Here is a 70,767-nt window from a genome sequence, read left to right as displayed (position 1 = left end):
GGGGTTTCTGCCACAAAATAAACCGAGGGTAAGACACTTCTGTGGGAAGAGAGATGCGGAAAGCCTAAATTTGGATGGTTAGATGAACAGATCATTCTGTGATGTAAAAAGCTGAATGGCTCTAGGGAAAAATGTTACTTCTGGTCAAAGAGAAGTAGATGTAAATTAGGTATTAATCACACAAATTGAAGGAGACTATGCTGCTCAGATATAAGCAACACCAGAATTTGTGTGGAACTTAGAAATAAGCAGAGAGAAAATAAAAGCACAAACCATATTTCACTTTAATGAACACTCCTTCTGGCAAGCCAGAACAAGATTCAGACAGAAAGTATCAAGTTCAATGAGTTAAACAATCCCCTCACGTAACTTTCTTTCAGCCTACATGAAGAGGGAAATAATTAAAACAAAGCTACTGCAGATAGCTGGCAATGTTTCAGTTTATCATTTCTGTTTTAAACAGGGCAAGTTACTTGCTAGTTGCAAAAGAGAACTTTGTTCTGAGAGAAAGAAAATCAAATCAAGTCTAGACTTGAACCCAGTCTCTCCAATCAGTGGGAAGGAGAATTCCAGGAGACAGTTTCTGTCTTGCAGTCATAAGGTACTAACTTGTTTCTCAACTCATTTCAACTCCCCCTTTTATTCTTTTATTTTTTTAATGGGAAAAATTTCCAGGCTATCACTTTTCCTTTGATTGAGGAGGAAAACTTTTTTTAAGGTAGTGGCTTTTCAAATTTATGGACATAAGTTATAATGATGGGGGATGATTATAACTTTATAATGAAGATATCCACTTTTTGAATATTCCTATTCTTAGTCAGGTTTACTTAGTTGTTTACAAGACCAGAGGTATGATCACGATAATTTATTTTGATATGCTGAGTAAAAAAAAGGCTTGATATTGAATGGATTTAACAGTAAAGTATTGCTAAAATAGCACAGATCTTTTTGAAAGACACTTAACTAAAAATTTCCTTAAGAATTTTTCCTAGGGAAACACTTATTTCCTGCACAGATACAAAGAATGCATCACCTGGACGGAGAAAAGATGGCTGTCTGCTTCCTAAGCAGCCTTTTGTCAATGCATCTTCTCAGGCTTTGCTTAAGTTTCTGATTCCTCAAGCTGTAGATTATGGGGTTAAGCATGGGGGTGACAACTGTGTAAGAGAGGGCAACCATTTTCTTCATATTGGGTGAGAGGCTGGACTTAGGTCGCAGGTGAATGATGCCAGCTGTGCTGTAGAAAAGAGTTACTACCAATGGGTGAGCTGCATGGGTGGAAAAGACCCGCCTCTGGCCCAGAGCTGAGGTTATCTGTAGAACAGCATGGATAATGTGAAGGTAAGAAATAACTATCAGTGAAAAGGGAACCATCGCTACCATGACAGTAGCAGTAAAAATCAGTAGTTTAAACAAGGCTGTATCTGCTCACACCAGCTTCAACATAGGAGAAACATCACAAAAAAAATGATCAATGTTGTTTGTCCCATAGAAGGGTAAGGTAAACAACCATATGGTGAAGACCAGAGCAACAGGTACACCAGTAAGCCAAGACCCAACAGCCATCCTGAAGCAGAGATCCCTGTTCATCATGGTGAACTAATGCAGAGGGTGGCATATTGACACTTGCCGATCATAAGCCATTGCACCTGAGAGGAAACACAAGTGACAAAAAGTATAGCACAACCGAGTTGCAGGGCACAGGCTGTGAAGCAAGTAATTTTTCTCTCCATCAGCAGAATCAAGAGCATCTTGGGCACAGTGCTTAAGCTGTAGTAGGTTTCTGTCAAGGCAAGATTCATTGGGAAGTAGTACATGGAATTGTGTAGGACAGAGTCAATGGTTGTGATCTCTGCAATTAAGAGTTACCTATAACGATGCACAGGAACGTGATGGAAATCATTATGAAAAATAGGAGCTGCATCTTGCCATGTAGGGTAAACCCCAGAAGTAAGAAATGAGTGACAATGGTTTGGTTTCCTGGCTTCATTTCCTCAACAAGACCCATCCTAAAAGAAGACAGCAAAAACAAACAAACAAACAAACAACAAAAAAAACAACAACCAACCAAACAAAAACAACAAAAAAAAACACAAAACCAACCAACCAAACAGAAAAAAAACAACACCCCCCCCCACACACACACACACTACTAAAAGATTAGTAGCTTAGAACAGACTTATGGTCTTGGAAATAGCTACAGCTGCAAGTAAGATGAGGCTTAAAACATGAGATGAGGCTTAAAATTGGATATGACAGTGACCCCGGAGTAAAAGAGCTCGGTTGGGGAACCTGTACAAGCACATCTTCAACAGTCACAGGCTGAGAATCATCTCTAAATTAGGTGAAGAGAAAAGAGACATACACATTTCTAATAACCATTTGGAACTTATTTTATATAGAAAGAAGTAGATACCTCCAAAGTGCAGGTCATCTTATCATATGGGTGACATCTATGACGAGCCAGAATTTCACCTTTGGATGGGCTGGATGTCTCTCCGTTAACTTCAGTGTCTAAATGTCTAGAGTCACCTAAATGTGAATCAGTCAACTTAAAAACAATTTATATTTAATGAAGAGAAATATAGCATAATACAGAAACACAATTTATTTGTAAGATGAATACAGAATAGATCAAGTCAAGTTTAAATTTATAAAAATGTTCACAGAATCACAGAATCATCTAGGTTGGAAGAGACCTCCAAGATCATCTAGTCCAACCTCTGCCCTAACACTAACAAGTCCTCCACTAAACCACTTCACTAAGCTCTACATCTAAACGTCTTTTAAAGACCTCCAGGGATGGTGACTCAACCACTTCCCTGGGCAGCCCATTCCAATGCTTAACAACCCTTTCGGTAAAGAAGTTTTTCCTAATATCCAACCTAAACCTCCCCTGGTGCAACTTTAGCCCATTCCCCTTCATTCTATCACCAGGCACATGGGAGAATAGACCAACCCCCACCTCGCTACAGCCTCCTTTAAGGTACCTATAGAGAGTGATAAGGTCGCCCCTGAGCCTTCTCTTCTCCAGGCTAAACAACCCCAGCTCCCTCAGTGGCTCCTCGTAAGACTTGTTCTCCAGACCCTTCACCAGCTTCGTTGCCCATCTCTGGACACACTCGAGAACCTCGATGTCCTTCTTGTAGTGAGGGGCCCAAAACTGAACACAGTACTCGAGGTGCGGCCTCACCAGAGCCAGAGCCAAGTACAGGGGGACAATCACTTCCCTAGTCCTGCTGGCCACACTGTTTCTTATACAAGCCAGGATGCTGTTGGCCTTCTTGGCCACCTGAGCACACTGCTGGCTCATGTTCAGCAGACTATCAACCAACACTCCCAGGTCCTTCTCTGCCAGGCAGCTTTCTAACCACTCATCTTCCAGCCTGTAGCACTGCTTGGGGTTGTTGCAACCCACATGCAGGACCCGGCCCTTGGCCTTGTTGAACTTCATACAGTTGACCTCAGCCCATCGGTCCAGCCTATCCAGATCCTCCTGCAGAGCCTTACTACCCTTGAGCAGATTGACACACTGTTCCAGTGTGCGCCCACCCTCTTGGTGAAGAACCTCTTCCTGATGTCTAGCCTAAACCTCCCCTGCCTCAGCTTGACACCATTCCTGCAGGTCCTATCACTGGTGATTAAGGAGAATAGATTGGTACCTGCCCCTCTACTCCCCCTTGTGAGAAAGCTGTAGACCGCAATGAGGTCTCCCTTCAGCCTCCTCTTCTCCAGGCTGAACAGGCCAAGTGACCTCAGCCGCTCCTCATACATCTTCTCCTCTAGTCCCTTCACCATCTTCGTCGCCTTCCTCTGGACACTCTCCAACAGTTTTACATCCTTTTTGTACTGTGGTGCCCAGAACTGCACACAGTACTCGAGGTAAGGCCGCACCAGCACAGAGTAGAGCAGAAGAATCACTTCCCTCGACCGACTAGCGATGCCGTGCTTGATGCACCCCAGGATACAGTTGGCCCTAGACTGTCTCATTGGCCACAACCCTCTGGCTTCTTCCCTTCAGCCAGTTCACAGTACACCTCACTACCCGATTGTCCAGACCACAGTTGCTCAGTTTAGCTGTGAGGATGCTGTGGGAGATGGTGTCAAAGGCTTTATTGAAATCAAGATAGACCACGTCCACTACTTTTCCATCATCTGTCCACCTGGTTATGTCCTCATAAAAGGCTATCAGGTTGGTCAAGCAGGAATTCCCCTTGGTGAAACCATGTTGACTGCCCCTAATGACGCTTTTATCCTTGATAGGACTAGAGACAACACCAAGGATAAGTTGTTCCATCACCTTACCAAGGATGGAGGTGAGGCTGACTGGTCTACAGTTACTCGGGTCCTCCTTCTTGCCCTTTTTGAAGACTGGAGTGACATTTGCTTTCCTCCAGTCCTAAGGCACCTCTCTCGATGCCCACAGCTTACCAAAGATGATGGAGGGTGGCCTAGCAATGACTTCTTCCAGCTCCGTCAGCACTTGCAGGTGCATCCTATCAGGACCCATGGACTTATGGATGTCCAGCTTGCTTAATCAGTCCTTAACCCAGTCCTCATCAAACAAGGCAAACTCCTCATTTAATCCAACTTCCTCTGGGGCCTCAGGGGTAGGGGGATTCTCAAGACAGTGTGCGGCATTATAGACGGAGACAAAGAAGGCATTCAGTAACTCCGCCTTCTCTTTATCTTCTGTCACCAGGGCACCCACCTCATTCATTAGTGGGCCAACATTGCCTCTGGTGTTAGTTTTATCCGCAGTGTATTTGAAGAAGTCTTTTCTGTTGTCCTTGACCCCTCTTGCAAGGTTTAATTCTAAGGAGGCCTTAGCTTTCCCAGTTGCCTCCCTACATCCTCTGACAACAATATTATATTCCTCCCAAGTGGCCAGCCCTTTCTTCCATGATCTGTAGACTCTCCTCTTCCACTTGAGTTTGCCCAGCAGTTGCCTGTTTAACCATGCAGGTCTTGTGGCTCTCTTTCTTTCTTGACTTCCTACCTTTTGGGATGCCCTGATCTTGAGCTTGGAAGAAGCAGTCCTTGAATGCTAACCAACTAACCACAGAATCACAGAATCACAGAATCGTCTAGGTTGGAAGAGACCTCCAAGATCATCTAGTCCAACCTCTGCCCTAACACTAACAAGTCCTCCACTAAACCACTTCACTAAGGGCTACATCTAAACGTCTTTTAAAGACCTCCAGGGATGGCAACTCAACCACCTTCCTGGGCAGCCCATTCCAATGCCTAACAACCCTTTCGGTAAAGAAGTTCTTCCTAACATCCAACCTAAACCTCCCCTGGCGCAACTTTAGCCCATTCCCCCTCGTCCTGTCACCAGGCACGTGGGAGAATAGACCAACCCCCACCTCTCTACAGCCTCCTTTAAGGTACCTATAGAGAGCGATGAGGTCTCCCCTGAGCCTCCTCTTCTCCAGGCTGAACAAGCCCAGCTCCCTCAGTGGCTCCTCGTAAGACTTGTTCTCCAGACCCCTCACCAGCTTCGTTGCCCTTCTCTGGACTCTCTCGAGCACCTCCATGTCCTTCCTGTAGCGAGGGGCCCAAAACTGAACACAGTACTCGAGGTGCGGCCTCACCAGAGCCGAGTACAGGGGGACAATCACCTCCTTAGACCTGCTGGCCACACTGCTAAACCTTTTCCTTCAATTACCTTGTCCCATGGGATTTCCCCTAGCGATTGCTTGAAAAGGCCAAAGTCCTCCATACTGAAGTCCAGGGTTGCGATTCTGCTCAGTATTCTGTTCCTGCCACATGAGATCCTGTACTCCTCCATCTCATGGACACTGCAAGCAAGGCTGCCCTCAACTTTCATCACTTAAACCAGCTCCTCCTTGTTAGTGAGGACAAGATCCAGCAGCGCTCCTCTCCTAGTTGGCACATCCACCATTTGCACCAGGAAGTGATCATCAGTACACTGGAGGAACGAACCTCCTGGACTGTGGATGGCTGGCTGAGTAGGCCTTCCAGCAAATGTCAGGGTAGTTGAAATCCCCCACAATAATCAAGGCTTGTGATTGCGAGGCTGCTATCAGCTGCCTGTAGAAGGCCTCGTCAACTTCCTCATCCTGATCTGGTGGCTGGTAACAGACACCCACAACAGAATTCCCCATGCCAGACTGTCACTTAATTGTCACCCACAGACTCTCAACTCACTCCTCATCCACCCCTGGACAGTACTCGATACAATGTAGTTGTTCTCTCATGTAAAGAGCAACTCCACCACCTCACCTTGCTGGCCTGTCTTTCCTGAGCAGGGCATACCCATCCATGACCACATTCCAGTCATGTGAGCCGTCCCACCATGTCTCTGTAATTGCCACCAGATCATAATCTCCAGACCAAACATGGATTTCTAACTTCTCCTGCTTGTTCCCCGTCCACTGGTGTACAGGCACTTCAGAGAGCAAGCTGAGCATGCCGATTTCACCCTAGGGGGGTGGGAGGTCTCCCAGTCTTCATCACTGCTAGAGCACTGCCCCACTGGTGCAAGCCCAGCTACAACCCCATCCCCCTTTGAATCTAGTTTAAAGCTTTCCAAATGAATCCTGCTAATTGATTTCTCAGAACCCTTTTGCCCCTGTGAGATAAACCTTTCCTGCATATTACTGTCAGGCTTGGAGTCTTATAAAACCAGCCATTATCAAAGAACCCAAAGCCTTGCCTGTAGCACCAATCACATAGCCAAGCATTTAGACCGGATCCTTCTCGTCCATTCCATGTCATCATCCCAGAATGGAAGAAGGGAAGAGAAAATAACTTGTGTCCCAGACTCTTTCACCAACCGTCCCAAGGCCTTGAAGGCTTTCTTTATTCCCCTCAGACTATGGAATGCAGCTTCCTCCCCACCTGCCCAGAAGATCAGTAGTGGGTAGTAGTCTGTTGAGCACACCAGGCTGGGGAGTGTCCTGGTGATATCCCTAATCCGGGCTCCAGGTAGACTGCAGACTTCCCTATGATGAGGGTCGACTTTGCACATCTGGCCCTTTGTTCCTCTCAGAAGGGAATCTCCTACTACAATTACCTTCCTTCCTTCCTTCCTTCCTTCCTTCCTTCCTTCCTTCCTTCCTTCCTTCCTTCCTTCCTTCCTTCCTTCCTTCCTTCCTTCCGGAGGCAGTCTTGAGGCATGGTGTTGACTGCTTCTTCTGATGAGACCTCATAGGTTGGCCTTTGACCACAATCCTTGCCTACCTCTCCTTCAACATCCAGGACCTCAAACCCATTACAGAGGGGCACCTGGGGAAGCAGGGTAGGTAGGGAGGGGGGTTGCCTGCGACGCTGAACTGGGGCTCACTTCCAACCCGCCTCGTCTTTTTGGTCTCTTCCATCTGCCCAACAGTGCCAGGGCAAGGGCTCCATCACCCTCTAGGGGGCATCCCACCAGTGCTCTTCTCTCTGGCTCGCCAGGGAGTTACTCCACCAATCAATCTCCTGCTTACACACCCTGATGCTCCTTAGTCTTTCCACCTCCTCCTTGAGCTCAGCCACCACCGGTGAGCAGACCTTCCCCCTGAGAACAGGCGGTCTCCCCACTGCCTTCCCCTGGCAGTGGCAGGCTCGGGCACTCCCTACAGCCAGAGGCCTGAACAGCCATGTCTCTGGGCAGGCCTCTGTCTGGGTCGCCACAATCTTTTTGGAGTGAGCTCTCTGCCTAGTGGACACCATGGTAAGTGCGTGATCTTGCAAACTGACAATAGTTGGTGCAGAGGTCCCAGGCCCTGACACACCAGCTACACACCAGTGCGCATGTGCTGCTGGCTCCTCCCTGTTTGAGGTGTCCAGCTGCACTTCAAAGGCACCACCTGCACCCTTCAAAGAGGCCTCCGGTTCCCAAGCCAAGTTCCCAGGCAGCAAAGGCCAAATTTCCAGGCCTAGTTCCTAGACTAATTTCCCAGGCTGAAGGGCATTTTCACCTGACAGTTTTTAGCAGTCGTTTTATGTCTGTTTTCTCATGATGGTCAGGTTACATCCGTAACTGCTCCTATCAGGGGCTAGGTGGACAAAAAATTAGATGTGTGTCAGCAGTGTACCCTTGCTGCAAGGAAGGCCAAGTGCATCTTGGGCTACACCGGCACAAGCATGGACAACAGACAGATAAAGGGTGGGGATCATTCCCCTTCTGAGATCACACTTGGAACAGTGTGTCCAGTTTTTGGACTGCCCAGTACTGGAAAGACATGGCCTAGTGGAGTGAGTGCAGTGGAAGAACACAAGAACACCAGGGTGATTAGTGGTCTGACACACCTGGAGGACAAGGAGAGGCTGGGAGACTGTTTTTTTCATCCTTAGGAAGGGAAGTCTCACAGATCTTGTTGCTGTCTACTACTACATGGTATGGCATAGGTGTAGAGAAAATGGAGGCAAATACTTCTCAGAGGAGCACAGTGATAAGACGAGAGGTGATCTGTGCAAGTTGAAACATGGGAAATTTGAATTGGGTACTAGGGAATACTTCTTCACCCTTAGGGTATTTGGACAACTGAACTAGTTGCCCGGAGAGTTTGCTTAAATGTCCTTGAAATTGTTGAAAACTTTACTGGACAAGACACAGTGCATTTGGCTTGTTTTGATCAGGGGAAGGAGAGTAAGCCTGCCGAGGTTCTACGTGTCTACAAAACTACTTTGAACATACTGGGTTTTAAAACCCAAAACCAATCTGGAGCTGAGCTGCCAGGAGCTTTATAGAGGAAAAGTAAAAGCCAAATTCCTAGAAAGATGCATCTTTGTGATTTAAAAGTTTCTGTAGGATTTACACCCGCACATTTGAACTTCTTGAACTAAAATTGAACACATTATTTATGTAAGCAGCTGCAACTTTTCCATAAGATTGAAAATTAAGCTTAAGATGTGATTATTTTTTTTTTTGACTACGTGGCTAGAAATTCCTTCTTATCTGTAAAATAACAATAAAAATAAAACATCAAAAATCCTAACAGATCATAACAAAAATGGAACACATACTTGGTTTCACAAATTTGAATATTTGAAGGAGATTTAGGAAATGCAGTGGCCAAAACACTGCTCCAGTTCAGCTGAGGTTGTCATCTGCTTCCACTTTTTTTTCTTTAGTTTTGCAGGTGACTCATACATGCATTATGTTCAGGGAGTGCTTGGTTCTTTGTTTTGCAACTCTGCGCTGAGTCACAAAGCTAATCTCAAGAGACCGATGAAAGCAGTAGGAAAGTTATTTCCCCCATGATGGATATTTTGTACATTCTGAACATGATAAAAAAAAAAAACAAAAAAAAACAAAAAAACAAAACATTTTTTTTCCCCCATCAGAAATTTCTAGTAGAGTTTGCAAAGCTTCCTCCTTGTGTCTTACCTGAATATACATGGAAGTCTTTTTCATCATGGCCACAGTATTAATCTCTCATCTAAAAAAATAAGGTATGAAAGAAAATAGCAAGACAGAAATTCTTAATCTTTGAATTCAGAAATTCAGAATAGGTTGTTTTGTCCTCAGCTTTGTTTTCTGGCTTTCCCATTCCCTCATGGTCAGAGAGCTCTACTACAATCAGAAAAATACTGATTGGTGGTGATGTGAGGCTTGTGCAGAAAAAAAAATAATTTATACAGTTGGAAAAATGGGCAACCTTCAGCATGCAAAGACTTTTATTTGCATTTATATTTGAGCAAGTGTCTTCCCCACATGCCTGAAAAACAAAAATAAAAACCAACCAACCAAACAAAAAACTTTGGGACTTCCTCCACCCCTGGAAAAACAAACAAACAAACAAACAAAAAACTTTGGGACATCTGTTTTCCTTTGACTGGATGTGTTTCTCCATTCACTGGAGAAAAGATTAGTCAGCATCTGTGAAATAGAAGGGAAATGTTAGACATAGAAGAAAAAAATATCGTTAAAGGAGTAGAAGAAAGTGATTAGATCACCTGTAGTTAACTGAGAATAACAGGCAGAATCAGAGGGCATTTTGGGACACACCTTAATGGAGTGATGTTTTTCCCCAGATGGATTTCAGTGAGAAACACTTCTATGCTTAAAGGTGGCAAATAACATGTAAGAAACTGAAGCGTTTGTATTTCATAGAGAATAACATCTCTAACTCTTCAAATGCAGGTGACTAACATTTTGACAAATCTAGAACAATATTAAATCTAATGTTTCAAATATATATTATTCAAAAGATAATGCTAAAAGTATTTTTAGCCAAATATGATCAGTTTTTTAGAGTGGATGCATATATGCAGAAATTACCTTAGGCTACATGCTTGCATTCTTTTATTATGAAAACATTTTAAAAGTGTTTTGTTAGTTTATTGTTTTCATGCTAAAAGGGTAAGCTAAAGTAGCATGAGAAAGAGAGTGACTGGGTTGGAGATATATCATAATGACTTCTAGCAACTACTTATTTTCAATAAAAGTATGTAGTGGAATGACGAAGAAAGGCTATGAAATGTATCTATATGTGTTTTAACCTTTACAAGAAATATCTTGAAAGTAATATTTTTTCCATTGTTTATATTCGTCAGTATTAATCATTGCTATGTTCAATACACAAAGAAAAATTCTCAGTTTGCAGAATTTGCAGTCTGTACTTTAAGCTAGAAATACCTGTGCCTATCTGCCCTAGCAAAATAATTTCGGGACTTTGCTTTTTATTCTATATGTTCAGAAATTATACATAGTGCTAAGAAAACTTATTTGAAACAAAAAAAGTGAGAGCATGTGCTTGCTCACTTGCATTTTAAAAGACTAGAGATACTGACAGTACTGATCATTAATGTCACAGTGGGGACAGTATGATCAGCTTTCAGTGTGATGAGCAAATTTGGCTAAGAACTTGCGCTAGCTAATTTGGCTCCTACAAACTCACTGTTGCTCCATCACAGTATTGTAGGAGATCAGATGCTGGCTTTTGTTCCATTCATGTGCTGCTACTCAACGAAAAGATGTTGTTTAGGCAAAATATATAGTTCAATAACAGAAACAGCATGTGATCACATGCTAAGGCATCATCTTCTTTTATTGACAGCAATGTACAAAAGAAATGTTGCTTATTGTATGGAACCTTGGAGCACCTTCTGGTGTCTGTTTTTGATTTAAAAAAATGGAAATTGCACATTTTTAAAGATCAAAGAACGATCTGGAAGAAATAGTAACCATTAGAAATGGGAAAGTTGAAATTGGCTTAAAGAAATGTAGGCACAATAGTAAAAAGAAAACATCAAGAGTGATTCACATTGTGAATCTTTATGAATTATGAAGTTTTATTGGTGAGATTAAAGGTTATAGCAGGGAGTTACAGATGGGCAGAACTGAAATATGAATGTGGCTGAAGGTGAAGAAGCAGCAATGTTTCATATCTTACATATTGTCCTTACATATTCTTCTATATTATACACAGATGGAAGTTTTTATTTTAATATTTAATCTCTGTAATTTTTTCACTTTTTTCTTTGTTTTTGTTCTAGACAAATTAGAAGACTGTACTACACTTACTTTTGTTTGTGTTAAATTCTTGTGTTTGTATTCAGCTTTTATGTTTGGTTGCATATATAATGTTTTGCTCTTTCCTTCATTTGCTTGTATTAAAATAGCACAGAAAAAAATAAGTATTGTAATACAGCATTTCTCACACTGTGAAACCTTGACATTTTGCCTTTGCTTCCTATTTTTCTAGCAATGCTGAACCACTCAGAGGTCAGTGAGTTCATCCTTTTGGGCCTCACCGATATCCAAGGTCTACAATACTTTTTCTTCATCTCCTTCCTGTTGCTCTACCTAACTAGTCTTCTGGGAAATGGTGTCATTGTGACCATGGTGATATCTGAGCCGCAGCTCCACACACCGATGTACTTCTTCCTGGGGAACCTTTCCTGCCTGGACATTTTTTACTCTACAGTTACTGTTCCCAAGATGCTGACTGGTTTTCTCTTTGGGCATCAGCCTATTTCTCTTGCTGGGTGCTTGGCCCAGCTCTACTTCTTCCACTTTCTGGGCAGTACTGAGGCTGTGCTCCTGGCCACCATGGCTTATGACCGCTATGTGGCCATTTGCAACCCGCTGTGCTACACCCTTGTCATGAGCCCAAGGACTTGTCTGCTGCTGGCTGTGGCCAGCTGGTCCATTGGTTTTGTACATGCCATGATGCATTCAATTATGACCTCTCAACTGAGTTTCTGTGGGCATAACCAAATTCATCACTTTTTCTGTGATATCAAGCCACTGTTGAATTTGGCTTGTAGTAGTACCAGCCTCAACATGATCCTCCTTAATGTTGTCACCACATCTATTGCTCTAGGCCCATTCATTCTCATAGTCCTTTCCTATCTATACATCATCTCCTTCCTCTTCCAGAAAGTCCAGTCTCAGGAAGGAAGATGGAAGCCCTTCTCCACCTGTGCCTCTCACCTTACGGTTGTGGCACTAATGTACATACCACTGTTCTTCAATTATACACCTCCATCCTCAAGCAGCTCCTCTATAATGGACATGCAGGTGTCTGTCATGTACAGTGCCATCACCCCAGCTCTGAACCCCTTGATCTACACTCTTAGGAACCAGGAGGTGAGATCTGCCCTGAATAAAATATTAGGGAGAAAACTCTCCTGGTGGAAAGTGACCAGAACAGGAACAAGACTCAGAATGTGGTTACTCCACCATTCATATTTACAAGAGAAGAGATCAAAAGGATGCTGTATTACAAGAGACTAAAAAAATCACTCATTATCTCATGTAGTTCAGCACATTACAATTTAATTGCTTAGATGTAAATCAGGGGAGATATTTAAGGCCTTGATCTTTATTCTGTCAGTGTAGATGTCTTATTGTAGCCCATCTAGTCTCCAGCATCCGATACAGAAGCATGTTTGTCTCTTGCAGGATATGAGCCAAAGCTGACAGTCCCATTCAGTAGTCCTGGATAATACAAAGTATTACATTATTACTTGATGGCTATGTTTAGGAAGCTGAATGACTCTCCTCACATCCAGACAATCTGTATATCCCAAGAGAGCTACTATGTGTTACATTTTGAGTGTTGCATAGACTGAGAATTTTGCCAACATTTGACTCGAGTCATCTCTTTTTGGGGGATCCACATCTTTTCATGAAGTATAAGGGGAGCCTTACTAATGAACGTGTATTTAAATGTATGCTTAAAAATGGAGATGAGCATGAAGTGTACATTTTTAGACAACTACATCGAGACCTTTCACCTGAATTCCACTCTCCTGCCTATCTTCTACTCTTCTGCCCATCTTACTTACTCCTGACTGTACTAAATACTTTCCTCAAGATTTCGAAAAATGCTGACCCCCAACTTCTAAAAAAGGCATCATGAACAAGGCAGACATTCTTGCTGTCATCACACCAAACCCATCACACTGAACAGTCAGCTAGGAATTCCACACCCACTCTGAGAACTCAGATGCTCCTTCCAGCACTCTTGGACTTTAAGAACAACTGCACCTGAGGCAGACAGAAGACTTGACAAGCTTTTTTATATACACTCAGAAGAAACGGTATGTTGTGGCGTAATGTTTTGTGACAATGCTTGTAGGAAGATACAAGAGAAATTTCAACACCAGCTTTACTGCAATGCAGGGTGAATAGGAATGAGCAGGAATCAAGTATATAGCTAACATCAGCACTCGGACGTACAGTCCATGAGTCCGTGAAATTTTTTTTATTTTTATTTTTTTTTAGCTGGAAAGTTGTGAAGGAACTGTTTCCCTCCTTGCAAGACCTGTCTGGTGTTCAGTTCTGCACTGGTGCAGAAAGAAACTGTAACTCTACACCAAGCTTGCAAAGGCTATATGTGTGCTGTCTTTGAGAACAAACCAGAGAGAGATCTCAGCTACCAACTTGGTGTGCAAACTGGCATTTGCCCCAAAAATGATAGTTTGCACCTCATGGAATAAACTACCTGTAATCACATGGCATATGGTTAGATCTCTTTTGGGTCACATCTTGTAAGCAGCCATCTAGCACAACCCCAAAAATGTTGATGTTCTTATTTATAATTCTCAGTTCAAAAAAGGGAGTTTGTTTGTTTGTTTGTTTGTTTGTTTGTTTTTTTGTTTTGGCCACTATCTCTGCCCTGTGTCCCTGGAGGTAACATGAAGAAAGGGATAGGGTGTTTGAGAATGCCGTAGAAAAGAAATGTGGGAAATTCTTACTGGTTATGTAAGAACTCAGTGCCCTGTGATAGGAATGGAATTAAAGAGTGATACAGTGTAAGGTAGTCTATTCTTTTTGCAAAAGGGTAGAGGAACAAAAGGGAAGTTTGGAACCATGTATTTTTTTCATGGACTAGTTTCTACCTACTGGAACTTTCTATTTTGTTTTTGCTGATGGTATGTCATGAGTATATACTCATGCTAAAGCATTTGGAAAACTGAATTTCAACTGCATGTTACGAACGAACTATATGAATCTTCATCACCAAACTGAGCCTGTGATTATTGCTATTGTGTTGAGACTAGGAGACTATCCAAACCTCTACAAAAGTCCACACTGAACATCCATGGACTTACTTAGAATTGTATAATCATAGAATGGTACCCAAACATTGGTCAATGACAAGAACAAATGAGAACACTGTTGCATTATAATCGATGGATATTGATTTATTTGCTGTATCTCATATAGCCAACTTCAAATTTGATGAATTTAAAGAGATTCTTAGAGCTGTTCTCAAGTATGTATTAAGAGTAGCTGCATCCAGCGTATTCCTGCAGTCCTGGGCAGGTGAGTGGAATGATTGCTCTTTATCCTGTGGTGTTTTTACCCTGCTGGGCAGCTAAACTCCACCACAACCACTCTCTCACTCCTCCTCCTCGAAGGAAAAAAGGGGAGAAAATACAATGAAAAGAGCTCAAGGGTTGAGATAATTGGGAGACCACCCAGCAATTACCATCACAGACAAAACAGACTCAGCATAGGGATATTAATATAATTTATTGCCTATAACTAGCAGACTAGAACAGTGAATAAATCAAAGCAAACTAAAAAACTTTCCCCCCATCCACCGTCTCCTACGTCCTCCCCCCGAGTGGTGCAATGGAATGGGGGCTGCAGTCAGCCTGTAACACTTCATCTCTGCCGCTCCATTGTTGCTCTCTTCCTCTGCTCCAATGCAGGGTCCTTCCCGCAGGATGCCATCCTTCAAAAATTGATCCTGTGTGGGCTCCCCACAGACTGCATCTCTTCAAGAAATGCTCCAGTATGGGTCTGTACCACAGGGTCCATCCATCAGGAGCAAACTGCTCCAACATGGGTCTCCCATGGGTGGCAGCTCCTCTCCACAGCCTGCAACTCTGGCCTGGAGCCTGCTCCTGCGGGGGCTCTCCATGGGCTGCAGCCTAATTCAGGCCACATCCACCTGCTCCACCATGGGGTCCTCCACAGGCCACAGTGGAACTTCTGCTCTGTGCCTGGAGCACCTCCTGCCCTCCTTCTGCACTAACCTTGGTGTATGTAGTGCTGTTTCTCACTCCTCTCTCCCAGCTGCTGTTGCACAGCAGTTTTCTTTTTCCCTTTCTTAAATCTGCTCTCACAGAGGCGTAACCAACATTGCTTATTGGCTCGACTATGTCCAGCAACAGATCTCTTTTTGAGCTGCCTGGAACTGGTGTCTATCTAACACGGGGCAGCTTCTGTATTCTTCTCACAAAGGCCACTAGCCACCCCTCCAGCCCCCCTGTTACTAAGCCCTTGCCATATAAACCCAATACATATCCCTGTTTCCATGCCCTGCTAGTAGTGAGCCTGAGCACAAGTTCCCAATAGGTGCATGTAAACACACACGCAGAGCCACAAATGGATCAATATGGGTAGGACACTATATTTTACAAGTCTCCACATAACACAGACAGCATGAATGTGGATGTCTTATAGCAGAATATCCCCTTCATGAGTTTATCTGTCTACTAGACCTTTGGTCTCTCCAGTTTTGGTCTCTCAGGCCCTTGATATTTTCAATGTCTGGCATCCAGAGCCACGGTCCCTTTGGCAGCTGGATTTTGGACTAATGGGCTCTCCATGTCTTGCTTTCTGACCTTGGTCCCTCTAGTTTTAGACCCGTAATCTTCTGTCACTCCAGAATCTGTTTTTCAGGCCTCTTGTCCTGATCAATGTCTTTATGTTTACTACCAAATCACTCACACGTATGCATATGCACACATAAAAAGGGAAAACTTGAGGCAGGACATAGGCAATCTGTCTCAAGGCAGGACATCGTGCAAAGAGGTTGGAGCCAGGCTCTTTCTAGTGATGCCCAGTGACAGGACAATAGGCAATTGGCATAAACTGAAACACAGGAGGCTCTGTCTGAACATTAAGGAAATCTTCTTTACTGTGTGGGTGACTGAGCAATGGAACAAGTTGCCCAGAGAGGTTGTGGAGTCTCCCTCCTTGGAGACATTCAAAAGCCATCTGCCTATGGTCCTGGGCAACTGGCTCTAGTTGGTCCTTCTTGAGTAGGGAGGTTGGACCAGGTGACCTTCAGAGATCCCTTCTAAACTTGACAATTCTGTAATCCTGTGAAAGGAAAGCAGTTTAATAAAAAGGCAGGACAGATTGTGGTAACCGGGTACAGTGGTTGACCAGACCAGTGCACGTGATCTTTTATTTGCTCATTTTCCTGTGTTTATCTCCCTTTATCTTCCTTTGGCCATTTCCCTAAACAAACTGTAATAAATCCTGTAATATCCCCAATTCTTTTATTTCATTCCAGACTTTCCATCCATCCCCAGGCTTTCCACATTCTATACTCCCTTATGCAATAGTCCCCTTTATTTTGCATGGCACTTGGGGAAGTTCCTGGGACTATGGCTCATTCACCTTTGATGGTATTAGGGATGACTGATTCAGAAGGATCAGGTTGTCAGCATTCTCCACCCTGTCATTGTTCCTCTGATCACAGTCTGTCTGTTTTGAACAGACATTAGCCAGATATCCTTATAGTGTGCTTATCAGCTCCAGTTTATGCATAGCTTATCCTTGCATTTGGAGAGAAGTGATGGATCTGGAGACTTTATAGATACTGATTTTTTCAGAAAGAACTTTTTTTAATGCTCTCTTCAGTTCCTGATTCCTCAGACAGTAAATGAAGGGGTTTAAGATGGGAGTGACAATAGTATACACAGCTGACACAAGCTTATTCAAGTCATAAGGATCGATCTTCTTGGGCCGAGCATACATAAAGAGGGCAGCTGAGAAGAAAATGGTGACCACAGTTAGGTGGGAAGCACACGTGGAGAAAGCTTTCTTCTTACTTTGGGTGGTGGGGATATGCAGGATTGTCGTGATAATTAATAGGTAGGAGACAATAGTGATGGAGAGAGGAACAAGCAGGATGAATAAGGCCAACACAAAGTCTACCATCTCTGCCACTGACATATCAGTACAGGCGAGGTTTAGCACGGGGCTGATATCACAGAAAAAATGGTTAATTACCTGGGGACCACAAAACTCCAACTGAGAGATGAAGGAGATCTTGATCAAAGATACAGTGAACCCACTGAACCAGGAGAGAGCTATCAGGTATATACACATTTGGTATGTCATGATGACCAGATAGCGCAATGGTTGACAGATAGCCACATAACGATCATATGCCATGGCAGAGAGAAGGACACATTCAGTGCACATGAAGGAGCTGAAGAAAAATATTTGGGTCATGCATCCCACAAAGGAAATACTTCTGTCTTCAGCAATGAAATTTGCCAAGAGTTTGGGGATAGTAACTGAGATGTACCAGACCTCAATGAAGGAGAGATGACCAAGAAAAAAATACATGGGTTTGTAGAGCTCATGGTTTGTTTTGATTAGGGAAATGATGACCACATTCTCCATAACAGTTAAAATGTATGTCAGTAGTAGTACTATGAAGAACAATACCTTCAAGTCCATTAGGCCTGGGAATCCTAGCAAGAGGAACATGTTGATCTGGGTAGAATTCTCTTCCATAAAGAGAAGTGCAGAGCTGAGTCTTGGAGATCAAATACAGAACAGGAAAAAAAAAAAAAAAGAAAAAGGAAAAAGAGAGCAGAATATGGGAAAGAGGCTTGAAAATTAAATGCTTATTTCTGCAAAAATTAAACAAATTTTCTTATCCCTAGACAAGATTTGTGTGATTAAGCTTTAGATGACTACCATGTAGGTTTCTCTTTCAGTCAATGAAAAGAAACAGGCAGTTTATCTGACCTTAGGATAAGATAAACCTCATCAAAAGTGCAGGTTCGGTAATAACAAGGAAAATGTAGATGACTAGTCCAACTGTAAGCATCCCTGTAGAAACCATTTAAAGTACATTCTGATGAATCTTGCCCCTAATTCCTGAATTCATTTTAATTCTAGTTTACTAAAACTTTCGTCAAATTTTCAAAAGCATTAATGAGAGATAGATAAATTAATCATCTTGTCTATTGGATTCAGGCATCTCAGAATTGTGATCCTGAAGTTATTGGAACAAAAGAGCTGGTCATCCCATATCATTATTTTTTCTTGTTAAAACAGTTTGCATGTAGAATGCTTATTTTTTTTAAATATGAAAACAGAAGAATTGGCACATTGTTATAAGATAATGTTGAAAATACATTTATGGAACATTTCCTAGGAAAGTAAGAAATTCAAAAGAGTTTATTTCATCTCTAGAAGAAAAAAAAAAAAAGATACAGAAATTTCAGTTTGTGGATAGTGACCACTTTTTTTTAAAATATTCTTAATTTTTATTTTTATTTTTTTCATGATAACTTTTATGAGTCTGTGAGATCCTTGGGGAAAAATAATTTTGATGAAGGGCATGTTTTGCTAATTAAAAAGAAAAAAAAAGGCTGAAATAATTTGAATTAAAATCTCTTGCTAGTTTACAGGTCTGAATCACAAAACCCTATCAGACTTAATCCTGCAAACCCACTGTTGCAATCTATATACACCCACAGAATGTGTAACACTTTATGTTGTGACAGATGCATCTTTTATGTCTAATTTTGGATCCATTTAATTCATTTTAAAAGTTGTTTTTTCTCCCCATTAACTGAACTGTATGATTCCTCAATGATCAGCTAAAATTTAGGTAGTTACACTTTTCAGATCAAGCCAATTGCCTTTAAAAAGGACTCAAGAACAGTAATCTTATTAGCAGCTGTAGTCATTTTATTGTCATCAATTTATACACAGAAAGTTCAGAGCATCACCAGGACCCTGTTAAGTCCAAAACTGCTGGAAGAATGTATTTGGCACTGAAACCTGAATTGAAATAATTGCTATTGACTTTTAAATTAATGACTTATATAAGTAATCAATTTATAAAAATGACTTATAATTGTTTTAAAGCACTACCTCATTATTATTAACATTAAAACATTGATATTATTGCTCTTTTCAGTTCACAGTTTTGCTTGAATATAAATACAGTATAAATATATATCAAAACATAAATTGCATGTATAAAAATCACAAAACAGGATTTAGCATTTTTCTGTAAAGACGATCACCAATCCAACTTGTCTTATTTATGCCTGGTATGAATATATATAAACCACTTCTCCAAAATTAACTCATTGGGTGCAAGAACTTACAAGACTGAGACTTGAGGATGTTCACAAGTAAGACTGAAGAAGACCAAAATTTGAGGCTGAAAATCAGACAATCAACTGCAAAGTGGTCCCATCATTTGATGCATCTCCAGGTTTTGTGTTCCCTTTTAGTCCTTAAAGTCATGTATGGAGGAGAAATCAGAAGTGTCTTTAAGTAGCCATGGTTCTATAAATTTAAGTGAATTTCTGACAGTTTAGACTTGGCTGTGACTGCTTTTTGTATACAGGAGCATAATTCTACACAGTGGCCTTTGAGACCTTGTCAGAAAGTTTTCAGATTGTTCCCAAAAGATTCCGTCTCTGGATAGATGACTGTAGGTTGTTTTTGTTTTTTTTTTTTTTTCCTCCCCTGCCATGTTAAACACTTCTTTCATGTCTTTAAGTCATTTCAAGTGGCTGAGTAGTTGTTGCATGGGCTGGAAAAAAAAATCTTGGATCAGTGATGGGCCATGCATGTCAGATCCCTGTATTGCTTTACATTTCTTTCAAAATGTGATCACATTATCTGAGTTGCAGACAGATAACAAGGGCTTCGTATGTGCTTGAGGGAGGCAGTAAGGGCCAGAGAATGATGGTATCCAACCAACAAGAATAAACTCTCTCGCAAGGCCTGCACAGATTTCTTGTGCTGTGCAGAAGCAGGATGGGTGCTGTGGCTCAAAATCCAAACCCAGTGTAAACTCCAACAACTGTTATTGCTACTTTCTTCGCTTGTATCTAAGAAAGGAGAAAAGCATTGGGAACAAAGATGAGGGGAAACCAGATCCCACAGAACAAGACTTCAGTGCCTGAATTCACAGCATGTAGAATAAAGATTTTCTAATGTGGTGAATGCAGTTCTAGTTACAGTGTAGCTTACCAAAGCTGTAGTCATCATTGAGCTTTCCATTCACCTATGCCTAACACCTTGCCACAATGCACTTCTGGGACACCTGCATAGGGCTGACATATAATACAGGATATGTGAGAACATTTTGCCCTATTACGGAAACCTAGAGCATCTGAGTTTTACTAGATTTTTCTAGTATAAGGACCTCAACTAAGACCTCTGAAGTAAGTAAGCAAGCTCTGGTGTGGCCTGAATCATTCCCTAGGGCCCACTGACTGTTTTGTCTAGTTCTCATAGAATCATAGAATCACGGAATATCCTAAGTTGGAAGGCATCCACAAGGATCATTGAGTCCAGCTCCTGACTCCACACAGGACCACCCAAATATCAAACCGTATATCTGAGAGCCTTGTCCAAATGCTTCTTGAAGCAGGCTTGGTGTCACTTTTGTGGGGAGCCTGTTCCAGTGCTTGACCACCAGTGAAGAACATTTTCCTAATATCTAATCTGAATTTCCCCTGATGCAGCTTCATGCTTTTCCCTCAGATCTTGTCACTGGTCACCAGAGAGAAGAAATCAGTGCCTGCCCCTCCACTCTCTTCATGAGAAAGCTGTTGGATGTGATGAGGTCTCCCCTCAGTCTCTTCTCGAGGCTGAACAATCCAATTTACTTCAATCAGTCCTCATATGTCTTCCCCTCTAGACCTGTCATCATCCTTGTTGCCCTCCTTTGGATATTCTCTAATCGTTTTATGTGCTTCTTATATCATGGTGCTTAAAACTGCACGCAGTAGTCGAGGTGAGGTTGCACCAGTGTAGAGTAGGATGAGACAATCACTTCCTCAACTGGTTAGCAATGCTGTGCCTGATGCACCCCAGGATATGGTTGGCCCTTTTGGCTGCCAGGGCACATTCGTGATTCATATACAGCTTGCCACTGACCAGAACTCCCAATCTCTTTCTGTAAGGCTGCTTTCCAGCCTCTCGTCCATCAGTTTGTACGTATATCCAGGGTTGCCCTGTCCCAGGTGCAGAATCTGGCACTTCTCTTGTTAAACTTCATGAGGTTGGTGATTGCTCAGCCCTCTAATTTGTCAAGATCTCTCTGCAAGACCTCTCTACTCTCGATGGAGTCAACAGCTCCTTGTAATTTAATGTCTTCAATTTTACTTAGTATACATTCGAGTTTTGCATCCGGATCATTTATAAGAATAATGAAGAGAACTGGCCCCAAGATGGAGCCCTGAAGAACCCCACTATTGATTGGCCACCATTCTGATGCAACTCCATTTACTATAAACCTTTGAGCCTGACCTGTCAACCAACTGTGCACCCTTCATATTACGTATTTATCGAGCTGTATGATGGACAGAAGAATACTGTGAGAAACAGTATCAAAAGCTTTACTGAAAAAAAAAAAAAAGATTGTATCAAGTGGTTTCCCTTGGTTTCCCTTGGTCAACACTGTTACATAAAAGAAAAAATGAGTTAGCTAAACAGCACTTTCCCCTAGTGATCTTGAGTTGGCAATGACCAATGACTGTGTTGTCTTGTAAGTGTTTTTCAGTAACTCCCAGCATAATCTTCTCCATAATTTTACTAGGCACTGAAGTGAGACTGACAGGCCTGTAATTACCAGGGTCTTCTTTCTCGCCCTTCTTGAAAATTAGGGCAACATTTGCCAGCTTCCAGTCGACTAGGACCACTCTAGATTCCCAAGACTGTTGAAAAATAATTGATAGTAGTCTCATGATGACATCGATCAGCTCTTTGAGTACCCTGGGCTGAATTCCATCTGACCCTATAGACTTACATGCATCCAGCTGGAGCAGCAAATCCCACACAAGTCTGGAGTTGGCTGGGAGTTTATTGTTCCTGCAGTCACAGCCCGCCATATCAGGGCTGTCTGGGTCCCAGAGCTCATCATTGCTGTTGAAGAAACAGGTAAAGATGGCATTGAATGTCTGCTTTGTCTATATCCCCATCTGTGAGGTGAATACCCTCATCAAATAATGGACCAATGTTCCCTGTGGTCCTCCTTTTGCAGTTAACATACTTTAAAAAGTCCTTTTTGTTGGCCAGCTTCAACTCTAATTGAGCTTTGGCTGCACAAATTATTAACTTACAATGCTGAACAGCAATGTTGTAGTCCTCTCATGTCACCTGACCTCATCTGCAGTGGCCATATACTTTCTTTTCCCATCTAAGCTCTAGAAGAAGATCCCTGCCCAGCCAACCCGGCATTCTGTCCTGCCTGCTTGACTGCTGACATTTTTGAGTCCTCTGTTCCTGTACTCTTAAGAGGTAGTACTTTAAAAGTACCTGTGCTGATGTATCCCAGCACCTTCAAAAGCAAATTCCCAGGGGACCATACTAACTAGTTCCCTGAGCAACCCCAAGTCTGCTCCCCCTATACCCAGGGTTGAAGATTTAGTGGTAGTTTTCCTCCTATCACCTAATATTTTAAATCTGACTACTTCATGGTCACTATGGACAAGATGGTCACCAATCACCACTTAACCCACGAGACCCTTTCTGTTTACAATCTCAAAAAGGGACCCACCACTCTCCAAAGCTGAGCCAATGAGCGATGTTGGTTGTGCTTCTGTGATAGCATATTTAAGAAAGGGGAAAAAAAGAAAAATGCTGTGCAACAGCATTTGGGAGAGAGGAATGAGGAAAAGTAGAGAGAAGCAACCCTGCAGACACCAAGTACAATGAAGAAGGATGGGAAGGAGATGCTCCAGGTCTGGAGAAGAAGTTGTCCTGTGGCCTGCGTCGAGGACAGTGGAGGAGCAAGCTGTCCCCCTGCAGCCCATGTAAAAGACCATGGTGGAGCAGGTGGATATGGCCCGAAGGACATTACAGACCACTGTTAGCCATCAGAGGAGCAGACTCTGGGCCAGAACTGCAATCCAAGGAAAGGAGCTCATGGTGGAGCAGGGTGTCTGGTGGGAGCTGCAGCGTGTGGGGGACGCAGTCTGGAGGAGTCTGTTCCTGAAGGACTGCATCCTGTTGTAAGGACCATGTTGGAGTGGTTCTTGAAGAACCGCATTGTGTTGGAAGCCCACATTGGATCAGTTTGGGAAAGACTGCATCCCATGACTAATATCCCATCCCACAGCTACCAGCATCAGTGTCTGTCTCCACATAGGTTGTCTCCACGCTTTTTCCATGGAAGCAGCAAAGATGGCAGGTGAGCAGAAATGATTCAGTGTGTAGAAACGATTCCATATGCCGTACGGCAGTGTGAGGCCAAGGTGCTGGGAGGTGCATCGTTATCCGTGGGGTTCCACCAGTCAAGGGGCCAGGAAGCCTGTCAGCAGGTGCCATTTTGGGCTGATGTTGCAGGTCCTCTGTGCACCGTCTTTGGGTGCAGCCTGTCCTTGAGAGTGCCAGGGAGCTGGTCATCATTGCACAGGGCACTTGATGATCCCAGCAGAGCTGTCTGGAGCAGGTAGTTGTGGCCGAGTGGTGAAGGCGATGGACTAGAAATCCATTGGGGTTTCCCCGCGCAGGTTCGAATCCTGCCAACTATGGCATGAAGTCCCCTTTTGGTCTGCCTGCAGTGACCGTGCAGCTGCCATGGGATGCAGGCCCCCAGGCACAGTCGTGTTCCTCCAGCTGCACAGGGCCTTGCCAGAGAACACAGCAACTCCCCCTTGCTCACTGCGAGTCCTTGTCCTCGCCTCCACCCCAACACTGCCTGAATGGGCAAGTAATCCTGATCCCATTTACCAGTCAGGCAAGAAGTGGGCACAGAAAAGGCCACTGATGTCCAGGGGCTGTAGAAGTCCTTCTGTGAACAGTGGCGTCATCCTAAAGGGAAGACACTTCCTAGCTCTGAGAGCAGTGGATCCTCGTGGATCTTGCCTGAAGGCCACGGGGTTCTAACGGCTGACCCCTCTCCGTCCCCAGCCCTTGCACACATAGGGACAACCTTTCCCAGGGGTCTTTCCTAAATTTGGCATAAAGCTGAGATGCTGAGGGGTGCACCGGTCTATCCTGTCTGCTTCTCCTCTGAGGAAGAAGAGCAAGTGCAAAAGGACGTGTGGTGGGGACTGTGGCATCCATCAGACTACTCCCTGCTGTCTCAGGTGCTGACCCGTGTGCTAGAAAAGAGCAGGAGGCTTCAGAGAGGCCTTCTTTTGGTCCCATGGCCAGCTGCTCCAGCAGCAAAGGCCCTGGGAGGAAGAGGGGCTGATGCTGGTAGCCTGGCCTTGTTTGCTGAAGTGGGAAGGGATAGGACAAGGGCTAATACCCTGAGGTATTATGGCAAGGAGAGAGCCCCGAGAAGGAGAATGTGTGTAAGGCCCATACCGGTACCTGGCTTGTCCCCTGCAGTTGTCCCACTGACGGTCACAGAGCCGCAAAGGACTAAGGGGCAGCTCAAAGGCTCTGCCCTGAGCTATCCCCACTGCGGAAGGCAGGCAGTCTCCAGCAGCGCTCCTTCTATGCCCAGCCCTGTGTGTTGTGTTTGAGCTTTATCTCGTGTGTCTGGCTGCTGTGTGCCGGGGCGTGTAGACAGGCCAGGGAAGCAGCAGGCAGAGGCAGAAACATGCAGGCCTGAGCATGGCCACCTCGTCCCTCGTCCCCCATGGCAGGCTCTACCTACGCTTCAGGGCTGGGGCTGAGGGCTTTCCCTGTGTGCCTGGCAGGCCCCTGGCCGGTGGTGGGCACAGCCCTGTGTCTGTGAGGGAGCAGCGAGGGCTGGGCTGCGTCAGGCAGTCGGAGGAGCCATGCTCCGCAGGGGAGCGCAGCACAGGCAGGGGCAGGGCGCTGTGTGTCAGGGGGCGCAGTCCCCATCACGGGGCAGCGTGATTTGCGGGCATGGTGGCGGCCCTGGTGAGCTGTGTGGAGAGCAGGTTGTGGGCAGCCTACAAAGCAGGCAGGCAGGCGCCCCATTGCTGCGGGTTTGGCTCAGGGCGCACCACGCAGGGCTGGGTGAGGTGGGGGGAGAGGGGCTTGGGGGGGAGCAGAGTGGCGCAGCGGAAGCGTGCTGGGCCCATAACCCAGAGGTCGATGGATCGAAACCATCCTCTGCTACAGCCTTTAGTTGCAGGCTCCTGTCAAGCTTTTGTGCCACTGCGGCCCTTCCTCTCTCAGGACAGCCATGGCTTTGGCTGTTGCACTCCCTCTGCACTGTCTCTCTCGCTCTCCACCCTTCTCCTTTGCTTTCTTGCCAGTCAGCACTCCAAAAGGGCCCCTCAGCAGGGCAGGCTGCTGTGGAGCAGCAGACATACCTCAGCCCTCAACTCTGCCCAGGATACGCTGGCGGCTCTGCTAGCTATGCTGACACTGTCACGGTTGCACACCCCCACCTACACATGCAGAGCACGTGCACGGGCAGCCCGCGTCAGACCCGAAGGAGAGCAGCGCCAGCAGCAGCAGCCAGGGAGGCAGCAACGGGCGTTGCAGAAGACGGAGAAGACAGAGGTGTTTCTGGTAGCTGTGCCTCATCCCTGTCTTTGAGAATGAGACAGAATGGCAGGGGCCCCCCAGCAGGTTGAGGCAGGGTGTGGGCAGGTGGCTGGAAGGAGGAGCCCATTGAGTTGGTGAGCTGCCGGAGCCCCAGGGAGGCACGCAGACAGATGCGTTGGTGGTATAGTGGTGAGCATAGCTGCCTTCCAAGCAGTTGACCCGGGTTCGATTCCCGGCCAACGCACCCCAGCTTTTCTTCAGCCAGGCTGCAGAAGCAGTGTGTCGTGCTCCAAAACCACCCCGTTTCTGTCCTGACATTTGAATGCCATGTGCCCTGGGACATCGAGCCTTCCTTGCGTCCCCAGAGCATGGTGCTGCCTGCTTTCTCTCCCAGGGACGAGCACCCCCATGACGAGGGTGCTGCAGAGAAATGCTGAAGCAGTTTGGTGCTGCAGCAGGTGGATGGCTGTCCTTTATGGCTCAGAGGCCTGTCTGGGTGTTCTGAAATCACACCAACTTGACTGAATTTACTCTCTTCTTCATCCTCTGTATTTGGCATCTCTGTGGAGCTGGCTGGTCAAAGGTGGGGTTTCTTGACCTCCGCAGAGAATGCTGGTGTGTACAATGCCCATTGTCAGAGCAGGGTGATCTTTCCTGTCAGGTTGGGTTTGAAATACTCTTTTACACAATCGTAGCCAGGACTGCACATGTCGGCATCCCTGTGTCCCCAGGCTGCGTGCAGAGCCACTGCCATACTATACTGAGACTCCGGCATTTTTTAGACCTTCCGAATATAACCGGAAGTGGATGCAACAATGTTCCTGGGAAGAAGGAAGTGAGATACACACTCCGCACTCAGGAGATACCACTCTGCCACCTTTCCAGGCATGTTTCTTTGCACTCTGAGCCCCAGCCTATTCCCGTCGTTCCCCTTCCACAGAAGTACAGCAAACAGCAGAAGCCATTTGTGCCTGCCAGCGGTACGAGGGCTCCAAGCTCACGTCCATCCTGTGATCACCAGGATGGAGACTCATTTCTCGAAGGCTTCCTGTCTTTCTGTTGTGCACCTGTTTATGGTAGTTGCTGTGGACTGAGGTCAGGGACGTCCGTATAGCCGTGGAAGTGCACCAAGTGTGGGGATTGACTCGCAGACACGGGAGAGGGCAGGTTTTGCCTGCTGTGTTTCCAGTGGAAAGAGTTAGGATGTCAGGAGAGAGGGCGCCTGAGTGCCATCAGAGAAAGAAGGCATTCAGCGTTGTGCAATTCATAGGAAGGTGTGTTGTGTCATCCTGGCAGCTCTTCCTTTTGTTGAACCTCGTGCTATGCTCCATCACTTGCTCACAGCAGGGACACAGCAGGTGTCCAGAGGGTCCCATGGTGTAATGGTGAGCACTCTGGACTCTGAATCCAGCGATCTGAGTTCAAATCTCAGTGGGACCTCTGCAGCTTTTGGCTCCCAGACTCCTTTCCTCACTGTTTTTTCACCTTATCAGACCAATGTCTTCCTGTTGGAAGGAAGCTAATGGAGGGAGGAAGAGAACAGACCACCACGAGTCTCCAGCTATGCTGCACAAGGCCTTTAATGGGAAGGTAGAAAGGCAGTGGCACAGTACAGAGACCAAGAAGAACGTCTGCAGGGTTCAGGGAGGCAGAGAGAATGGCCCGTCCATCTCAGGGATGTCTGCCCCAAATGGGATGATCCACGCGCTTCAGCAGTTGAAGCGGCAGAGTGGGGAAGGCAGACACAGCCCTGACCCCCCCAGACCAAGGGAGCCCCCAGAAGAGATGGGAACCCCCCCAGTGCTGAGGGAGCTGCCAACAGCAGCTGACAGAGAGGATCCCACGGCGGTGTTCTGAGGGAAAGAGGTGAGGATGGGGCCCGGCAGGGTCACCACGACCGGGGAGGCCTGGATGGCAACCGTCGAGTCAGCGCACCGGGCGACACACGGCTCACTGCAGCTGCTTGCAAGTGGGGTTGGGCCAGAGGCACCGCAGGGGGATGGGACACAGGGTCTGAAGCAAGACATCTCTCGTCGAGGGAGGCAAAGCTGAAACACAGAGTAGCAGGGAGGGAACACAGACCCCAAGATCAGCCTTTGTCATCTCCACAGCAGAAATCGCCGCATTGAAGATTGGACAGGATGCACAGGGCTATTTGGTAAGAGTCCGTCTGTTTTCAGGTGCTAATTCTTGCAGAGAGACATCCCTGCAGCTGACCCCCATCAATCTCCCTCTGCTTGAGAGGTCCCCACAGTCCCCAGCTCTCCAAATCCACCCCTTCCAAAGGGAGAGAGGTCACAGGCCCGAAACATCTGTATTGCAGTGCCAATCTGAGGCAGCCCAAGTTCCAAACTGAGTCGCCAGCATGAAAGCAATGGGGCCCTCAGGGAGAGCTGGAGTGAACGCAGGCTTACCTCGTTCCTCAAGGAAAGGGAGAGAGAAGAGAAGTGGATGCAGAGCCTGCAGCAGCACGGTCTTTTATGCTGCATCCCAGAGCCCCATGGGAACAGAAACATTCCTTGCTCATGAAGCATCAGAACACCTCATAGTTGCTTCCTTCAGAGGCCTTGTTGGTGGTTAAGAGCTTGCTTCTTTCATCTGACAGCTTTTGTTCCTGCCTCATACCACCCGACATTGAACTGATGTATCTGTGTCCCAGGCTCCTAAGGCCAATTACGACAGAGGTCTTAGGCTCCCTGTGCGGGATTGTGTGATTCCATCATACAAACGTCCTCTGGAGTCTCATCCACTTTGTGGTGAGCATGGCCACCAGTCACGGTGACAGTCAGCCACAGAGGACTTGAGAGGTCACCGCACAAGGGCATTCAGTGCTGAGATTGGAGCTAATTCTGCGAGACGTTTCTCCCTGTGGTTCATCACAGACACGCAGGAGACTATGGAGTAAGGTCAGGAAGAAGATCAAGACAGGACACGTGGGGGAGACATGGCCCATGTTTCCAAGATGTTTCAGCAAGGATGGAGTGTTGTGAAGTAGAGGAAGTCTCCTGAAGGCAGAGGAGAGGACAACAAGGTCATTGCTGACACTCGTCATGCTCTGACAGAGCCCAAAGACAAAGTTCCGTGAAAGTTCTGAAGCAGTGCCTTTCCTCTGTGCCTTCACAGAAATGCAGCAGGGCAAGGCATAGGAACGTGATCCAAGAGATGCCCGCGTCCTTCCCTGAAGCTGAACCAATGTCCAATTGACCTGGTTTGCTCAACACATTTGTCCCACTGGCCAGAGGTCTGGCTGGCCTGCTTTTGAGGCGAGGCTTGCGGCACGGAGCCAAAACCTGATTTCTTTTTTTCCTGGAGCAGAGATGGAGCAGCCGCTTACATGAGTTCCAAGTACAAAGTGTCTTGGGATCTGCCTCCCAGCACACCTGACAGTCATCCTGATGTGGAAGAGCTGGGAAAATCCCTGAACTGCAGGCAAACATGAGTCACCCAGCTGCGGACTGCAGTGGACATGGTTTTTCGGCCTCAGGCATGGCAGGACTAGCAGAGCTCCTAGTCTCACTCCTCGCAACATGCTGCTTTCCTCACCAAGGGAGTTTCCAAGTGGCTTTGTACCCTTCCTGAAACACCAGGTGCTTTTACACATTCTCGTGCTGCTGCCTCCCAAGGCATTACCTTTGTGTGGCTGGTCCAGAGTCCACGTTACTCGTGTTGGACTGGAAAGGACCTTTGGAGGTGAGCCACTCCAACCTCCTGTGCACTGCAGGCTCACCTAGATGAGGTTTCTCAGGTGGGACTCCTCACCCTTCCTAGACCTTGCCCACCTCAAGGAGTTCTCAGGTGAGTCCTGGCCCTAGATGCACTTTATCAGTACTTTAGTTTCCCCTGCTGACTGGTTCAGCTGTTAGCTGCTTTTATAAGGTAAGAGTCACGAATCCACCAAAGAGGAACGCTTTCACCTGGGAAGGGGCTGGCATGCTGGACTTCACTGCCAGCCAGGGGCTCTCCCAGCTGACCTTCCCAGGCCCACAAGCAGGCCACCAGGAAGGAAGTGACAGAGAGGATGCCAGCAGTGTTGAGCAGATCTCAAGGCCTGGAGATGGAGGGGAAATAAATACCACAATTAAACATGAAGCCTCCCTCCAGGATTGGCAGGAAAGGGTGTGCTGGGACACACTTCCCCTTGTCCTTCCAGCACTTCTGCCCAGGAGAGCTTTCTGGTCTCTGGTACACAAGGATAACCAGGGCAGGTGGTGTTCAGTGCACGTACCCAGCCCTCATGTTCTCTGTGGTGCCAATTAGCACGCTCAGACCCCTTGGCTCATGGAGATCAAACGTAGAATTAGCTGTGGGCTTTCACACCCGGATGAAAGAACAGGGCTCAGAAAAGCTCTTCAAACAACAGCCCTGTCTCCTGTGAATAACCGTCACCACCCATAAAAAAAACAACAAACACAAGGACAATATTTGATCCATGGACCTAATTAGGAATTTTCACAGGCAATGAAAGGCGTGAGGGCATTTTCTGAGATGAGCTCCTACCCCAGGAGGTGGGACACCTCAGGTGCGGAAGCCCAAGAGCACAGCCCTCAGAGGAGCACGTACAGGAGGAAAGGCTTGACCTGAGCATACTCCCCTGGAGTTGGGCAAAAGGCAGGAGAAAGAAGCTGCTCAGGAGTCGGAATGGAACCCATGCCTCCCAGGGAGACTGCATCCTGAATGTTTGGCCCTGCTTCCTGTCCACAGCCCTGCTCCCGTCCCTGAACCTTCCCAGAGCCAGCCTGCCTCCTTCAGCCTCCACCAGGCAGGGTTGCAGGGTGCACACTTGCCCTCCGTGCAACATGGGCTGCTGCCAGGCCACTGCAGCACCTTTGTGTATGTGGGAGCATAGGGAGGAAGAGTCCCTGGCACAGGGGCAGCACACTGCTAACGCTTCTCCCTAAGGCCAAGGCAATCCTTCACGGCAGCAACCAAAGGAGGTGCCAGCAAGCGTTGGCTCTGCACATTCAACATCCTGCCAAGGGGCTCAAGGCACAAGCGTACTCTTCCCCTGACTCCCTCCTTCCCTCCAGAGCCTGTGGAAATGCAAAACCAACCACTTGGCTGACAGGGCTGTTTCATAGCCTATTTGTGGGGGAGCAAGGGTGCTTCCTTCTGCCCTATGTGGGCCCTAGCCGGCTGGCTACAGAGGGCTCTACGACATAGAGCCCTAGGGGGAAGCCTGAGACAGTCTCACGGTGTCAGTGCACAGGAAAACGCTTGGAGAGTCAACGAGAAATGACAGGATATGGGCCGAGTGCTGAGCAATGACTGAGATCCAGTGTCACAGGGATGAGGCTTATTTGCAGCCCTTGGAGCAGAAGAGGGGGAGCACAACTCTGTCTTAGACTTGCGACTTCAAAGCTTCTCTGGAATGTCGGGTTGACTCCCGATGCTGTGACGCTATGTTGGACCGACTCCTAAACTGTGTGACAGTTCATGGCAGAGAAACACCACCACCTCTACACTGACAATCCAACACCATCTTCCCACCATTGCTGCTGCATAGCCGGTTTTAGGCATCTCAGAAAGGGACCCACCACTCTCCAAAGCTGAGCCAATGAGCGATGTTGGTTGTGCTTCTGTGATAGCATACTTAAGAAAGGGGGAAAAAAAAAAACCCACGCTGTGCAACAGCATCTGGGAGAGAGGAATGAGGAAAAGTAGAGAGAAGCAACCCTGCAGACACCAAGTACAATGAAGAAGGATGGGAAGGAGATGCTCCAGGTCTGGAGAAGAAGTTGTCCTGTGGCCTGCGTCGAGGACAGTGGAGGAGCAAGCTTTCCCCCTGCAGCCCATGTAAAAGACCATGGTGGGGCAGGTGGATATGGCCCGAAGGACATTACAGACCACTGTTAGCCATCAGAGGAGCAGACTCTGGGCCAGAACTGCAATCCAAGGAGAGGAGCTCATGGTGGAGCAGGATGTCTGGTGGGAGCTGCAGCCTGTGGGGGACGCAGTCTGGAGGAGTCTGTTCCTGAAGGACTGCATCCTGTTGTAAGGACCATGTTGGAGTGGTTCTTGAAGAACCGCATTGTGTTGGAAGCCCACATTGGATCAGTTTGGGAGAGACTGCATCCCATGACTAATATCCCATCCCACAGCTTCCGCTGTCAGTGGTTGTCTCTACATAGGTTGTCTCCACACTTTTTCCATGGAAGCAGCAAAGATGGCAGGTGAGCAGAAATGATTCAGTGTGTAGATACGATTCCATATGCCGTACGGCAGTGTGAGGCCAAGGTGCTGGGAGGTGCATCGTTATCCCTGGGGTTCCACCAGTGAAGGGGCCAGGAAGCCTGTCAGCAGGTGCCATTTTGGGCTGATGTTGCAGGTCCTCTGTGCACCGTCTTTGGGTGCAGCCTGTCCTTGAGAGTGCCAGGGAGCTGGTCATCATTGCACAGGGCACTTGATGATCCCAGCAGAGCTGTCTGGAGCAGGTAGTTGTGGCCGAGTGGTGAAGGCGATGGACTAGAAATCCATTGGGGTTTCCCCGCGCAGGTTCGAATCCTGCCAACTACGGCATGCAGTCCCCTTTTGGTCTGCCTGCAGTGACCGTGCAGCTGCCATGGGATGCAGGCCCCCAGGCACAGTCGTGTTCCTCCAGCTGCACAGGGCCTTGCCAGAGAACACAGCAACTCCCCCTTGCTCACTGCGAGTCCTTGTCCTCGCCTCCACCCCAACACTGCCTGAATGGGCAAGTAATCCTGATCCCATTTACCAGTCAGGCAAGAAGTGGGCACAGAAAAGGCCACTGATGTCCAGGGGCTGTAGAAGTCCTTCTGTGAACAGTGGCGTCATCCTAAAGGGAAGACACTTCCTAGCTCTGAGAGCAGTGGATCCTCGTGGATCTTGCCTGAAGGCCACGGGGTTCTAACGGCTGACCCCTCTCCCTCCCCAGCCCTTGCACACATAGGGACAACCTTTCCCAGGGGTCTTTCCTAAATTTGGCATAAAGCTGAGATGCTGAGGGGTGCACCGGTCTATCCTGTCTGCTTCTCCTCTGAGGAAGAAGAGCAAGTGCAAAAGGACGTGTGGTGGGGACTGTGGCATCCATCAGACTACTCCCTGCTGTCTCAGGTGCTGACCCGTGTGCTAGAAAAGAGCAGGAGGCTTCAGAGAGGCCTTCTTTTGGTCCCATGGCCAGCTGCTCCGGCAGCAAAGGCCCTGGGAGGAAGAGGGGCTGATGCTGGTAGCCTGGCCTTGTTTGCTGAAGTGGGAAGGGATAGGACAAGGGCTAATACCCTGAGGTATTATGGCAAGGAGAGAGCCCCGAGAAGGAGAATGTGTGTAAGGCCCATACCGGTACCTGGCTTGTCCCCTGCAGTTGTCCCACTGACGGTCACAGAGCCGCAAAGGACTAAGGGGCAGCTCAAAGGCTCTGCCCTGAGCTATCCCCACTGCGGAAGGCAGGCAGTCTCCAGCAGCGCTCCTTCTATGCCCAGCCCTGTGTGTTGTGTTTGAGCTTTATCTCGTGTGTCTGGCTGCTGTGTGCCGGGGCGTGTAGACAGGCCAGGGAAGCAGCAGGCAGAGGCAGAAACATGCAGGCCTGAGCATGGCCACCTCGTCCCTCGTCCCCCATGGCAGGCTCTACCTACGCTTCAGGGCTGGGGCTGAGGGCTTTCCCTGTGTGCCTGGCAGGCCCCTGGCCGGTGGTGGGCACAGCCCTGTGTCTGTGAGGGAGCAGCGAGGGCTGGGCTGCGTCAGGCAGTCGGAGGAGCCATGCTCCGCAGGGGAGCGCAGCACAGGCAGGGGCAGGGCGCTGTGTGTCAGGGGGCGCAGTCCCCATCACGGGGCAGCGTGATTTGCGGGCATGGTGGCGGCCCTGGTGAGCTGTGTGGAGAGCAGGTTGTGGGCAGCCTACAAAGCAGGCAGGCAGGCGCCCCATTGCTGCGGGTTTGGCTCAGGGCGCACCACGCAGGGCTGGGTGAGGTGGGGGGAGAGGGGCTTGGGGGGGAGCAGAGTGGCGCAGCGGAAGCGTGCTGGGCCCATAACCCAGAGGTCGATGGATCGAAACCATCCTCTGCTACAGCCTTTAGTTGCAGGCTCCTGTCAAGCTTTTGTGCCACTGCGGCCCTTCCTCTCTCAGGACAGCCATGGCTTTGGCTGTTGCACTCCCTCTGCACTGTCTCTCTCGCTCTCCACCCTTCTCCTTTGCTTTCTTGCCAGTCAGCACTCCAAAAGGGCCCCTCAGCAGGGCAGGCTGCTGTGGAGCAGCAGACATGCCTCAGCCCTCAACTCTGCCCAGGATACGCTGGCGGCTCTGCTAGCTATGCTGACACTGTCACGGTTGCACACCCCCACCTACACATGCAGAGCACGTGCACGGGCAGCCCGCGTCAGACCCGAAGGAGAGCAGCGCCAGCAGCAGCAGCCAGGGAGGCAGCAACGGGCGTTGCAGAAGACGGAGAAGACAGAGGTGTTTCTGGTAGCTGTGCGTCATCCCTGTCTTCGAGAATGAGACAGAATGGCAGGGGCCCCCCAGCAGGTTGAGGCAGGGTGTGGGCAGGTGGCTGGAAGGAGGAGCCCATTGAGTTGGTGAGCTGCCGGAGCCCCAGGGAGGCACGCAGACAGATGCGTTGGTGGTATAGTGGTGAGCATAGCTGCCTTCCAAGCAGTTGACCCGGGTTCGATTCCCGGCCAACGCACCCCAGCTTTTCTTCAGCCAAGCTGCAGAAGCAGTGTGTCGTGCTCCAAAACCACCCCGTTTCTGTCCTGACGTTTGAGTGCCATGTGCCCTGGGGCATTCAGCCTTCCTTGCGTCCCCAGAGCATGGTGCTGCCTGCTTTCTCTCCCAGGGACGAGCACCCCCATGACGAGGGTGCTGCAGAGAAATGCTGAAGCAGTTTGGTGCTGCAGCAGGTGGATGGCTGTCCTTTATGGCTCAAAGGCCTGTCTGGCTGTCTGAAATCACACCAACTTGACAGAATTTACTCTCTTCTTCATCCTCTGTATTTGGCATCTCTGTGGAGCTGGCTGGTCAAAGGTGGGGTTGCTTCAAAGAGTATGCTGGTGTGTACAACACCAGTGTTCAGAGCACAGCGTTCTTTCCTCTGAGGTTGGGTTTGAAATACTCTTTTGCACAATCGTAGCCAGGACTGCACATGTCGGCATCCCTGTGTCCCCGGGCTGCGTGCAGAGCCACTGCCATACTATACTGAGACTCCGGCATTTTTTAGACCTTCCGAATATAACCGGAAGTGGATGCAACAATGTTCCTGGGAAGAAGGAAGTGAGATACACACTCCGCACTCAGGAGATACCACTCTGCCACCTTTCCAGGCATGTTTCTTTGCACTCTGAGCCCCAGCCTATTCCCGTCGTTCCCCTTCCACAGAAGTACAGCAAACAGCAGAAGCCATTTGTGCCTGCCAGCGGTACGAGGGCTCCAAGCTCACGTCCATCCTGTGATCACCAGGATGGAGACTCATTTCTCGAAGGCTTCCTGTCTTTCTGTTGTGCACCTGTTTATGGTAGTTGCTGTGGACTGAGGTCAGGGACGTCCGTATAGCCGTGGAAGTGCACCAAGCGTGGGGAATGAGTCGCAGGCATGGGAGAGGGCAGGTTTTGCCTGCTGTGTTTCCAGTGGAAAGAGTTAGGATGTCAGGAGAGAGGGCGCCTGAGTGCCATCAGAGAAAGAAGGCATTCAGCGTTGTGCAATTCATAGGAAGGTGTGTTGTGTCATCCTGGCAGCTCTTCCTTTTGTTGAACCTCGTGCTATGCTCCATCACTTGCTCACAGCAGGGACACAGCAGGTGTCCAGAGGGTCCCATGGTGTAATGGTGAGCACTCTGGACTCTGAATCCAGCGATCTGAGTTCAAATCTCAGTGGGACCTCTGCAGCTTTTGGCACCCAGACTCCTTTCCTCACCGTGCTTTCATCTCAGGAGAACAGTGCCTTCCTAGGAGCTCTGTTGCATTCTTTCGCTTCAGTCTTCCTGCTTGCCTCTCCTCCTCCTCTGTGTTACCCTCCTGCCCTGTGCTCCACGCTCCCCACACCGCCCCGCCCGTGCCTCTTGCTTACTGAGCCCTGGCACCCACTGGAGTAGAGGAGGCTTTGCAGATCCGTGGCCAGTGGCATGTTGGTTATCTCCAAAGACGGGCACTCCACAACACCCATGAGCACCTGATTACCATCTTTGACCACCCTCCCTGCAGCAGTAGAGAGTTACTGTGTGTGGCATTTAGTGGGTTTAATCAGGTGTGCGCTGCGTTTTGCCGCCACGAGGGGACACCACTGAGAAGAGGCTGCCTCTCTCTCCTTTATCCCGCCTGCCCAGCCTACCCTCCCCAGGTATTTAGACACATGGATAAGATGCCCGCTGAGCCTTCTCTTCTGCAGGCTAAGCAGTCCCTGCTCTCGCAGCCTCCTCTTTCATCATTCACGACAGAATCACAGAGCGGTTGAGCTTGGCGGGGTCTCTGCAGGACATCTTGTCCGTCTCTTGCCTGGGGACATACTCGCTGCCCTGAGGGAAGGCAGGTTCTCCCTCCTCTCTTTCCAGCAGAAACAGGTAAGCTTTCCTTGCAATGCTTTCCTTGAGGCGTGAGGAGCTAATGGAGGCAGGAAGAGAACAGACCACCACGAGTCTCCAGCTATGCTGCACAAGGCCTTTAATGGGAAGGTAGAAAGGCAGTGGCACAGTACAGAGACCAAGAAGAACGTTTGCAGGGTTCAGGGAGGCAGAGAGAATGGCCCGTCCATCTCAGGGATGTCTGCCCCAAATGGGATGATCCACGCGCTTCAGCAGTTGAAGCGGCAGAGTGGGGAAGGCAGACACAGCCCTGACCCCCCCAGACCAAGGGAGCCCCCAGAAGAGATGGGAACCCCCCCAGTGCTGAGGGAGCTGCCAACAGCAGCTGACAGAGAGGATCCCACGGCGGTGTTCTGAGGGAAAGAGGTGAGGATGGGGCCCGGCAGGGTCACCACGACCGGGGAGGCCTCAATGACAACCGTCGAGTCAGCGCACCGGGCGACACACGGCTCATTGCAGCTGCTTGCAAGTGGGGTTGGGCCAGAGGCACCGCAGGGGGATGGGACACAGGGTCTGAAGCAAGACATCTCTCGTCGAGGGAGGCAAAGCTGAAACACAGAGTAGCAGGGAGGGAACACAGACCCCAAGATCAGCCTTTGTCATCTCCACAGCAGAAATCGCCGCATTGAAGATTGGACAGGATGCACAGGGCTATTTGGTAAGAGTCCGTCTGTTTTCAGGTGCTAATTCTTGCAGAGAGACATCCCTGCAGCTGACCCCCATCAATCTCCCTCTGCTTGAGAGGTCCCCACAGTCCCCAGCTCTCCAAATCCACCCCTTCCAAAGGGAGAGAGGTCACAGGCCCGAAACATCTGTATTGCAGTGCCAATCTGAGGCAGCCCAAGTTCCAAACTGAGTCGCCAGCATGAAAGCAATGGGGCCCTCAGGGAGAGCTGGAGTGAACGCAGGCTTACCTCGTTCCTCAAGGAAAGGGAGAGAGAAGAGAAGTGGATGCAGAGCCTGCAGCATCACGGTCTTTTATGCTGCATCCCAGAGCCCCATGGGAACAGAAACATTCCTTGCTCATGAAGCATCAGAACACCTCATAGCTGCTTCCTTCAGAGGCCTTGTTGGTGGTTAAGAGCTTGCTTCTTTCATCTGACAGCTTTTGTTCCTGCCTCATACCACCCGACATTGAACTGATGTATCTGTGTCCCAGGCTCCTAAGGCCAATTACGACAGAGGTCTTAGGCTCCCTGTGCGGGATTGTGTGATTCCATCATACAAACGTCCTCTGGAGTCTCATCCACTTTGTGGTGAGCATGGCCACCAGTCACGGTGACAGTCAGCCACAGAGGACTTGAGAGGTCACCGCACAAGGGCATTCAGTGCTGAGATTGGAGCTAATTCTGCGAGACGTTTCTCCCTGTGGTTCATCACAGACACGCAGGAGGTTGTGGAGTAAGGTCAGGTAGAAGATCAAGACAGGACACGTGGAGGAGATATGGCCCATGTTTCCAAGATGTTTCAGCAAGGATGGAGTGTTGTGAAGTAGAGGAAGTCTCCTGAAGGCAGAGGAGAGGACAACAAGGTCATTGCTGACACTCGTCATGCTCTGACAGAGCCCAAAGACAAAGTTCCATGAAAGTTCTGAAGCAGTGAGACCTTCCTCTGTGCCTTCACAGAAATGCAGCAGGCCAAGGCATAGGAACGTGATCCAAGAGATGCCCGCGTCCTTCCCTGAAGCTGAACCAATGTCCAATTGACCTGGTTTGCTCAACACATTTGTCCCACTGGCCAGAGGTCTGGCTGGCCTGCTTTTGAGGCGAGGCTTGCGGCACGGAGCCAAAACCTGATTTCTTTTTTTCCTGGAGCAGAGATGCAGCAGCCGCTTACATGAGTTCCAAGTACAAAGTGTCTTGGGATCTGCCTCCCAGCACACCTGACAGTCATCCTGATGTGGAAGAGCTGGGAAAATCCCTGAACTGCAGGCAAACATGAGTCACCCAGCTGCGGACAGCAGCGGACATGGTTTTTCGGCCTCAGGCATGGCAGGACTAGCAGAGCTCCTAGTCTCACTCCTCGCAATGTGCTGCTTTCCTCACCAAGGGAGTTTCCAAGTGGCTTTGTACCCTTCCTGAAACACCAGGTGCTTTTACACATTCTCGTGCTGCTGCCTCCCAAGGCATTACCTTTGTGTGGCTGGTCCGGGGCCCGTGTGATGTAGCGCACCCCGGATTACTGGGGCTCTGAAGGACCCTCTGGAGATCCTTTGGGCTGAGGTTCTGTTCTGAGCTGGCCAAATATCCCATTTAACTCCAGGGGTTCTGGGCCTTGTCTTGTTGCCTTCTGAACACTGGAACCCTCTGAGGTCGCAGGCTCTTGGCAGCTCTTCCAGGGCTCCACCATGCCCAATGTGACTTGTTTTTTCCAAAGGACAGCTGGCGATTTCCTTGTGGCAGCTTGTGAGCGTTGCTTCTCTCTTTGCCCATGGTGATGTGACAGGGAGGGATCAGGATGTGAGAGGGAGGGATAGGAAAATCACCCAACTGGGGCTTAAGGCAGCTCACTTCAAGCACTTGCATATAGGCAAGGAAGTGCCTACAAGGCAGCATTACGAAGAAATCCCACATATCCTTTCCGGAAAGGATGGGGTGCTTCTTTTAAGGACCTGTATACTGATGCACGCAGGATGGGGAATAAGCAAGATGAGATAGAGATGTGTTTGTGTGTAAGGTGTCTGGCTGTGAAGGAGTTAACTTTCCCCACAGCAGCCCATATAGTGTTGCGCTCTGCACTTGTAGCTAGAACAGCACTGATATGGCACCAGTGTTTTGTCTATTGCTGAGCAGTGCTTACATGCCATCAGAACTCTCTCCAAGCCACCCTAAGGCCAGTAGGCAGGGGGTAGGCAAGAGCTGGGGATGCGACCTTGGCAGAGCAGCTGATCTGAAGCGACCAAAGGGATATTCCGTACCATATGATGTCACACTCAGCAAGAAAAGCTGGGCAAGAGGAAGGAGAAGGCGGTGCTCTCATTAGGAAAACATCTGTCCACCCGTGCGACCACTATGCATTTTGAGACCCCCACTTCCCAAGATGTGGCCGAACATAACTTCCCGATGGGAAGTAGTGTATAATTGGTTTCTCTCTCTTTGCTTCCGCACAGCATTTGCTTGTTTTGTCTTTCGGGGTATGTTCTTGGTTGTTGTTGTTGTGTTTTGTTTTGTTTTTTAAGCAGTGTGATCAAAGCGATGCCCACATTCTTCACTAAAGGTGACCCACAATCAAATTTACGTGTGTTGCTCAGCAACTTCATCCCATTGGCCAGAGGTCTGGCTGGCCTGCTTTTGAGGACAGGCTCATGGCATGAGGGCAAATCAGCGTCCCAGCGCACCTGGCGGTCATCCTGACGTGGAAGAGCTGGGAAAATCCCTGAACTGCAGGCAAACATGAGTAACCAAGCTGCAGACAGCAGTGGACTTGGTGTCCTGGCCTCAGTCACTCCAGGATGGGACAGCTCCTACCCCATTCTGCCCAAAGTGCTTCTTTCTTCACCAAAGGCATTTCCAAGGGTCTTTGTACCATTCCTGAAACAATGGGTGCTTTTGCACATTCCTGAGCTCCTGACTTCCAAGGTATGACCTTTGTGCGGCTGGTCCATGGCCCATATGACTTGTGAGACTTAGACTTGAAAGGACCTTTGGATGTGAGCCACTCCAATCCCTCCAACCGCCTCCCCAGAGCATGGTGCTGCCTGCTTTCTCTCCCAGGACACCCCCATGATGAGGGTGCTGCAGAGAAATGCTGAAGCAGTTTGGTGCTGCAGCAGGTGGATGGCTGTCCTTTATGGCTCAAAGGCCTGTCTGGGTGTTCTGAAGTCACACCAACTTGACTGAATTTGCTCTCTTCATCCTCCTCTGTATTTGGCATCTCTGTGGAGCTGGCTGGTCAAGGGTGGGGTTGCTTCAAAGAGTATGCTGGTGTGTACAACACCAGTGTTCAGAGCACAGCGTTCTTTCCTCTGAGGTTGGGTTTGAAATACTCTTTTGCACAATCGTAGCCAGGACTGCACATGTCGGCATCCCTGTGTCCCCAGGCTGCGTGCAGAGCCACTGCCATACTATACTGAGACTCCGGCATTTTTTAGACCTTCCGAATATAACCGGAAGTGGATGCAACAATGTTCCTGGGAAGAAGGAAGTGAGATACACACTCCGCACTCAGGAGATACCACTCTGCCACCTTTCCAGGCGTGTTTCTTTGCACTCTGAGCCCCAGCCTATTCCCGTCGTTCCCCTTCCACAGAAGTACAGCAAACAGCAGAAGCCATTTGTGCCTGCCAGCGGTACGAGGGCTCCAAGCTCACGTCCATCCTGTGATCACCAGGATGGAGACTCATTTCTCAAAGGCTTCCTGTCTTTCTGTTGTGCACCTGTTTATGGTAGTTGCTGTGGACTGAGGTCAGGGACGTCCGTATAGCCGTGGAAGTGCACCAAGCGTGGGGATTGACTCGCAGACACAGGAGACGGCAGGTTTTGCCTGCTGTGTTTCCAGTGGAAAGAGTTAGGATGTCAGGAGAGAGGGCGCCTGAGTGCCATCAGAGAAAGAAGGCATTCAGCGTTGTGCAATTCATAGGAAGGTGTGTTGTGTCATCCTGGCAGCTCTTCCTTTTGTTGAACCTCGTGCTATGCTCCATCACTTGCTCACAGCAGGGACACAGCAGGTGTCCAGAGGGTCCCATGGTGTAATGGTGAGCACTCTGGACTCTGAATCCAGCGATCTGAGTTCAAATCTCAGTGGGACCTCTGCAGCTTTTGGCACCCAGACTCCTTTCCTCACCGTGCTTTCATCTCAGGAGAACAGTGCCTTCCTAGGAGCTCTGTTGCATTCTTTCGCTTCAGTCTTCCTGCTTGCCTCTCCTCCTCCTCTGTGTTACCCTCCTGCCCTGTGCTCCACGCTCCCCACACCGCCCCGCCCGTGCCTCTTGCTTACTGAGCCCTGGCACCCGCTGGAGTAGAGGAGGCTTTGCAGATCCGTGGCATGTTGGTTATCTCCAAAGACGGGCACTCCACAACACCCATGAGCACCTGATTACCATCTTTGACCACCCTCCCTGCAGCAGTAGAGAGTTACTGTGTGTGGCATTTAGTGGGTTTAATCAGGTGTGCGCTGCGTTTTGCCGCCACGAGGGGACACCACTGAGAAGAGGCTGCCTCTCTCTCCTTTATCCCGCCTGCCCAGCCTACCCTCCCCAGGTATTTAGACACATGGATAAGATGCCCGCTGAGCCTTCTCTTCTACAGGCTAAGCAGTCCCTGCTCTCGCAGCCCCCCCTTTCATCATTCACGACAGAATCACAGAGCGGTTGAGCTTGGCGGGGTCTCTGCAGGACATCTTGTCCGTCTCTTGCCTGGGGACATACTCGCTGCCCTGAGGGAAGGCAGGTTCTCCCTCCTCTCTTTCCAGCAGAAACAGGTAAGCTTTCCTTGCAATGCTTTCCTTGAGGCGTGAGGAGCTAATGGAGGCAGGAAGAGAACAGACCACCACGAGTCTCCAGCTATGCTGCACAAGGCCTTTAATGGGAAGGTAGAAAGGCAGTGGCACAGTACAGAGAGCAAGAAGAACGTCTGCAGGGTTCAGGGAGGCAGAGAGAATGGTCCGTCCATCTCAGGGATGTCTGCCCCAAATGGGATGATCCACGCGCTTCAGCAGTTGAAGCGGCAGAGTGGGGAAGGCAGACACAGCCCTGACCCCCCCAGACCAAGGGAGCCCCCAGAAGAGATGGGAACCCCCCCAGTGCTGAGGGAGCTGCCAACAGCAGCTGACAGAGAGGATCCCACGGCGGTGTTCTGAGGGAAAGAGGTGAGGATGGGGCCCGGCAGGGTCACCACGACCGGGGAGGCCTCAATGACAACCGTCGAGTCAGCGCACCGGGCGACACACGGCTCATTGCAGCTGCTTGCAAGTGGGGTTGGGCCAGAGGCACCGCAGGGGGATGGGACACAGGGTCTGAAGCAAGACATCTCTCGTCGAGGGAGGCAAAGCTGAAACACAGAGTAGCAGGGAGGGAACACAGACCCCAAGATCAGCCTTTGTCATCTCCACAGCAGAAATCGCCGCATTGAAGATTGGACAGGATGCACAGGGCTATTTGGTAAGAGTCCGTCTGTTTTCAGGTGCTAATTCTTGCAGAGAGACATCCCTGCAGCTGACCCCCATCAATCTCCCTCTGCTTGAGAGGTCCCCACAGTCCCCAGCTCTCCAAATCCACCCCTTCCAAAGGGAGAGAGGTCACAGGCCCGAAACATCTGTATTGCAGTGCCAATCTGAGGCAGCCCAAGTTCCAAACTGAGTCGCCAGCATGAAAGCAATGGGGCCCTCAGGGAGAGCTGGAGTGAACGCAGGCTTACCTCGTTCCTCAAGGAAAGGGAGAGAGAAGAGAAGTGGATGCAGAGCCTGCAGCAGCACGGTCTTTTATGCTGCATCCCAGAGCCCCATGGGAACAGAAACATTCCTTGCTCATGAAGCATCAGAACACCTCATAGCTGCTTCCTTCAGAGGCCTTGTTGGTGGTTAAGAGCTTGCTTCTTTCATCTGACAGCTTTTGTTCCTGCCTCATACCACCCGACATTGAACTGATGTATCTGTGTCCCAGGCTCCTAAGGCCAATTACGACAGAGGTCTTAGGCTCCCTGTGCGGGATTGTGTGATTCCATCATACAAACGTCCTTTGGAGTCTCATCCACTTTGTGGTGAGCATGGCCACCAGTCACGGTGACAGTCAGCCACAGAGGACTTGAGAGGTCACCGCACAAGGGCATTCAGTGCTGAGATTGGAGCTAATTCTGCGAGACGTTTCTCCCTGTGGTTCATCACAGACACGCAGGAGACTATGGAGTAAGGTCAGGTAGAAGATCAAGACAGGACACGTGGGGGAGACATGGCCCATGTTTCCAAGATGTTTCAGCAAGGATGGAGTGTTGTGAAGTAGAGGAAGTCTCCTGAAGGCAGAGGAGAGGACAACAAGGTCATTGCTGACACTCGTCATGCTCTGACAGAGCCCAAAGACAAAGTTCCGTGAAAGTTCTGAAGCAGTGAGACCTTCCTCTGTGCCTTCACAGAAATGCAGCAGGGCAAGGCATAGGAACGTGATCCAAGAGATGCCCGCGTCCTTCCCTGAAGCTGAACCAATGTCCAATTGACCTGGTTTGCTCAACACATTTGTCCCACTGGCCAGAGGTCTGGATGGCCTGCTTTTGAGGCGAGGCTTGCGGCACGGAGCCAAAACCTGATTTCTTTTTTTCCTGGAGCAGAGATGCAGCAGCCGCTTACATGAGTTCCAAGTACAAAGTGTCTTGGGATCTGCCTCCCAGCACACCTGACAGTCATCCTGATGTGGAAGAGCTGGGAAAATCCCTGAACTGCAGGCAAACATGAGTCACCCAGCTGCGGACTGCAGTGGACATGGTTTTTCGGCCTCAGGCATGGCAGGACTAGCAGAGCTCCTAGTCTCACTCCTCGCAACGTGCTGCTTTCCTCACCAAGGGAGTTTCCAAGTGGCTTTGTACCCTTCCTGAAACACCAGGTGCTTTTACACATTCTCGTGCTGCTGCCTCCCAAGGCATTACCTTTGTGTGGCTGGTCCGGGGCCCGTGTGATGTAGCGCACCCCGGATTACTGGGGCTCTGAAGGACCCTCTGGAGATCCTTTGGGCTGAGGTTCTGTTCTGAGCTGGCCAAATATCCCATTTAACTCCAGGGGTTCTGGGCCTTGTCTTGTTGCCTTCTGAACACTGGAACCCTCTGAGGTCGCAGGCTCTTGGCAGCTCTTCCAGGGCTCCACCATGCCCAATGTGACTTGTTTTTTCCAAAGGACAGCTGGCGATTTCCTTGTGGCAGCTTGTGAGCGTTGCTTCTCTCTTTGCCCATGGTGATGTGACAGGGAGGGATCAGGATGTGAGAGGGAGGGATAGGAAAATCACCCAACTGGGGCTTAAGGCAGCTCACTTCAAGCACTTGCATATAGGCAAGGAAGTGCCTACAAGGCAGCATTACGAAGAAATCCCACATATCCTTTCCGGAAAGGATGGGGTGCTTCTTTTAAGGACCTGTATACTGATGCACGCAGGATGGGGAATAAGCAAGATGAGATAGAGATGTGTTTGTGTGTAAGGTGTCTGGCTGTGAAGGAGTTAACTTTCCCCACAGCAGCCCATATAGTGTTGCGCTCTGCACTTGTAGCTAGAACAGCACTGATATGGCACCAGTGTTTTGTCTATTGCTGAGCAGTGCTTACATGCCATCAGAACTCTCTCCAAGCCACCCTAAGGCCAGTAGGCAGGGGGTAGGCAAGAGCTGGGGATGCGACCTTGGCAGAGCAGCTGATCTGAAGCGACCAAAGGGATATTCCGTACCATATGATGTCACACTCAGCAAGAAAAGCTGGGCAAGAGGAAGGAGAAGGCGGTGCTCTCATTAGGAAAACATCTGTCCACCCGTGCGACCACTATGCATTTTGAGACCCCCACTTCCCAAGATGTGGCCGAACATAACTTCCCGATGGGAAGTAGTGTATAATTGGTTTCTCTCTCTTTGCTTCCGCACAGCATTTGCTTGTTTTGTCTTTCGGGGTATGTTCTTGGTTGTTGTTGTTGTGTTTTGTTTTGTTTTTTAAGCAGTGTGATCAAAGCGATGCCCACATTCTTCACTAAAGGTGACCCACAATCAAATTTACGTGTGTTGCTCAGCAACTTCATCCCATTGGCCAGAGGTCTGGCTGGCCTGCTTTTGAGGACAGGCTCATGGCATGAGGGCAAATCAGCGTCCCAGCGCACCTGGCGGTCATCCTGACATGGAAGAGCTGGGAAAATCCCTGAACTGCAGGCAAACATGAGTAACCAAGCTGCAGACAGCAGTGGACTTGGTGTCCTGGCCTCAGTCACTCCAGGATGGCACAGCTCCTACCCCATTCTGCCCAAAGTGCTTCTTTCTTCACCAAAGGCATTTCCAAGGGTCTTTGTACCATTCCTGAAACAATGGGTGCTTTTGCACATTCCTGAGCTCCTGACTTCCAAGGTATGACCTTTGTGCGGCTGGTCCATGGCCCATATGACTTGTGAGACTTAGACTTGAAAGGACCTTTGGATGTGAGCCACTCCAATCCCTCCAACCGCCTCCCCAGAGCATGGTGCTGCCTGCTTTCTCTCCCAGGACACCCCCATGACGAGGGTGCTGCAGAGAAATGCTGAAGCAGTTTGGTGCTGCAGCAGGTGGATGGCTGTCCTTTATGGCTCAAAGGCCTGTCTGGGTGTTCTGAAGTCACACCAACTTGACTGAATTTGCTCTCTTCATCCTCCTCTGTATTTGGCATCTCTGTGGAGCTGGCTGGTCAAAGGTGGGGTTGCTTCAAAGAGTATGCTGGTGTGTACAACACCAGTGTTCAGAGCACAGCGTTCTTTCCTCTGAGGTTGGGTTTGAAATACTCTTTTGCACAATCGTAGCCAGGACTGCACATGTCGGCATCCCTGTGTCCCCGGGCTGCGTGCAGAGCCACTGCCATACTATACTGAGACTCCGGCATTTTTTAGACCTTCCGAATATAACCGGAAGTGGATGCAACAATGTTCCTGGGAAGAAGGAAGTGAGATACACACTCCGCACTCAGGAGATACCACTCTGCCACCTTTCCAGGCATGTTTCTTTGCACTCTGAGCCCCAGCCTATTCCCGTCGTTCCCCTTCCACAGAAGTACAGCAAACAGCAGAAGCCATTTGTGCCTGCCAGCGGTACGAGGGCTCCAAGCTCACGTCCATCCTGTGATCACCAGGATGGAGACTCATTTCTCGAAGGCTTCCTGTCTTTCTGTTGTGCACCTGTTTATGGTAGTTGCTGTGGACTGAGGTCAGGGACGTCCGTATAGCCGTGGAAGTGCACCAAGCGTGGGGATTGACTCGCAGACACAGGAGACGGCAGGTTTTGCCTGCTGTGTTTCCAGTGGAAAGAGTTAGGATGTCAGGAGAGAGGGCGCCTGAGTGCCATCAGAGAAAGAAGGCATTCAGCGTTGTGCAATTCATAGGAAGGTGTGTTGTGTCATCCTGGCAGCTCTTCCTTTTGTTGAACCTCGTGCTATGCTCCATCACTTGCTCACAGCAGGGACACAGCAGGTGTCCAGAGGGTCCCATGGTGTAATGGTGAGCACTCTGGACTCTGAATCCAGCGATCTGAGTTCAAATCTCAGTGGGACCTCTGCAGCTTTTGGCACCCAGACTCCTTTCCTCACCGTGCTTTCATCTCAGGAGAACAGTGCCTTCCTAGGAGCTCTGTTGCATTCTTTCGCTTCAGTCTTCCTGCTTGCCTCTCCTCCTCCTCTGTGTTACCCTCCTGCCCTGTGCTCCACGCTCCCCACACCGCCCCGCCCGTGCCTCTTGCTTACTGAGCCCTGGCACCCGCTGGAGTAGAGGAGGCTTTGCAGATCCGTGGCATGTTGGTTATCTCCAAAGACGGGCACTCCACAACACCCATGAGCACCTGATTACCATCTTTGACCACCCTCCCTGCAGCAGTAGAGAGTTACTGTGTGTGGCATTTAGTGGGTTTAATCAGGTGTGCGCTGCGTTTTGCCGCCACGAGGGGACACCACTGAGAAGAGGCTGCCTCTCTCTCCTTTATCCCGCCTGCCCAGCCTACCCTCCCCAGGTATTTAGACACATGGATAAGATGCCCGCTGAGCCTTCTCTTCTACAGGCTAAGCAGTCCCTGCTCTCGCAGCCCCCCCTTTCATCATTCACGACAGAATCACAGAGCGGTTGAGCTTGGCGGGGTCTCTGCAGGACATCTTGTCCGTCTCTTGCCTGGGGACATACTCGCTGCCCTGAGGGAAGGCAGGTTCTCCCTCCTCTCTTTCCAGCAGAAACAGGTAAGCTTTCCTTGCAATGCTTTCCTTGAGGCGTGAGGAGCTAATGGAGGCAGGAAGAGAACAGACCACCACGAGTCTCCAGCTATGCTGCACAAGGCCTTTAATGGGAAGGTAGAAAGGCAGTGGCACAGTACAGAGACCAAGAAGAACGTTTGCAGGGTTCAGGGAGGCAGAGAGAATGGTCCGTCCATCTCAGGGATGTCTGCCCCAAATGGGATGATCCACGCGCTTCAGCAGTTGAAGCGGCAGAGTGGGGAAGGCAGACACAGCCCTGACCCCCCCAGACCAAGGGAGCCCCCAGAAGAGATGGGAACCCCCCCAGTGCTGAGGGAGCTGCCAACAGCAGCTGACAGAGAGGATCCCACGGCGGTGTTCTGAGGGAAAGAGGTGAGGATGGGGCCCGGCAGGGTCACCACGACCGGGGAGGCCTCAATGACAACCGTCGAGTCAGCGCACCGGGCGACACACGGCTCATTGCAGCTGCTTGCAAGTGGGGTTGGGCCAGAGGCACCGCAGGGGGATGGGACACAGGGTCTGAAGCAAGACATCTCTCGTCGAGGGAGGCAAAGCTGAAACACAGAGTAGCAGGGAGGGAACACAGACCCCAAGATCAGCCTTTGTCATCTCCACAGCAGAAATCGCCGCATTGAAGATTGGACAGGATGCACAGGGCTATTTGGTAAGAGTCCGTCTGTTTTCAGGTGCTAATTCTTGCAGAGAGACATCCCTGCAGCTGACCCCCATCAATCTCCCTCTGCTTGAGAGGTCCCCACAGTCCCCAGCTCTCCAAATCCACCCCTTCCAAAGGGAGAGAGGTCACAGGCCCGAAACATCTGTATTGCAGTGCCAATCTGAGGCAGCCCAAGTTCCAAACTGAGTCGCCAGCATGAAAGCAATGGGGCCCTCAGGGAGAGCTGGAGTGAACGCAGGCTTACCTCGTTCCTCAAGGAAAGGGAGAGAGAAGAGAAGTGGATGCAGAGCCTGCAGCAGCACGGTCTTTTATGCTGCATCCCAGAGCCCCATGGGAACAGAAACATTCCTTGCTCATGAAGCATCAGAACACCTCATAGCTGCTTCCTTCAGAGGCCTTGTTGGTGGTTAAGAGCTTGCTTCTTTCATCTGACAGCTTTTGTTCCTGCCTCATACCACCCGACATTGAACTGATGTATCTGTGTCCCAGGCTCCTAAGGCCAATTACGACAGAGGTCTTAGGCTCCCTGTGCGGGATTGTGTGATTCCATCATACAAACGTCCTTTGGAGTCTCATCCACTTTGTGGTGAGCATGGCCACCAGTCACGGTGACAGTCAGCCACAGAGGACTTGAGAGGTCACCGCACAAGGGCATTCAGTGCTGAGATTGGAGCTAATTCTGCGAGACGTTTCTCCCTGTGGTTCATCACAGACACGCAGGAGACTATGGAGTAAGGTCAGGTAGAAGATCAAGACAGGACACGTGGGGGAGACATGGCCCATGTTTCCAAGATGTTTCAGCAAGGATGGAGTGTTGTGAAGTAGAGGAAGTCTCCTGAAGGCAGAGGAGAGGACAACAAGGTCATTGCTGACACTCGTCATGCTCTGACAGAGCCCAAAGACAAAGTTCCGTGAAAGTTCTGAAGCAGTGAGACCTTCCTCTGTGCCTTCACAGAAATGCAGCAGGGCAAGGCATAGGAACGTGATCCAAGAGATGCCCGCGTCCTTCCCTGAAGCTGAACCAATGTCCAATTGACCTGGTTTGCTCAACACATTTGTCCCACTGGCCAGAGGTCTGGCTGGCCTGCTTTTGAGGTGAGGCTTGCGGCACGGAGCCAAAACCTGATTTCTTTTTTTCCTGGAGCAGAGATGGAGCAGCCGCTTACATGAGTTCCAAGTACAAAGTGTCTTGGGATCTGCCTCCCAGCACACCTGACAGTCATCCTGATGTGGAAGAGCTGGGAAAATCCCTGAACTGCAGGCAAACATGAGTCACCCAGCTGCGGACTGCAGTGGACATGGTTTTTCGGCCTCAGGCATGGCAGGACTAGCAGAGCTCCTAGTCTCACTCCTCGCAACGTGCTGCTTTCCTCACCAAGGGAGTTTCCAAGTGGCTTTGTACCCTTCCTGAAACACCAGGTGCTTTTACACATTCTCGTGCTGCTGCCTCCCAAGGCATTACCTTTGTGTGGCTGGTCCAGAGTCCACATTACTCGTGTTGGACTGGAAAGGACCTTTGGAGGTGAGCCACTCCAACCTCCTGTGCACTGCAGGCTCACCTAGATGAGGTTTCTCAGGTGGGACTCCTCACCCTTCCTAGACCTTGCCCACCTCAAGGAGTTCTCAGGTGAGTCCTGGCCCTAGATGCACTTTATCAGTACTTTAGTTTCCCCTGCTGACTGGTTCAGCTGTTAGCTGCTTTTATAAGGTAAGAGTCACGAATCCACCAAAGAGGAACGCTTTCACCTGGGAAGGGGCTGGCATGCTGGACTTCACTGCCAGCCAGGGGCTCTCCCAGCTGACCTTCCCAGGCCCACAAGCAGGCCACCAGGAAGGAAGTGACAGAGAGGATGCCAGCAGTGTTGAGCAGATCTCAAGGCCTGGAGATGGAGGGGAAATAAATACCACAATTAAACATGAAGCCTCCCTCCAGGATTGGCAGGAAAGGGTGTGCTGGGACACACTTCCCCTTGTCCTTCCAGCACTTCTGCCCAGGAGAGCTTTCTGGTCTCTGGTACACAAGGATAACCAGGGCAGGTGGTGTTCAGTGCACGTACCCAGCCCTCATGTTCTCTGTGGTGCCAATTAGCACGCTCAGACCCCTTGGCTCATGGAGATCAAACGTAGAATTAGCTGTGGGCTTTCACACCCGGATGAAAGAACAGGGCTCAGAAAAGCTCTTCAAACAACAGCCCTGTCTCCTGTGAATAACCGTCACCACCCATAAAAAAAACAACAAACACAAGGACAATATTTGATCCATGGACCTAATTAGGAATTTTCACAGGCAATGAAAGGCGTGAGGGCATTTTCTGAGATGAGCTCCTACCCCAGGAGGTGGGACACCTCAGGTGCGGAAGCCCAAGAGCACAGCCCTCAGAGGAGCACGTACAGGAGGAAAGGCTTGACCTGAGCATACTCCCCTGGAGTTGGGCAAAAGGCAGGAGAAAGAAGCTGCTCAGGAGTCGGAATGGAACCCATGCCTCCCAGGGAGACTGCATCCTGAATGTTTGGCCCTGCTTCCTGTCCACAGCCCTGCTCCCGTCCCTGAACCTTCCCAGAGCCAGCCTGCCTCCTTCAGCCTCCACCAGGCAGGGTTGTAGGGTGCACACTTGCCCTCCGTGCAACATGGGCTGCTGCCAGGCCACTGCAGCACCTTTGTGTATGTGGGAGCATAGGGAGGAAGAGTCCCTGGCACAGGGGCAGCACACTGCTAACGCTTCTCCCTAAGGCCAAGGCAATCCTTCACGGCAGCAACCAAAGGAGGTGCCAGCAAGCGTTGGCTCTGCACATTCAACGTCCTGCCAAGGGGCTCAAGGCACAAGCGTACTCTTCCCCTGACTCCCTCCTTCCCTCCAGAGCCTGTGGAAATGCAAAACCAACCACTTGGCTGACAGGGCTGTTTCATAGCCTATTTGTGGGGGAGCAAGGGTGCTTCCTTCTGCCCTATGTGGGCCCTAGCCGGCTGGCTACAGAGGGCTCTACGACATAGAGCCCTAGGGGGAAGCCTGAGACAGTCTCACGGTGTCAGTGCACAGGAAAACGCTTGGAGAGTCAACGAGAAATGACAGGATATGGGCCGAGTGCTGAGCAATGACTGAGATCCAGTGTCACAGGGATGAGGCTTATTTGCAGCCCTTGGAGCAGAAGAGGGGGAGCACAACTCTGTCTTAGACTTGCGACTTCAAAGCTTCTCTGGAATGTCGGGTTGACTCCGGATGCTGTGACGCTATGTTGGACCGACTCCTAAACTGTGTGACAGTTCATGGCAGAGAAACACCACCACCTCTACACTGACAATCCAACACCATCTTCCCACCATTGCTGCTGCATAGCCGGTTTTAGGCATCTCAGAAAGGGACCCACCACTCTCCAAAGCTGAGCCAATGAGCGATGTTGGTTGTGCTTCTGTGATAGCATACTTAAGAAAGGGGGAAAAAAAAAAACCCACGCTGTGCAACAGCATCTGGGAGAGAGGAATGAGGAAAAGTAGAGAGAAGCAACCCTGCAGACACCAAGTACAATGAAGAAGGATGGGAAGGAGATGCTCCAGGTCTGGAGAAGAAGTTGTCCTGTGGCCTGCGTCGAGGACAGTGGAGGAGCAAGCTGTCCCCCTGCAGCCCATGTAAAAGACCATGGTGGAACAGGTGGATATGGCCCGAAGGACATTACAGACCACTGTTAGCCATCAGAGGAGCAGACTCTGGGCCAGAACTGCAATCCAAGGAAAGGAGCTCATGGTGGAGCAGGGTGTCTGGTGGGAGCTGCAGCGTGTGGGGGACGCAGTCTGGAGGAGTCTGTTCCTGAAGGACTGCATCCTGTTGTAAGGACCATGTTGGAGTGGTTCTTGAAGAACCGCATTGTGTTGGAAGCCCACATTGGATCAGTTTGGGAAAGACTGCATCCCATGACTAATATCCCATCCCACAGCTACCAGCATCAGTGTCTGTCTCCACATAGGTTGTCTCCACACTTTTTCCATGGAAGCAGCAAAGATGGCAGGTGAGCAGAAATGATTCAGTGTGTAGATACGATTCCATATGCCGTACGGCAGTGTGAGGCCAAGGTGCTGGGAGGTGCATCGTTATCCCTGGGGTTCCACCAGTCAAGGGGCCAGGAAGCCTGTCAGCAGGTGCCATTTTGGGCTGATGTTGCAGGTCCTCTGTGCACCGTCTTTGGGTGCAGCCTGTCCTTGAGAGTGCCAGGGAGCTGGTCATCATTGCACAGGGCACTTGATGATCCCAGCAGAGCTGTCTGGAGCAGGTAGTTGTGGCCGAGTGGTGAAGGCGATGGACTAGAAATCCATTGGGGTTTCCCCGCGCAGGTTCGAATCCTGCCAACTACGGCATGCAGTCCCCTTTTGGTCTGCCTGCAGTGACCATGCAGCTGCCATGGGATGCAGGCCCCCAGGCACAGTTGTGTTCCTCCAGCTGCACAGGGCCTTGCCAGAGAACACAGCAACTCCCCCTTGCTCACTGCGAGTCCTTGTCCTCGCCTCCACCCCAACACTGCCTGAATGGGCAAGTAATCCTGATCCCATTTACCAGTCAGGCAAGAAGTGGGCACAGAAAAGGCCACTTATGTCCAGGGGCTGTAGAAGTCCTTCTGTGAACAGTGGCGTCATCCTAAAGGGAAGACACTTCCTAGCTCTGAGAGCAGTGGATCCTCGTGGATCTTGCCTGAAGGCCACGGGGTTCTAACGGCTGACCCCTCTCCCTCCCCAGCCCTTGCACACATAGGGACAACCTTTCCCAGGGGTCTTTCCTAAATTTGGCGTAAAGCTGAGATGCTGAGGGGTGCACCGGTCTATCCTGTCTGCTTCTCCTCTGAGGAAGAAGAGCAAGTGCAAAAGGACGTGTGGTGGGGACTGTGGCATCCATCAGACTACTCCCTGCTGTCTCAGGTGCTGACCCGTGTGCTAGAAAAGAGCAGGAGGCTTCAGAGAGGCCTTCTTTTGGTCCCATGGCCAGCTGCTCCGGCAGCAAAGGCCCTGGGAGGAAGAGGGGCTGATGCTGGTAGCCTGGCCTTGTTTGCTGAAGTGGGAAGGGATAGGACAAGGGCTAATACCCTGAGGTATTATGGCAAGGAGAGAGCCCCGAGAAGGAGAATGTGTGTAAGGCCCATACCGGTACCTGGCTTGTCCCCTGCAGTTGTCCCACTGACGGTCACAGAGCCGCAAAGGACTAAGGGGCAGCTCAAAGGCTCTGCCCTGAGCTATCCCCACTGCGGAAGGCAGGCAGTCTCCAGCAGCGCTCCTTCTATGCCCAGCCCTGTGTGTTGTGTTTGAGCTTTATCTCGTGTGTCTGGCTGCTGTGTGCCGGGGCGTGTAGACAGGCCAGGGAAGCAGCAGGCAGAGGCAGAAACATGCAGGCCTGAGCATGGCCACCTCGTCCCTCGTCCCCCATGGCAGGCTCTACTTGCGCTTCAGGGCTGGGGCTGAGGGCTTTCCCTGTGTGCCTGGCAGGCCCCTGGCCGGTGGTGGGCACAGCCCTGTGTCTGTGAGGGAGCAGCGAGGGCTGGGCTGCGTCAGGCAGTCGGAGGAGCCATGCTCCGCAGGGGAGCGCAGCACAGGCAGGGGCAGGGCGCTGTGTGTCAGGGGGCGCAGTCCCCATCACGGGGCAGCGTGATTTGCGGGCATGGTGGCGGCCCTGGTGAGCTGTGTGGAGAGCAGGTTGTGGGCAGCCTACAAAGCAGGCAGGCAGGCGCCCCATTGCTGCGGGTTTGGCTCAGGGCGCACCACGCAGGGCTGGGTGAGGTGGGGGGAGAGGGGCTTGGGGGGGAGCAGAGTGGCGCAGCGGAAGCGTGCTGGGCCCATAACCCAGAGGTCGATGGATCGAAACCATCCTCTGCTACAGCCTTTAGTTGCAGGCTCCTGTCAAGCTTTTGTGCCACTGCGGCCCTTCCTCTCTCAGGACAGCCATGGCTTTGGCTGTTGCACTCCCTCTGCACTGTCTCTCTCGCTCTCCACCCTTCTCCTTTGCTTTCTTGCCAGTCAGCACTCCAAAAGGGCCCCTCAGCAGGGCAGGCTGCTGTGGAGCAGCAGACATGCCTCAGCCCTCAACTCTGCCCAGGATACGCTGGCGGCTCTGCTAGCTATGCTGACACTGTCACGGTTGCACACCCCCACCTACACATGCAGAGCACGTGCACGGGCAGCCCGCGTCAGACCCGAAGGAGAGCAGCGCCAGCAGCAGCAGCCAGGGAGGCAGCAACGGGCGTTGCAGAAGACGGAGAAGACAGAGGTGTTTCTGGTAGCTGTGCGTCATCCCTGTCTTCGAGAATGAGACAGAATGGCAGGGGCCCCCCAGCAGGTTGAGGCAGGGTGTGGGCAGGTGGCTGGAAGGAGGAGCCCATTGAGTTGGTGAGCTGCAGGAGCCCCAGGGAGGCACGCAGACAGATGCGTTGGTGGTATAGTGGTGAGCATAGCTGCCTTCCAAGCAGTTGACCCGGGTTCGATTCCCGGCCAACGCACCCCAGCTTTTCTTCAGCCAAGCTGCAGAAGCAGTGTGTCGTGCTCCAAAACCACCCCGTTTCTGTCCTGACGTTTGAGTGCCATGTGCCCTGGGGCATTCAGCCTTCCTTGCGTCCCCAGAGCATGGTGCTGCCTGCTTTCTCTCCCAGGGACGAGCACCCCCATGACGAGGGTGCTGCAGAGAAATGCTGAAGCAGTTTGGTGCTGCAGCAGGTGGATGGCTGTCCTTTATGGCTCAAAGGCCTGTCTGGCTGTCTGAAATCACACCAACTTGACAGAATTTACTCTCTTCTTCATCCTCTGTATTTGGCATCTCTGTGGAGCTGGCTGGTCAAAGGTGGGGTTGCTTCAAAGAGTATGCTGGTGTGTACAACACCAGTGTTCAGAGCACAGCGTTCTTTCCTCTGAGGTTGGGTTTGAAATACTCTTTTGCACAATCGTAGCCAGGACTGCACATGTCGGCATCCCTGTGTCCCCGGGCTGCGTGCAGAGCCACTGCCATACTATACTGAGACTCCGGCATTTTTTAGACCTTCCGAATATAACCGGAAGTGGATGCAACAATGTTCCTGGGAAGAAGGAAGTGAGATACACACTCCGCACTCAGGAGATACCACTCTGCCACCTTTCCAGGCATGTTTCTTTGCACTCTGAGCCCCAGCCTATTCCCGTCGTTCCCCTTCCACAGAAGTACAGCAAACAGCAGAAGCCATTTGTGCCTGCCAGCGGTACGAGGGCTCCAAGCTCACGTCCATCCTGTGATCACCAGGATGGAGACTCATTTCTCGAAGGCTTCCTGTCTTTCTGTTGTGCACCTGTTTATGGTAGTTGCTGTGGACTGAGGTCAGGGACGTCCGTATAGCCGTGGAAGTGCACCAAGCGTGGGGAATGAGTCGCAGGCATGGGAGAGGGCAGGTTTTGCCTGCTGTGTTTCCAGTGGAAAGAGTTAGGATGTCAGGAGAGAGGGCGCCTGAGTGCCATCAGAGAAAGAAGGCATTCAGCGTTGTGCAATTCATAGGAAGGTGTGTTGTGTCATCCTGGCAGCTCTTCCTTTTGTTGAACCTCGTGCTATGCTCCATCACTTGCTCACAGCAGGGACACAGCAGGTGTCCAGAGGGTCCCATGGTGTAATGGTGAGCACTCTGGACTCTGAATCCAGCGATCTGAGTTCAAATCTCAGTGGGACCTCTGCAGCTTTTGGCACCCAGACTCCTTTCCTCACCGTGCTTTCATCTCAGGAGAACAGTGCCTTCCTAGGAGCTCTGTTGCATTCTTTCGCTTCAGTCTTCCTGCTTGCCTCTCCTCCTCCTCTGTGTTACCCTCCTGCCCTGTGCTCCACGCTCCCCACACCGCCCCGCCCGTGCCTCTTGCTTACTGAGCCCTGGCACCCGCTGGAGTAGAGGAGGCTTTGCAGATCCGTGGCCAGTGGCATGTTGGTTATCTCCAAAGACGGGCACTCCACAACACCCATGAGCACCTGATTACCATCTTTGACCACCCTCCCTGCAGCAGTAGAGAGTTACTGTGTGTGGCATTTAGTGGGTTTAATCAGGTGTGCGCTGCGTTTTGCCGCCACGAGGGGACACCACTGAGAAGAGGCTGCCTCTCTCTCCTTTATCCCGCCTGCCCAGCCTACCCTCCCCAGGTATTTAGACACATGGATAAGATGCCCGCTGAGCCTTCTCTTCTGCAGGCTAAGCAGTCCCTGCTCTCGCAGCCTCCTCTTTCATCATTCACGACAGAATCACAGAGCGGTTGAGCTTGGCGGGGTCTCTGCAGGACATCTTGTCCGTCTCTTGCCTGGGGACATACTCGCTGCCTTGAGGGAAGGCAGGTTCTCCCTCCTCTCTTTCCAGCAGAAACAGGTAAGCTTTCCTTGCAATGCTTTCCTTGAGGCGTGAGGAGCTAACGGAGGCAGGAAGAGAACAGACCACCACGAGTCTCCAGCTATGCTGCACAAGGCCTTTAATGGGAAGGTAGAAAGGCAGTGGCACAGTACAGAGACCAAGAAGAACGTCTGCAGGGTTCAGGGGGGCAGAGAGAATGGCTCGTCCATCTCATGGATGTCTGCCCCAAATGGGATGATCCACGCGCTTCAGCAGTTGAAGCGGCAGAGTGGGGAAGGCAGACACAGCCCTGACCCCCCCAGACCAAGGGAGCCCCCAGAAGAGATGGGAACCCCCCCAGTGCTGAGGGAGCTGCCAACAGCAGCTGACAGAGAGGATCCCACGGCGGTGTTCTGAGGGAAAGAGGTGAGGATGGGGCCCGGCAGGGTCACCACGACCGGGGAGGCCTCAATGACAACCGTCGAGTCAGCGCACCGGGCGACACACGGCTCATTGCAGCTGCTTGCAAGTGGGGTTGGGCCAGAGGCACCGCAGGGGGATGGGACACAGGGTCTGAAGCAAGACATCTCTCGTCGAGGGAGGCAAAGCTGAAACACAGAGTAGCAGGGAGGGAACACAGACCCCAAGATCAGCCTTTGTCATCTCCACAGCAGAAATCGCCGCATTGAAGATTGGACAGGATGCACAGGGCTATTTGGTAAGAGTCCGTCTGTTTTCAGGTGCTAATTCTTGCAGAGAGACATCCCTGCAGCTGACCCCCATCAATCTCCCTCTGCTTGAGAGGTCCCCACAGTCCCCAGCTCTCCAAATCCACCCCTTCCAAAGGGAGAGAGGTCACAGGCCCGAAACATCTGTATTGCAGTGCCAATCTGAGGCAGCCCAAGTTCCAAACTGAGTCGCCAGCATGAAAGCAATGGGGCCCTCAGGGAGAGCTGGAGTGAACGCAGGCTTACCTCGTTCCTCAAGGAAAGGGAGAGAGAAGAGAAGTGGATGCAGAGCCTGCAGCAGCACGGTCTTTTATGCTGCATCCCAGAGCCCCATGGGAACAGAAACATTCCTTGCTCATGAAGCATCAGAACACCTCATAGCTGCTTCCTTCAGAGGCCTTGTTGGTGGTTAAGAGCTTGCTTCTTTCATCTGACAGCTTTTGTTCCTGCCTCATACCACCCGACATTGAACTGATGTATCTGTGTCCCAGGCTCCTAAGGCCAATTACGACAGAGGTCTTAGGCTCCCTGTGCGGGATTGTGTGATTCCATCATACAAACGTCCTTTGGAGTCTCATCCACTTTGTGGTGAGCATGGCCACCAGTCACGGTGACAGTCAGCCACAGAGGACTTGAGAGGTCACCGCACAAGGGCATTCAGTGCTGAGATTGGAGCTAATTCTGCGAGACGTTTCTCCCTGTGGTTCATCACAGACACGCAGGAGACTATGGAGTAAGGTCAGGTAGAAGATCAAGACAGGACACGTGGGGGAGACATGGCCCATGTTTCCAAGATGTTTCAGCAAGGATGGAGTGTTGTGAAGTAGAGGAAGTCTCCTGAAGGCAGAGGAGAGGACAACAAGGTCATTGCTGACACTCGTCATGCTCTGACAGAGCCCAAAGACAAAGTTCCGTGAAAGTTCTGAAGCAGTGAGACCTTCCTCTGTGCCTTCACAGAAATGCAGCAGGGCAAGGCATAGGAACGTGATCCAAGAGATGCCCGCGTCCTTCCCTGAAGCTGAACCAATGTCCAATTGACCTGGTTTGCTCAACACATTTGTCCCACTGGCCAGAGGTCTGGCTGGCCTGCTTTTGAGGTGAGGCTTGCGGCACGGAGCCAAAACCTGATTTCTTTTTTTCCTGGAGCAGAGATGGAGCAGCCGCTTACATGAGTTCCAAGTACAAAGTGTCTTGGGATCTGCCTCCCAGCACACCTGACAGTCATCCTGATGTGGAAGAGCTGGGAAAATCCCTGAACTGCAGGCAAACATGAGTCACCCAGCTGCGGACTGCAGTGGACATGGTTTTTCGGCCTCAGGCATGGCAGGACTAGCAGAGCTCCTAGTCTCACTCCTCGCAACGTGCTGCTTTCCTCACCAAGGGAGTTTCCAAGTGGCTTTGTACCCTTCCTGAAACACCAGGTGCTTTTACACATTCTCGTGCTGCTGCCTCCCAAGGCATTACCTTTGTGTGGCTGGTCCAGAGTCCACGTTACTCGTGTTGGACTGGAAAGGACCTTTGGAGGTGAGCCACTCCAACCTCCTGTGCACTGCAGGCTCACCTAGATGAGGTTTCTCAGGTGGGACTCCTCACCCTTCCTAGACCTTGCCCACCTCAAGGAGTTCTCAGGTGAGTCCTGGCCCTAGATGCACTTTATCAGTACTTTAGTTTCCCCTGCTGACTGGTTCAGCTGTTAGCTGCTTTTATAAGGTAAGAGTCACGAATCCACCAAAGAGGAACGCTTTCACCTGGGAAGGGGCTGGCATGCTGGACTTCACTGCCAGCCAGGGGCTCTCCCAGCTGACCTTCCCAGGCCCACAAGCAGGCCACCAGGAAGGAAGTGACAGAGAGGATGCCAGCAGTGTTGAGCAGATCTCAAGGCCTGGAGATGGAGGGGAAATAAATACCACAATTAAACATGAAGCCTCCCTCCAGGATTGGCAGGAAAGGGTGTGCTGGGACACACTTCCCCTTGTCCTTCCAGCACTTCTGCCCAGGAGAGCTTTCTGGTCTCTGGTACACAAGGATAACCAGGGCAGGTGGTGTTCAGTGCACGTACCCAGCCCTCATGTTCTCTGTGGTGCCAATTAGCACGCTCAGACCCCTTGGCTCATGGAGATCAAACGTAGAATTAGCTGTGGGCTTTCACACCCGGATGAAAGAACAGGGCTCAGAAAAGCTCTTCAAACAACAGCCCTGTCTCCTGTGAATAACCGTCACCACCCATAAAAAAAACAACAAACACAATGACAATATTTGATCCATGGACCTAATTAGGAATTTTCACAGGCAATGAAAGGCGTGAGGGCATTTTCTGAGATGAGCTCCTACCCCAGGAGGTGGGACACCTCAGGTGCGGAAGCCCAAGAGCACAGCCCTCAGAGGAGCACGTACAGGAGGAAAGGCTTGACCTGAGCATACTCCCCTGGAGTTGGGCAAAAGGCAGGAGAAAGAAGCTGCTCAGGAGTCGGAATGGAACCCATGCCTCCCAGGGAGACTGCATCCTGAATGTTTGGCCCTGCTTCCTGTCCACAGCCCTGCTCCCGTTCCTGAACCTTCCCAGAGCCAGCCTGCCTCCTTCAGCCTCCACCAGGCAGGGCTGCAGGGTGCACACTTGCCCTCCGTGCAACATGGGCTGCTGCCAGGCCACTGCAGCACCTTTGTGTATGTGGGAGCATAGGGAGGAAGAGTCCCTGGCACAGGGGCAGCACACTGCTAACGCTTCTCCCTAAGGCCAAGGCAATCCTTCACGGCAGCAACCAAAGGAGGTGCCAGCAAGCGTTGGCTCTGCACATTCAACATCCTGCCAAGGGGCTCAAGGCACAAGCGTACTCTTCCCCTGACTCCCTCCTTCCCTCCAGAGCCTGTGGAAATGCAAAACCAACCACTTGGCTGACAGGGCTGTTTCATAGCCTATTTGTGGGGGAGCAAGGGTGCTTCCTTCTGCCCTATGTGGGCCCCAGCCGGCTGGCTACAGAGGGCTCTACGACATAGAGCCCTAGGGGGAAGCCTGAGACAGTCTCACGGTGTCAGTGCACAGGAAAACGCTTGGAGAGTCAACGAGAAATGACAGGATATGGGCCGAGTGCTGAGCAATGACTGAGATCCAGTGTCACAGGGATGAGGCTTATTTGCAGCCCTTGGAGCAGAAGAGGGGGAGCACAACTCTGTCTTAGACTTGCGACTTCAAAGCTTCTCTGGAATGTCGGGTTGACTCCGGATGCTGTGACGCTATGTTGGACTGACTCCTAAACTGTGTGACAGTTCATGGCAGAGAAACACCACCACCTCTACACTGACAATCCAACACCATCTTCCCACCATTGCTGCTGCATAGCCGGTTTTAGGCATCTCAGAAAGGGACCCACCACTCTCCAAAGCTGAGCCAATGAGCGATGTTGGTTGTGCTTCTGTGATAGCATACTTAAGAAAGGGGGAAAAAAAAAACCCACGCTGTGCAACAGCATCTGGGAGAGAGGAATGAGGAAAAGTAGAGAGAAGCAACCCTGCAGACACCAAGTACAATGAAGAAGGATGGGAAGGAGATGCTCCAGGTCTGGAGAAGAAGTTGTCCTGTGGCCTGCGTCAAGGACAGTGGAAGAGCAAGCTGTCCCCCTGCAGCCCATGTAAAAGACCATGGTGGAGCAGGTGGATATGGCCCGAAGGACGTTACAGACCACTGTTAGCCATCAGAGGAGCAGACTCTGGGCCAGAACTGCAATCCAAGGAGAGGAGCTCATGGTGGAGCAGGGTGTCTGGTGGGAGCTGCAGCGTGTGGGGGACGCAGTCTGGAGGAGTCTGTTCCTGAAGGACTGCATCCTGTTGTAAGGACCATGTTGGAGTGGTTCTTGAAGAACCGCATTGTGTTGGAAGCCCACATTGGATCAGTTTGGGAAAGACTGCATCCCATGACTAATATCCCATCCCACAGCTACCAGCATCAGTGTTTGTCTCCACATAGGTTGTCTCCACGCTTTTTCCATGGAAGCAGCAAAGATGGCAGGTGAGCAGAAATGATTCAGTGTGTAGATACGATTCCATATGCCGTACGGCAGTGTGAGGCCAAGGTGCTGGGAGGTGCATCGTTATCCCTGGGGTTCCACCAGTCAAGGGGCCAGGAAGCCTGTCAGCAGGTGCCATTTTGGGCTGATGTTGCAGGTCCTCTGTGCACCGTCTTTGGGTGCAGCCTGTCCTTGAGAGTGCCAGGGAGCTGGTCATCATTGCACAGGGCACTTGATGATCCCAGCAGAGCTGTCTGGAGCAGGTAGTTGTGGCCGAGTGGTGAAGGCGATGGACTAGAAATCCATTGGGGTTTCCCCGCGCAGGTTCGAATCCTGCCAACTACGGCATGCAGATGCTGGATGTCCCCTGAGGAGAGCTTTGCAAAAGGATATGGGCCAAATGCAGGAGAAAGGAACTTCTCAGGAATCGGAGTTGAACTTCTGTGAATAAGCCAATACTGTCACCACCCAAAAACACACACATGGACAACATTTGATCCCAGACTGTAGTTAGGAATTTTCACAGGGAATCAAAGGCTTTTGTTTAAAACTGCAACTGTGGCAAAGAACGATTGCCAGCCAAATCACACTAGCTTTTTACAGAATCACAGAATGGCCGAGGCTGGAAGAGACCTCTGAAGATTATCTAGTCAAACCCCCCTGCCAAGCAGGATCACCTACAGCATGTCATGCAGGATAGCATCCAGGTGTGTTCTGAATATCTCCAGAGAAGGCGGCTCCACAACCTCTCTGTGCAACCTGTTCCAGTGGTCTGTCAACCTCACAGTAAAGAAGTGCCCCCTCATATTAATCTGGAAGCTCCTGTGCTTCAGTTTGTACCCCTTGCCTCTCGTCCTGTCTCTAGGCACAACTGAAAAGAGACCAGCTCCATCTTCTTGACACCCTTCCCTCAGATATTTATATTTATATACGTTAATGAGGTGTCAGTCTTCTCTTTTCCAGGCTAAATAGGCCCAATTCTTTCAGCCCGTCCTCATATGACAGGTGCTCCAGTCCTCTAATCAATCTAGTACCCCTCCTCTGGACTCTTTCCAGTATAATCATAGAATCATTAAGGTTGGAAAAGACCTTCAAGATCATCTGGTCCAACCATCATCCTACTACCAATGTCACCCACTAAACCATGTCCCTAAGCACCAGGTCCAACCTTTCCTTGTACATCCCCAGGGGTGGTGACTTCACTACTTTGCTGGGCAACCTGTTCCAATGCCTGACTACTCTTTCTGAGAAGGAATGTCTCCTAATTTCCAACCTGAACCTCCCTTGGTTCAATTTGAGGCCATTCCCTCTAGCTCTATCATTAGTTATCTGTGAGAGGAGGCTGACTCCCCAGCTCCCCACAACTTCCTTTCAGGTAGTTGTAGAGAGCAATAATGTCTCCCCTGAGCCTCCTCTTCACCAGACTAAACAACCCCAGTTCCATCAGCCGCTCCTCAAAGGAGTTGTGTTGCAGGCCCTTCACCAGCTTCGTAGCCCTTCTCTGGACACACTCCAGGGCCTCAATGTCCTATGTCCCTCTTGTACTGGGGAGCCAAGAACCGGGCACAATACTCCAGGTGTGGCCTCACCAGGACTGAGTAGAGTGGGAAGATCACCTCCCTTGGCCTGCTGGCAACACTCTTCTGAATGCGCCACAGGATACTCTTGGCCTTCTTGGTCACAAGGGCACACTGTTGACTCATGGTCAGCCTACTGTCCACCAGGACTCTCAGGTCCCTCTCTGCAGAGCTGCACTCCAGCAGGTCACAGCCAGGCTGAAGATGAAGTGTGTCATGCTCCAAAACCACCCAACTTCTCCCAGCATTTGCATGCCAGGTGCCCTGGGGCATCGAGACATTCTCCTTGCCACCCCAGAACACGGTGCTGCCTCGTTTCTCTTCCAGGGCACCGCCATGAGGTTGCTGTTGAGAAATGCTGAAGCAATTTGGTGCTGCAGAAGGTGGATGGCTGTCTTCCATGGCTCAAATTCTCAAAGGCCTTCACGGCAGGCTGCTGTGGTGTAGCAGACGCAGCACAGCCCTCAGCTCTGCCCGGGAGACACTGGCTCTCCTGGAGACAACAGTATTTCTGCCTCCCATCAGGCAGCTAAATCCTCAGCTCCCCAGCCACAGGTGAGAACCTCTACGGTTCTGCAGTTGGGGACTGGGTCAAGGCTTGGGCTAGTCTGAGAAGGACCAAAGTGATGGACTCTACCCCTGGTGGGCTTTTTCTCTTCTGGTCTTTTTGCTGCTGTTCCTACTTGTAGGTCCAGCCAGGAGCAGGGCTGAGAAGGTATTCCCAATGGGCTATATGTGCCAAAGTTTTGGCAGTCTGGGGAGAGGGGCTGCTGCAAGGTAGCCTCTGTGAGAAGAAGTAGGGGGCTGCCCTGTGCTGGTTCCAGCTGACACAGATGGTTCTAGCTCCACAATGGAACCTTCAGGGAACACAGATGAGCCAACAGCAAAGTTTGTGGTGCTTCTGTGAGGACACGCTCCAGAAAGGTCAGAAAACACTGGGCAGAGAGAGAAGGTAGAAAAAAAAGTGAGAATAAATGGAGGGAAGACCAATTCTCACTGTGCCACTTGGCTGGGTCAAGGACTCTGGTATGAAGGAGTGAAGCTGAGCCTGCAAAACTGCAGGTAAGGTGGTGTTTTTTATGTATGTTTTTATTTGCTCTCCATCTTCCTCCATCTTTTTCCTTTCTCCAGTTCTGTCTGGTTAAACACAGGTTTTTGTCCCCTTTAGAGGGAATGCCAATGTGTATAATGCCTGTGTTCAGAACACAGCATTATTTCCTCTGAAGTTCTCTTGCTTGTCAACAGACCCTGCGAATTAATGTTACTTAGTTTCAAACTCTCTTTTGCACAGTCATAATCAGGGCTGTATGCCTTGTCATCCCTGTGTCCCCAGGCTGTCTACAAAGCCACTGTCTTCTGCCTTTCAGCTAAAATCCTGTGGGCCAGAGGAAACACAAGGAAATTCTCTCAATTAGACCTCTCCATGAAGGGGTCAAAACTTCTCAAGAGTAAGTTTGCAGGGTTGCTTAAAGAAGAAAACACTGTTCTTCTCCGTGCTGACAGTCACACATTTCTTGATGGCAGGGTTATTGCAAATTAAGAAATGCAGGCAAGCACATGTCCGTTTTTTTTCTGACCACCTCATTAATCATCACCACAAAACCCATTTTTTCCCTCAGTTTTCTTTCTGCCACAAACATCACTCTCAGCAGATGCCATGTTGCCACCATTGCTGACAACAGGAAACAATGTTTTGGAATGTTATAATGGATCTGTTTTCACCTGAATCTTGCTGTCTCCTGCAGCCATAATCCTAGCATGTTAATAGTCTGCTTTTTCAGAATCTGCAAACATATGGAAGTGGTAGAGACCAAAACTTCCAAATTGATAAATATGTCAGCTTACCCAAAAAGCTTTTGAAGTAAATCCAATAACAGTTGGAGAGCTGAGCCCACCAGAACCAGGTTCGACTGTGATAAAAAAACCCTCAGTGAGGTGGTGGACTGCCTCAGTGGGAGGCCACGCAGGAGCAGCAAGCTCAGGAGGGCCAACACCTGGATGGAAAATCTTGCGCCACTGGGCCAGGGGACTGACAAAAGCTGACAGGGCCATGCCATAGCCAGTGCTGCACCTCTAGGCAACATCTGAGATCCTTAAGGTGTCTGTGTCTTTCCTTTAGAGTGAATGATGAGGCTACTCTGTTCACATAAGGACTCCTTCTACAGACCCTGGACATCAGTGGCTCTTTTTCCATTCACTTCTTAGATAGAGATCCCCCAAATTATTTCTAGTCTATCACCTTCACCACTCGGCCACAACTACCTGCTCCAGACAGCTCTGCTGGGATCATCATGTGCCCTGTGCAATGATGACCAGCTCCCTGGCACTCTCAAGGACAGGCTGCACCCAAAGCAGCACATGGGACCTGCAACATCAACACAAAACGGGAACCTGCTGACAGGCTTCCTGGCCCCTTGACTGGTGGAACCCCAGTGTCCTGGTTTCAGTTAGGACAGAGTTAATTTTCCTCATAGTAGCTGGTAGGGTGCTATGTTTTGGATTAGGATGAGAAGAGCGTTGATAACATGCTAATGTTTTAATTGTTGCAGAGCAGTGCTTACACCAAGCCAAGGACTTTTCAGCTTCTCGCTCTGCCCTGCCAGTGAGCAGGCTGGGGGTGCAGCAGGAGCTGGGAGGGGACAGACCCAGGACAGCTGACCCAAACTGGCCAAAGGGGTATTCCATACCATCTGATGTCATGCTAAACAATATATAGGGGTGGCTGGCCGGGGTGGGGGGCCGGCTGCTCAGGGATAGGCTGGGCATCGGTCAACGGGTAGTGAGCAATTGCATTGTGCATCACTTGTTTCGTACACATTATTATTATTAATACTATTATCATTATCATCATTATTATTATTGTTATTATTTTCCTGTCTTAATAAACTGTCTTTATCTCAACTCACAGGCTTCACTTTCCCGTTTCTCTCCCCCATCCCAGAGAGGGAGGGGGGAGGGTGAGTGAACGGCTGTGTGGTGTTTAGCTGCCAGCCGGGTTAAACCACAACACCCAGCGATAAGGACGCAGCTCCCTGCACCTTGGCCTCACACTACCATACAGCATATCCTGACACAGAGAATCGTATCTGCTCACCTGCCATCTCTGCTGCTTCCACAGAAAAAGCAAAGACACCTGTGTGGAGACAACCACTGGTTGTAGTAGTTGTGGGATGGGATATTAGTCCCCACTTCGCTTCTTCGATTCTTCTCAGGGAGATGCCAAGCAGTAGTGTAAGGGAGAGGGGGACCTCCAGCCTCTTGAGGACGTAAGGTGGTGTCAACCCTTGGGCAAACTCTAAAACTGCCCTGCAGGTTCGTGCAGTGACTGTTGCGAGAGTGAGAAAAATCTCTCAAAAGGGTTTAGTGGAGACTGGGTGAGGAGGGGCAGTGGAAAAAGAAAGGGGAGGTCTGTGTGACTGTGGTGGCTTCCCACTGATGAGCAGCTAAGCTACTCCTCTTTGCTCTATAACTCCCCCTCCTCAAAAGAACAGGGGGAGAAAATGTGATGAAAAAAAGGCTCATGGGTTGAAAGAAGGACAGGGAAATACCTCACCAGTTTTGGCCATGGGCAGAACAGACTCAGCATAGGGAGATTAATGTATTTGATTGCCTATTGCTAATCACAGACTAGAGAAGTTAAAAAGGAAAAGCAAATCAAAACCAACTTCCCCCCACCATCCACCCTCTTCCACCTTCTCCCCCCGAGCAGCGTGTGGGAATGGGGAGTGATTGGTATGCTCAGTCAGTAATGTATCATCTCTGCCAACACTTCATTTTCACTCATCTTCCCCTGCTTCAACATGGGGGTCCCTCTCATGGGATGTAGTCTTTCCCAAACTGATCCAATGTGGGCTTCCAACACAATGCGGTTCTTCAAGAACCACTCCAACATGGTCCTTACAACAGGATGCAGTCCTTCAGGAACAGACTCCTCCAGACTGCGTCCCCCACACGCTGCAGCTCCCACCAGACACCCTGCTCCACCATGAGCTCCTCTCCTTGGATTGCAGTTCTGGCCCAGAGTCTGCTCCTCTGATGGCTAACAGTGGTCTGTAACGTCCTTCGGGCCATATCCACCTGTTCCACCATGGTCTTTTACACGGGCTGCAGGGGGACAGCCTGCTCCTCCATGGTCCTCGTATTTGCTCAGGCAGGACATATTTCATTCTCCCAGACTACTTTCTACTCTTTCAGCTTGAGCAGCCAATTGCAGTGTCCAATGCCCACTTGCTCAGCATGCGTCCCTTGATTTCAGACTCTTCATCACATTTTCAGAGGATAAGTTGTTCCTCAGGCTCTTGTGTTGCCTTTATCAATTGTATCTTCTGGCTAGCTCTGGTTCTCAGTTGCCTTCTTCAAGGATGCCAGCTCCACTTCTCAAGGTTGCCCCTGCTTCCTAGGCCATGTTTCAAGGCCGGCAGTTCCCATGCTGGGGGACTATTTCTCCTGCTATTGTTCAGCAGCCTTTCCATGCAAGTAGGTTCTCATCATAGGCAGATAGTATCCATAACCACCGCCATCAAGGGGCAGGTGGGAGGTGAGATGTGGTGGCAGAGGTATGCCATGGGAGTGTAGCTGCCTTCCAAGCAGTTAATGTAGGTTTGGTTCCTGGCCAATGCAAACTTTTCTTCTGCAAGGATGCAGGGTGCCTTACATCATCTCCTGCAGGCAGTGTATTCTGGGCCAAAAATGCCAGCATTTCCTCCAGCATTACCAGAGGTCCTGGGGCACTGAGACACTCCACTCACCTCCCCTACACCTTGCTGCATGGCCAGGCCCCATGGGACACCTCCCAGACCAGCAGACACGCACATGGTTTTAGCTGCTTGGAGCAGCTGCTTGGACTAGCAAATGACCCCCTGAGATGTGTAACACTCTAGCACTTTCCATGAAGCCGCAAGTCTCAGAGAGAGTTGAGCTCTCCCTCCTCTGCTCCATGGGCTGCAAATGGGCCTCATCCCTGTGACACTGGATCTCAGTCATTGCTCAAGTACTCGGCCCACAGCCTGTTATTTCTCTTTGACTCTCCAAGCATTTTCCCATGCACCGGCACCGTGAGACTTGCACAGCCTTCTCCTTTGACACGGTTGCAGTCTTAAACAAACACTTCTGATGAAAATGTGAAAATTCCTAATTAGGGCCTGGGATCAAATGTCCTTGTATTTGTTCTTATTATATGGGTGGTGACGGTTATTCACAGGAGACGGAGCTATTGTGTAAGGAATTTTTCTGAACCCTGTTCTTTCATCCGGGTGTGAAAGCCCACAGCTAATTCTAGGTTTGATCTCCATGAGCCAAGGGGTCTGAGCATGCTAATTGGACCACAGAGAGCATGAGGGCCTGCAACATGAACTGAACACCACCTGCCCTGATTTTCCTTGCATGCCTGTGACTAGAGAGTTCTCCTGGGCAGAAGTGCTGGAAGGATGAGGGGAAGTGTGTCCCAGCACACCCTTTCCTGCCAATCCTGGAGGGAGGCTTCATGTTTAATTGTGGTATTTATTTCCCCTCCATCTCCAGGCCTTGAGATCTGCTCAACACTGCTGGCATCCTCTCTGTCACTTCCTTCCTGGTGGCCTGCTTGTGGGCCTGGGAAGGTCAGCTGGGAGAGCCCCTGGCTGGCAGTGAAGTCCAGCATGCCAGCCCCTTCCCAGGTGAAAGCGTTCCTCTTTGGTGGATTCGTGACTCTTACCTTATAAAAGCAGCTAACAGCTGAACCAGTCAGCAGGGGAAACTAAAGTACTGATAAAGTGCATCTAGGGCCAGGACTCACCTGAGAACTCCTTGAGGTGGGCAAGGTCTAGGAAGGGTGAGGAGTCCCACCTGAGAAACCTCATCTAGGTGAGCCTGCAGTGCACAGGAGGTTGGAGTGGCTCACCTCCAAAGGTCCTTTCCAGTCCAACACGAGTAACGTGGACTCTGGACCAGCCACACAAAGGTAATGCCTTGGGAGGCAGCAGCACGAGAATGTGTAAAAGCACCTGGTGTTTCAGGAAGGGTACAAAGCCACTTGGAAACTCCCTTGGTGAGGAAAGCAGCACGTTGCGAGGAGTGAGACTAGGAGCTCTGCTAGTCCTGCCATGCCTGAGGCCGAAAAACCATGTCCACTGCAGTCCGCAGCTGGGTGACTCATGTTTGCCTGCAGTTCAGGGATTTTCCCAGCTCTTCCACATCAGGATGACTGTCAGGTGTGCTGGGAGGCAGATCCCAAGACACTTTGTACTTGGAACTCATGTAAGCGGCTGCTCCATCCCAGGCCCAGAACAAAGAGAAATCAGGTTTTGGCTCCGTGCCGCAAGCCTCACCTCAAAAGCAGGCCAGCCAGACCTCTGGCCAGTGGGACAAATGTGTTGAGCAAACCAGGTCAATTGGACATTGGTTCAGCTTCAGGGAAGGACGCGGGCATCTCTTGGATCACGTTCCTATGCCTTGCCCTGCTGCATTTCTGTGAAGGCACAGAGGAAGGTCTCACTGCTTCAGAACTTTCATGGAACTTTGTCTTTGGGCTCTGTCAGAGCATGACGAGTGTCAGCAATGACCTTGTTGTCCTCTCCTCTGCCTTCAGGAGACTTCCTCTACTTCACAACACTCCATCCTTGCTGAAACATCTTGGAAACATGGGCCATGTCTCCCCCACGTGTCCTGTCTTGATCTTCTTCCTGACCTTACTCCATAGTCTCCTGCGTGTCTGTGATGAACCACAGGGAGAAACGTCTCGCAGAATTAGCTCCAATCTCAGCACTGAATGCCCTTGTGCGGTGACCTCTCAAGTCCTCTGTGGCTGACTGTCACCGTGACTGGTGGCCATGCTCACCACAAAGTGGATGAGACTCCAGAGGACGTTTGTATGATGGAATCACACAATCCCGCACAGGGAGCCTAAGACCTCTGTCGTAATTGGCCTTAGGAGCCTGGGACACAGATACATCAGTTCAATGTCGGGTGGTATGAGGCAGGAACAAAAGCTGTCAGATGAAAGAAGCAAGCTCTTAACCACCAACAAGGCCTCTGAAGGAAGCAGCTATGAGGTGTTCTGATGCTTCATGAGCAAGGAATGTTTCTGTTCCCATGGGGCTCTGGGATGCAGCATAAAAGACCGTGATGCTGCAGGCTCTGCATCCACTTCTCTTCTCTCTCCCTTTCCTTGAGGAACGAGGTAAGCCTGCGTTCACTCCAGCTCTCCCTGAGGGCCCCATTGCTTTCATGCTGGCGACTCAGTTTGGAACTTGGGCTGCCTCAGATTGGCACTGCAATACAGATGTTTCGGGCCTGTGACCTCTCTCCCTTTGGAAGGGGTGGATTTGGAGAGCTGGGGACTGTGGGGACCTCTCAAGCAGAGGGAGATTGATGGGGGTCAGCTGCAGGGATGTCTCTCTGCAAGAATTAGCACCTGAAAACAGACGGACTCTTACCAAATAGCCCTGTGCATCCTGTCCAATCTTCAATGCGGCGATTTCTGCTGTGGAGATGACAAAGGCTGATCTTGGGGTCTGTGTTCCCTCCCTGCTACTCTGTGTTTCAGCTTTGCCTCCCTCGACGAGAGATGTCTTGCTTCAGACCCTGTGTCCCATCCCCCTGCGGTGCCTCTGGCCCAACCCCACTTGCAAGCAGCTGCAGTGAGCCGTGTGTCGCCCGGTGCGCTGACTCGACGGTTGCCATCCAGGCCTCCCCGGTCGTGGTGACCCTGCCGGGCCCCATCCTCACCTCTTTCCCTCAGAACACCGCCGTGGGATCCTCTCTGTCAGCTGCTGTTGGCAGCTCCCTCAGCACTGGGGGGGTTCCCATCTCTTCTGGGGGCTCCCTTGGTCTGGGGGGGTCAGGGCTGTGTCTGCCTTCCCCACTCTGCCGCTTCAACTGCTGAAGCGCGTGGATCATCCCATTTGGGGCAGACATCCCTGAGATGGACGGGCCATTCTCTCTGCCTCCCTGAACCCTGCAGACGTTCTTCTTGGTCTCTGTACTGTGCCACTGCCTTTCTACCTTCCCATTAAAGGCCTTGTGCAGCATAGCTGGAGACTCGTGGTGGTCTGTTCTCTTCCTGCCTCCATTAGCTCCTCACGCCTCAAGGAAAGCATTGCAAGGAAAGCTTACCTGTTTCTGCTGGAAAGAGAGGAGGGAGAACCTGCCTTCCCTCAAGGCAGCGAGTATGTCCCCAGGCAAGAGACGGACAAGATGTCCTGCAGAGACCCCGCCAAGCTCAACCGCTCTGTGATTCTGTCGTGAATGATGAAAGGGGAGGCTGCGAGAGCAGG

General features: G+C 50.4%; 2 protein-coding genes, 1 long non-coding RNA gene and 1 pseudogene across 4 annotated transcripts; 1 reads left to right on the top strand and 3 right to left on the bottom strand.

Moving 5' to 3' along the window:
- Nucleotides 1-1,029: 1,029 nt before the first annotated feature.
- On the bottom strand, nt 1,030-2,035 carry LOC310904777 (olfactory receptor 10A7-like; annotated as a pseudogene). Its single transcript has one exon. The product of its transcript is annotated as an olfactory receptor 10A7-like (transcript).
- Nucleotides 2,036-10,072: 8,037 nt separating this feature from the next.
- Nucleotides 10,073-14,512, top strand: LOC310904683 (olfactory receptor 12D2-like). The gene is made up of 2 exons (XM_083849782.1): nt 10,073-10,099; nt 11,664-14,512. Exon 2 carries the CDS (start codon nt 11,666-11,668, stop codon nt 12,695-12,697), a length of 1,032 nt encoding a protein of 343 aa, XP_083705908.1. The 5' UTR covers nt 10,073-10,099; nt 11,664-11,665; the 3' UTR covers nt 12,698-14,512.
- A 2,469-nt stretch (nt 14,513-16,981) lies between these two features.
- Nucleotides 16,982-18,561, bottom strand: LOC310904776 (olfactory receptor 6B1-like; the record flags this gene model as incomplete). Its single annotated transcript, XM_083849948.1, has 1 exon — nt 16,982-18,561. Exon 1 carries the CDS (start codon nt 17,954-17,956, stop codon nt 16,982-16,984), a length of 975 nt encoding a protein of 324 aa, XP_083706074.1. The 5' UTR covers nt 17,957-18,561.
- Nucleotides 18,562-27,399: 8,838 nt separating this feature from the next.
- LOC310904684 lies at nt 27,400-28,924 on the bottom strand. Its single transcript, XR_014588531.1, has 2 exons — nt 28,252-28,924; nt 27,400-27,885 (listed from the first exon to the last, which is right to left on the bottom strand). It is a non-coding gene; the product is annotated as an uncharacterized lncRNA (long non-coding RNA).
- Between the last annotated feature and the right edge of the window lie 41,843 nt (nt 28,925-70,767).

Source organism: Anser anser, assembly GCF_964211835.1.
Source record: "Anser anser genome assembly, chromosome: 10".
Classification (NCBI taxonomy): domain Eukaryota; kingdom Metazoa; phylum Chordata; class Aves; order Anseriformes; family Anatidae; genus Anser; species Anser anser.
Note: the sequence above shows the minus strand (reverse complement) of the source record. Positions and strands in the feature narration are given on the sequence as shown.

Excerpts from the sequence above, each read along its gene's own strand:
- LOC310904683 (XM_083849782.1), top strand. The coding sequence starts at position 11,666 with ATGCTGAACCACTCAGAGGTCAGTGAGTTCATCCTTTTGGGCCTCACC.